The sequence below is a fragment of the Rosa chinensis genome, chromosome 6 (genome assembly GCF_002994745.2).
Source record: "Rosa chinensis cultivar Old Blush chromosome 6, RchiOBHm-V2, whole genome shotgun sequence".
NCBI classification, from domain to species: Eukaryota; Viridiplantae; Streptophyta; class Magnoliopsida; order Rosales; family Rosaceae; genus Rosa; species Rosa chinensis.
This window is the reverse complement of record NC_037093.1, coordinates 21886793-21958381: the sequence shown is the minus strand read 5'-3', so window position 1 is coordinate 21958381 and position 71589 is coordinate 21886793. Positions and strand designations below refer to the sequence as shown.

Below are 71589 nucleotides of genomic sequence, written 5' to 3'. Positions count from 1 at the left end.
CGCCTGTTTTCCGAGTTGGTGTTGGGCCAGCCTTATGTTTTTATTATTACTTTTTTTTTCATTTTAGCTTTTAACGAATAATTCTGAAATGGAAGTTACTTGTAATAGTGATGTTAAATAAAAATTACATGTTAGTACAAACAATTGAACAAGTTCAATTGCACTTGAATTGCTTTCAATTTTGATTTTGTTTCACGTACTTTGTATTCTAGCTTTATTCATCTTGTTTTGAACTTTTGCATGATCAATGAGATTGTTGTTAGCTCATGTCTATTAAATCTGAAGTCGTTTTGCTTGAACCAACTCCAGCACGTACTCTTTTTTAGTTGTCATTTTAATCAACCGTGATAAACATGGTCAATATCACTTCATGTTGAACTTCTATGCTTTCCGCCAAATTTTATCATTTTAAATCCTTTGCTGTTTAAATAAATTGTCTTGTATTTTTTTAGAAAATGACTTAAGCCTTCTTAACTTGTGATTCTAAAGGTTTGTGGACTTGTGGTACTGTAACAAAACCAATCTAACAAGGTGAAAATTGAGGCATTACAATAAATGGATTTGACACTAATCTAATAAATTATAATTAGATTAAGAATTTGACTATAATTCAAGATGTTATTGATATAAATTTAAATCTAACATGTATATGTATATTGTAATCAAGTTTAGACTTAAGAACACAAATTGACCTTGTGCAAACACGATTACTCTCGATATTCATTCTTGGTGTTTCTCCTCCCTTTATAGAATGTTCAATGGGTAAAGAATAATTTATGCTTCTTGATAGCTGGAACAGGGACCAAGGTCTTCTTTATATAGGCAATTGAGTAAGGTACCAAATGGCAAAGCAAAATTTTTTATCTAGGAGGATCAAAACATAATAAAAAAAAACACTAAAATTACTTAATTACATAGTAGTAAATACATTTGAAAACTAAATTAATTCCAAAATTTGATGCATAGCCAAAATAAAAATTATATTATTGAGTATAATAATAAGTAAGAAATGAGGGTGAGGTTTGACATGTTGGTACGTTATAATTCCAATATTGTAAAGGTCATGAATTTGATTCTCAATGATATATGTAAGGGTGAGATGGGCAAAATAGATTTAAAAAAAAAAAAAAAAAAATAAGACGTGAAAAAAATGGTAAGTAAAATTGAATGAGCGCATGACAATCTCGTAGACGAAAGAAAAAGATATAGCTAAAATTATATTACTGAGTATAATAAGTAAGAATTTAAAAAAATAATAATCAGTAAGTAAAATTGAATGAGCGTTATTTTTTTTAATAGAAATTGATATCATTAGGATCAATAGCCGGTATTCAACCAATGGCTAGAGTCAACCTGCACTTACAAAAAGATAACCGGCAAGAAAATCCGGAAACCCTAATCTAAGCTAAGCAAACTCATTACAAGTCAATGATAAGCTAGTTATAATTAGCGAACTTATAAACAAAGAAACTCCATGTCTTCTAGGGCAAAATCATTCACTAGCCTCCCATTAACCAATCACGCAATTGTGGTACCAACAGAAAACCACTTCCTAGCCAATAAATATGAGCCATCTTATCCATAAACTTGCTTGAAAAACACCAATCACATCCAAGATAATTATCAACTCTCAAAGAAGTCATGATCCAAATAGATTGGCACTTGAAGACCATAGGTAGCACCAAACATGCCCAAGTAGGTCTAAAACTCTTGGGTCGGGCCTGCCCAAGCCTAAGTAACAAGTGAGGGTGGCAAGGCACCCTCCTTGATAACCTATGAGCTAGACCCAGCTAGCCCAAGCTCAGAATCAGACCCAGAACCCCAGGCCCAACTCCAAGCCCAGGAAGCCGCTCTGAGCAACACCACCAGCGCTGCAAGTTCCCGTGGCCGGCTTCTCCAGAAGGCCATATCCGCCCTGCTGTATCCAAGCAAACCGGTCCACCACCTCAGATCAGATTGGCAACAACCGATTTGTCCCAAATTGCTCAACCTCGAGTCGATCAGAGCCTTCCCCACCGACACCAAAACCAACCAAGCTCTAAACACAGACAGCCCAACCACCGACATGACCACACCGTCGTGCTACTCTCGATCTATATCACATCGATCACGTCAAACTGGAAGATCAACTCTACTCCCCGACGCCACTAACAAACACCCCTCCGCCTTCTATTAGAGATCGGACCGGCAGGCCAAACACACGATCACGCCCTAGATTGCCAGAAGCCTTGCTGTCGCTAGAACCGCCTGCAACTGGAGAAACTCTGGCCGCCGCACTCTGCTAAACCCTAGGGTTTCTTGTATTTGTTTTTATATGTTAGCTAGGCTCTCTTTGTTTGACTTTTGGCTGAGAAAAAGCCTCTGCCTAGTGCATGTTTATGGTTTCCCCACAGTTGCAAATCAAAAATGAAAACCTGAAAAAAATAATAATAATAAATAAATAAATTGAATGAGCACTTGACAACCTCCTAGACGAAAGAAAAAGATATAGCTAAGAGAAGAGGAATAAAAGTATAAGGTATAAATGATTTACTATATTTATATGGATGGTTATATTAGTACCTCCAAATTTAATATTTATACCTCATTCTTTTTTGAAGTTAATGTTGACTTAGTCTACTTACATAAAATGACCGATAAGGGCATAGAAGAAAGGAAAAATAAAATTAAAAAACAAAGTAAACATTGTAAAAGTAAAATGGGGAAATTAGTCTACTTATTTCATTAGATAATCCCTTTATTTAGGGTGAGGATTACAAAGGTAATAGCAATTACAATAATGACAATAATGGATGACTGAGTTGTAATCGCTAATTCCCTAATTCTCTCTTCGTTAGTCACTTTGACGAAGGCACATAACGTGTTTTTCCTTTAACACTCCCCCTTGTGCCAAGTCAAAGATGAAATGATGCATGAATTGTTGTCTCACAAAAAGTAACAATAAAAACTCTGTGGGAAAAATACACATTGGTCGAAGGAAAAGAGCACAACGCACCTATTACATTTGATGATGACATGTGTGTGCTAGACCACCCTGAAGCCTACACCTCCCCCTGATCCTTACATCAATCAAGGGAGCTTGGAAAGTCTTCGCATTCCTCTGTTTTTTACATGTTTCTCAAATATGGCCTTAGGCAATGATTTGGTAACAAATCTACTACATTCTCCTCAGACTTGACTTGATTCACTTGAATCTTGAGGAGAGCCCGTTGTTTGCTGATTGTAGAAAAACTTTGGCAATATGTGTTTTGCATTATCACCTTTGATATATTCTAGCTTGATTTGTTCGATGCAAGCTGCATTATCTTCATAAATATAAGTAGGCTCTTCAGTGGTACAACTCAAACCACTAGTCCCTCGAATATGTGTAATGATATCCCTTAACCATATACACTCACGAACCGCCTCATGTAGAGCAATGATCTCATAGTGGTTCGAGGAGGTAGCCATAAGGGTTTGCTTGGTTGATATCCAAGATATCACCGTGTTGCCAATGGTAAATACATAATCAGTTTGAGGACGTCTTTTATGTGGGTCAGAGAGGTACCTAGCATCAGCAAAACCAACTAAAACATTATTTGGGGTTTCGGTGTAGTGGGTGGCGCTTTCGCCATTAACATTTCCTTTAGGGATTGTAGTTCCATCTGTGGTCCCTCTTGTCTCTCTGTAAGGAAAGAGTAGTCCCAAGTCAATAGTTCTTTTTAGGTATCGAAAAATGTTCTTGATATCATTCAAGTGACGCTGCTTTGGCGCTGAGCTAAATCTAGCTAACAAGTTCACTGAGAATGCAATGTCTGGTCAAGTGCACTGGGCTAAGTACAATAATGCTCCTATTGCACTTAGAAAGAGAATTTCAGCTCCCAACACCTCTTTGTCATCTTCCTTTGCACGAAATGGATTTTTCCTGCATCTAAATTTCGACCGATCATGAGAGTGCTAGTAGGATGCGCTTTGTCCTTGTTAAATCGCCTGAGCATCTTTTGGACATACGCAGACTGGTCGATTAGTATTCCACAAACTCGGTGTTCTAATTCAAGGCCTAGACAGAATCAAGTTTTCCCAAGATCCTTCATTTCAAATTTGGATTTCAAGTAGCTCGCGGTTTCTCTTATTTCACCAAGAGTACCTATTATGTTCTTATTATCGACATATACAACTACAATTGCAAATTCGGAACTTGTTTTCTTTATGAATACGCAGGATCATAATTCATCGTTCTTATATCCCTTCTAGCGGAATGTTATATCGTCCATTACGGGAGAGAATATCTCCTCGTAGTCAATTCCAGAGCGTTGTGAGAAACCTTGCACCACAAGGCGAGCCTTGTACCTTTGGACTTCATTCTTCTCATTACGCTTTTTGACAAAGACCCATTTATGTCCTATAGGTTTTACACTTGGTGGAGTTAGCACTACAGGACCAAATACCTGTTTCTTTGCCAGAGAATCTAGTTCTGCCTGGATTGCTTCTTTCCATTTAGGCCAATCTGCTCTTTGTTGACATTCTGTAACAGAGCGTGGTTCGATATTATCGTGCTCTATGATTTCTTGAGTAACAGTGTATGCAAATACATCATCAATGTGTATGGAAGATCTTTCCATTAGCTCATACACACTCTCATTATCCATTGAGATTTCTTTGTTCTCTGGAATCATTTCAAACATCAGAGCGTCCTCTAGTATTGATTCATGGACATAACTATAATTAGAGACAATCTCTTGAGAGGGATTCTCTACATTGATGATTGAATGATTGATGGATCGGTTTGTGCCTTACTCGCCCTCTTCTTCCTTGGGTGAGTGTCAGTCGAACCAAGTGGCCTCCCCCTCTTCCTTTGGGGAGCCACGGCCTCAACCACACCTCCATTAAGTGTAGATGTAGCACCTCTATCTGTGGCGTCGTGCCCCTTATTGGGGACTTCTAACCTTGCAGGCACAGAGACCATCTGTTTCACTTCTTCTGTCTGGTGAATGTTGAAATGGGTCGGCACAAGCTGCCTCGGTGACACTACTCCCATTTATGTTCACTGTGCTTCCACAATATAGACCGTCGAAGTTAAGCGAACCACCACCGTGCCCACAACACGCTTTCGTAGCGTATTTGAACCCTTAATAAAAAGAAGGATCAACGTATGTAGCAATTAATTGGCTGGAAATTAACTTAAATGAGATGGCCGGGATCGAGAGAGAGCCATGCACGGGTAAATATGAACCTATACATACCATGAGAGGTTGAATTTTGAATGATACTGAGCAAAGCAGAGGAGCTATCGACATAAACCAGTAAAGTATGATGGGGAACCTCCGCTTCTCTTTAATTTTTGTTGATGGCATCTTTCAGCATACGGTTGAATTCAGCCACAGTCTTATTGATAGCGATAGATCACCTGAATGAGTATGTCCGGAGCATTTTGAAGGCCTACCAGAACTTATGGAGAACAACCCAGCGGATCGATCTAGGTTCATAACCATAAACAGACGCCCTTCTAGAGCATACAGCTCCTATATACAGTTATACACATATTACATATCATGGGCGGATCCAAGTAGAAGCCTGGGCGGGCTGGAGCCCGTCCGAGATTTTTAAGCTTAAAAAAAAAATTAGATGTATACTTTAATTGATGTGAGTTTAAATGTTTAATTGACGTGGGTAAGTGGGTTTAATTGATTTCAAAACTTATCAAGGTCGATCAATGGGTCTTCTTTCTGCTGTGCAATTGTTGTGGGTTTAATTGATTTCAATACTTATCATTTTATCAATTGTTGTGCTATCTCAATATCTCGGCCGGGAGCTTAGCCTCATTCGAATGTCGAGTAATCAATTCAAGTTTATAGAGTTAACTTTGCAGATTGGGCTTGGGTTTATTTGCTAACTATTTCGTCCTATCCATGGCTTTATATTCATAATAAACTTTTGGGTTGAAAAAAAAAACTATATATATGATGTATATTTTTTGTTTATATGTATGTTTGTTTAACGAAGCCACCCGAACTCTCAAATTATCAAAGTTAAAGTCCTCTCTGGCTCTTCCATTCTCTCCGTCCATCACAAATTCTTATTTTTCTTCTTCGCAAAAATGCCTAAATTACGGACTAAATTCAATCTTTGAACACTTGAACTCTCAAGTTCTTATCTCCCCACTCTTGCATTCGCACACTTGTGCATTATTGTACTAAAAAAAAAATTTTGGGCTTCGCCCAAAGGGACACATAAATATGTAGCCCTCCCTATTTTCAAATCCTAGATCTACCACTGTTACATATACACAGAGGAATTGAGCCAGTATTGGCAAAAAAATGGAGATATATATGATCAAAAGGAACTAATTAAATGGATCAACTGTCACGTACTACTTTGATGGTATGGGTGATTTTGGATATGACCTCATCAAGTCATTTCGTTTCTGTGTCTCTGACTATATCTGGAAACCGAGGAGTGAAAGTGAAATCATACTGATCGACAGATGTAAACCACAAGTACAATGTTTTCCCAAAGATGTCGCCAGAAGGAAGTCTCTCCCTCTCACATGGTTTAGATCCTAATTGAACACTAATTAAGTAATTAGTCATCATTAAGTTCATCAATTAATGAATATATACAGTCATACTTCCGGTTAAGTAAAAATGAATCAATCAAGCGAATGTATGTATACATATTCACCAGCTGGCTTGGAATTATTGTATTGCAATTGATGAAGCACTCGGTTTTGGGAAGCCTTAAACTGTCCGAGCTGAAAGTCTGGAGTGAGTGGGCTTGTGGTTGGGGGGTTTACTGGTGCAGAGATACTGTTTGGCACGAGAACAGCTGATCCCATTGTTGCAAAGTTTGCGCCATATCTGAAATCGAAGTGAACCGACGGCAGAAATGGGAAGCCAAGACCATCAGCTGCACTGAAGATTAAAATGATCACTGAAGAAGTAAAACCCTATTAAGAAAGCTTAGCTTAAAATTTAATCATATCTTTAATTAGTACTACTGCGTCTGTATATATACGTCATGGTAATATATGCAGGAATATACGCACCCAAGAAATCCACATCAGGGACACGACCGGCTCGACTCCCTAGGAAAGTAAAACCGGAGTCTTTTGATTGCGTGCATCCCCTGTGGAAAATGCAGCAAAATAACCCCTGTTTCGGAGTGCGAGTAGCCAAGGCTAAAAATGCCCTTAATCTCCACTTAACACGACGAGGATGATAATTTGGTAAGAGTACGTAGCCATGATGACGAATAATAGTACTGAGTATTGCCATTGTTGGAGCAAGGAAAGCTGGTTATGTAGGAGTATCTTCTTGAATTTACTCAGTCACTCGCCACTCTGATTCATGCAGTCTCCAACTTCAATATATATGGAGGCAAAGAGGGTTGGTTTGGGGCACAGACCATCTGGGACGTTACACAAAAACCTAACATATTGAATGATGTGACTAGATTAGAGAAAGTTCTCTTACAGTATCTATGTCAAATCACAATTAATTTCACCATGCATTTTGGGCAAGGAATGGGTAGAGGTAATTCTGTTTTCTGAAATGAATTCATGAAGGACACTCGATGTGAGTTGTTTTGTTTTGTGTAAAAATATAAATTTGAGAGTGGTATTAGAACAACGAAAGTCAAAACCTATTAGACAAACCCACAAAAGCAACATAGTAAGCCCATCACATTCATGAAAGTATGTTGTGGCAAATGGAAAGAGTTAAATCATAGAAATCTGTAGAACATACCTTTTTTTTTCTTTTTTTTTTTGAAATGCTGTAGAACATGTCTTGGTCATGTATTCATCCAACATACCTAGTAATAAATTACCTTCCGCATCAAATCTAGTCTTTTGATTTAGCTTCAATGTATGTTAAAACATTATACCATTTTCTAGCACACCACATGGTACTTCTAAACCACACGGTATAAGAGTTCATAGAGCCACACAGCCAAAGTGAACGGTTCAACTACAAATCCACAATTAAGAGGCAATAACAAATTTTCAGGCGTATAAAGATGTGATATTTTTTAGCAGAGCAAATTCCATTTTCTTCACCTTTAAACTTCTATGAAAAACTTCAGTTGCAATTCAAAAAAGTGAAAATAAAATCAGTTATCACAGAATATAGCAAACGTTGAATCACGTCGGTATCGAGAATACATTCCCAATCAAATTTTAGTAAGTAGAGTAATGAAATGAGGTCATAAGACTTCTTTAGATCATCAAACTTTGAACTTTCTAAGTTTTTCGTCCCCTGCGTTCCCCGCGTTTTCGCTCTAATCAATATCTACAACTAACAGAAATCTCAGTCAATGAAAATTGCATAGTATTACAAGACATCCCCCCTGCAGAAAGATTTTGTTGCTTTTTGGCAAATCCAGGATCCATCTACCATACATAACTTCATTTTGATATAAATGCAATCAAGCAAAAACAAAAGAATCTGTACAAAATACGAATCAGATCATAGATCATTTATGCATTTCCATTTCTAATTCTTTCACTATAAATCACTGTTCTATATATTTCATGTTTTCTTCTTCACAGTGTAACTCCAAAAGCTAACCCTGTTGAATGTCAAGACTGTAAGCAGTTGCAGGTGTATACAGTGACACGATATGTGTGCTCTTCACAACCCTTTATCCAACTGATATTTCAAAAGAAGAACCAATACTGGAATCTGTATAAAATAACAATTATAAGCCCAACAAGAACCAAAAAAAGAATTCCATTCTATGTAAGACAACATAGCTCCCATATTTGGACATGAAATTTTGACTTCAGTGCCAACTAAACCTAATCCAGAACATACCAGGTTGATAAATAATGGTTTTGAGCCAAAAAGTAATATAGCTTTTTACTAATTACATGAATTAACAGTTGGGCTCACCTGTCAAACATCACTACGTGAGCTCACATCTTGCTAGATTTTGCCCAGAAAAACCCCTTCTTTCTGGTAGAATGATTCTCCGACAGGGCTCGAGCACTCTTGGAGCCAAATGAGAGCCGTCTCAAAAAAGGCTTTCCCGAGGAGTTTCTCATGCTGGAACTGGATGCCATCTTAGGACCCTTTCCTTGATGTCCACTGCCTTTCAAGCGATCAAACACAGCAGAATCACTATCAAGATCTAGCACCCGATTCCTTGATCTCCTATTTCTAGCCTTCAAATCCATTTCAGCTTTCAATGCCTTTTCGGACAACTTATGGATCTGTTTCTCCCCAAAGGTGCAAACAGGGCAAGCTGGGTCATACTTGTTGATATCAGGCGTCATATGCTCCAAACACTCAGCGTGATGAGAATGCCCACATGTTAGCACTGCAACCACAGAGAGCTCATTGTTCGCAATAAACTTTTGGCCACTCCACGAAGATTTCTCAGTTAATAACTTTGAGCAAATCCCACATGTCTGCAAATCAACAGAGGGGGAAGCTGATATTCTGCTATTGGATCTAGTTATCTTCTCACGATTAAAGCCGAAGGATTCACTATCAAAAGACCACCTTTCTCTATTAGATGTGGCCATGAGCTCAGAAAATGCATGCATAGACCAACTATCTGAAGACCCACCACGGGAGCCCCTAGCAGATTCATTGCTCCATGAAGGGAGCCTTGCCCTATCTTCAGATATTGAGAGGTAGCTTGGTGATTTGTTTCCTGGAATTCGGCTGTCAGATACTTGCCTTAATAGCTGATGTCTAGGAGAACAGCGAGGCCACCTCGACGGGGTTGAGCTAGCAGGAGGCAGGTGATATTGGGATGACAACGGGGACGCAGACAAGGATGAAGTAGAAGGCAATGAAACTGATAGCTTTGCAGGAGACGGGTATGACACTGTTGGGGATTCCGTTGACTCCTTTGTCTACAAATTAATCCACAAATGAGGGAGTTAAAAATATAATATTTATGGAATGCTATATGGTGCTTAAATCATAGCAGAAAGTGCCTCACTCGCATATGATCTACCTGTTCTAGACTGGCATCCATGGAAATGTTTCTTGAAATAGATTGATCTGCCATAGACATGAATAAATAGATCAGCGGAAAATGTCATGGTACAACTAACATTTACAAGGGAGAAATTAATTAAACATATCTGTACTGCCATCTAACTAACCAATAACCCCAAATCATATTCCGCTTTAAATAGTAAACCAGTTGGAGAAAAGAAACAAACATAGTATGCTAATCAGCAAGTAAAAAAAAAATGTTTTACTTTGTGTTATATCATATGGTGTATGAGGCAATTGCCCTGAGATATCAAGCTACATTCCAAGATAATCAAAACAGCCAAGGAGCTTCACATATAAGTTCTAAAATCCTATAAGGTTAGCTTTTCCAGGAAATAATATAATAACTTTTTGAAAAGCTGCCTCATCTATGCAATCTCATCTTCTTCTATAGAACCACAGGACACAAGCTTGCTTTATAGACAAGGAAATAGGCAATAGGCAATAGAAAATTCACCTATCCCACTTACAAGCCAGTCAAAGGAAATCAAAACAACCAATCAGGAATACCAACAATGGATTTAAGATTGGATACCAGATTAGTGTTTGAAGTTATAAAGAACAACTATTTTAGCATTTGAACTACAATTGGGGCATCAGGAAAAGCGGACTACATTTTGGAATACAGAAAGAACACAACACAAGCACCCATTGGTGATAGAACCTTAAAACTCATACTTCACCCTCATTCTTAAGGAAATTCCATTACCAATAGCCAATTGGCTAGACAAATTTTAACACCTATTGAATGTGGTATAAACCTTTGACGCTGTGATTGTATAGTTTGCAAACACCCTAGTCCTATGTGCTGTGCTGTCCATGCAGCTATATTTTTCATACTTTCTTTAAAACTCATTCAGTCGTCGTCTCTAATTAATATGGCTTCAATAAATACTGCAGCACCAAAAGTGTTCACATTTAAGGACTTTTTACATGAAACTTCATCTGGTTAGTGTCTTTCTTACAAAATTCTATCATCATCCTCATCAGTCATATTTGGCAACACATGGCTCACCATAATCAACCGTAGCTTGGAGTCTGGCCTTCCATGGAAATTTGTATCTATTTGGCAACTATGTCAGCACTCAGCACTGTTGTTTGGACTAAATGCAGATAAACCATTATGAATGTACATTTTATGAACTCAATAGCCTTGTTTATATCCAAAATTCTTCAGCACGAACAGCATTTGCAACAATATGGAAAGAGATCATATTTTACCATCCTTATTAGTTTAGAAGGAAACTGATTAAACCTGAACTAGTTGAAACCTAGGAAAATCAAATTACTTCACCCTCCTTTGTACTTCAACCTTTAAATTTTTTTTATTGGATGCAGAAATTGTTTGTTCAGGATGCCAATGCCTCCTATAAGCATGTAATCCTGAAGACAATATGGCACACACAAAATGCTCGGCCAACTTGCAAAAAGAGTACATGACTAAGACAGCATAACTCCACATGACAATGCAACAAAGAATTTGAAATCGACTATTCGTCTATCGAACCAGTGAATTTCATAACAAGAACTTTGGCAAAGGACAAAAGCAAAATCTTGAACCAAATATAGATTTCTGAATCAATCATAGAGGATAAGAATTTACCTGAAGCAGGGGTTCTCACACTCCCAGCAGTTCCTTCAGAAACTGAAGACTTCTGCGCGGCATGTCTTTGTAAATGTTCCAACGGACTTCCCTCTTCCGATACACATGCCGACTCAAATTTAACTTCAGATCCATCATTTCTGCTAATCCCATCAGAAAGCCAACTTACAGAAGTCTCTTCAGCTGCTACCCCGACTCTGTTATCCCATCGAAAGCTCCACGTGGGTGAATATCGAACATTACGATGCAGATTTTCACTATTAGCTCTGGTTGTTATTGTCTTGTCTCTAGCAGCGACACAACAAGCAGACCCCATATCCTCCCAATACACTGCACACTGACCTTACAATACTAACCCTCAACTATACCACGCATACTCAAACTTAAAAAACTCAACTGACAATCACCACACGCTGAATCCCATAAATAGCTGTTCCTCTGCAATCACATAAACGAAACAAACCATCATGAATACCACCAAAAGTTTAAGCAAATATGCAATATCATGAAAAGGATACAACTCCCAAACTACACACCGCAAAAAGAAACTCAGATCAAAAACAAACTTCCCAATTAAAAACCCCATCAAACGAATATAAAATTTACCCAATTCCAAATAATATCCGAATCTTAAAGCTCTTCCATTATCCACTTCAATACAGAGTGAGACCAATAATGGGACTGTCAAATAAACCCCTCTAGTTCAGTGTATATCTTCATGAACTAGACAAAAACAATTCTTTATTTGTTTGTTCCACTTTCTTTCCTTTTTTTATATTTTTTTTTTTCAACACCGACAACACAAAAAATAAAAACAGTAAATATATATATATATATATATATATATATATATATTGCTAGAAAATATATAGAATTCCAGGCATCGATTCAATCTGCTACTCTCAAGGAACAGAGTGAAAGATTAAGTCTAACTCCAAAAAAAAATAATAAAATCAAAAAAATCAAAACCAAAAATAAATGCCCCAAAATAGCAAATATTAATCCCACTAGATAGGTCAGAAAGAGGATCCGAATTTAAAGCACAAATTATGGAATTCACAGTCAAACTTTCGAAATCAAAAAATCAAATCCCTAGGCCTCTAAAACTCAATCACAAAATCTCTCACTACTATTATAACAACCGTAATCCACATCGTTCCAAGCACAACACGCAATCAAACACAGACCTGCCGTGACGGAGCCGCGCATTCGGAGAGCGACGGGAGGCTAGAGAGAGAAAGTGCGACTTGTAGAGAGAGAGAGAGAGACTGGAAAGGCTGCTGCTGCTGCTCTCGCTTCTTTGTTGGTTGCAGAAAGAAAGAAAGAAAAGGAGTGAGGTCGTTTTTAGGGAGGTTTTGGGTTAACGCCGTTCACGGTTTTAGACTGACGGCGTTTCGCTTCTTTATTCCCCCTCTCGAGATTAAAAAAATTGGATGAAGCGCGGTGAGTAGGGGTTGTACCGGGGGTTACAGTGGAGGGAAGAGTAGGTGATAACTGCGGGGGTTTTGTAGGGTGGTGTCTTTTGCAGTACGCGGAGTGCGTAGTACGCATTCCGTGCTTTTCACGTTCCAGCAAAGTATCATATATGATGGAGATTAATTTCGGATAAAAAAAGAGGAGGAAAATATCTTGAAGAAATTCCTTATTCTCTCTTTTTATCTCTTTTTATTAACACTATACATAAACAATGAAATCAAAGAAACTTCATTCTGTTGTTTTCTTTGTGGATAGGTAGGAATCATACACTACTTCCTAGTAAAGTGTATTCCGCTGATATTTGATATTGAGTTGCAGCTCGGTAAAATGAGAATAATTTGGATATGATTTTTTTTTTTTTTTTTTTTGAGAACTTGGATTCAGGATTCCATATTATAGAACTAAAGAGTGACAATTCTACCTTATACGCGATTGAGACAATTTTTTGGTCTAATGTGCTAAGCCGCGTACCGCTAGCAATTAGAAATAGTCATAAACCAGAAAAATGCTATTTAGTATAAACCACGTTAGTCCGCTATTTGATACGTGTAATACATAATCAACATTTGCATGTAACTGTATATTTGTCTAGGAGTGAGTGTTGTTATAGTAAATATGCGATGAAAAAATATCTTAGTGTAGGGGAAAGAAGATATTTGTCTAGAGGTGAGTGTTGTTATAGTAATATGCGATGAAAAAATATCTTGTTGTAGGGAGACATGTAACAAAGAGAGTAATCTACATAAAACAAAAAGAGAAAAAAGGAAAAAAAGAATGATGTTAGTGTCACAAGCATCAATGAGGAAACGATGGGACAGGTGGCGGGTGTGTGGTGGTGTGAATGCAATTTATTTTCTCAATTTTTGGGTAAAGTAAGAAAGAGATCTATGGAATAAGAATAGTAACACTCATTGATGAATAAAAATTAAATTTTCTAACCAAGCTAGACAAAGCCTATAAATCATTCATGACTATTTTCTCGATCCCATTTTGGTCACTAAATCTCAACCAAAATGGTATGAAAAATCATTGCTAAAAAGTTGAAAGGTAGAGTTTGATTAGGCAACCCAAACAAACAAACAAGCAATTAGTTGGTGAAAGGTGGACACAGCGTCACCAAATGTTTTGGACTTTGAGTTGTGCACGTAAATTACGATTCTGCTCTTAAATATTAGGAACAGGTTGCTGCTGAGGCAGTCGAGGGATGGGTCCGTTTCCGAAAATACCCTCGCAGGTGTCGGGTTTTGGGAGGACGGAGATGTCTTTTGGGGTTCCTGTCGACTAGGCGTGGCAAACTAGCAAAGTGAGATTGTGAAGGTCAAGTAGAGGCGTGTGAGGGTGAGACTTGGGAGTCATCCCATTAATAATTCAACGTCGACGTCAATGGTGGATTAGTGTCATTTTATATCACCCAATGGCAAAAGCAATGAGCCACCTTAGGTTGACTACGAGAACTTTGTCAATATTGGGCAACTGCATTTCTTTCTAGAGAAATATTCACGCAAAATTTCGTTGAATTAATGTTTCTTTGTGCCCTTTTCAAGAATTTCTAATGTAGTTTTGACTGTTTTAATTTTGGTATTTAAAAAAGAAAAAGCATAACAGTAGATCATGTGGAACTCGAGAACTATTTAGTATTTAACATAGAATTGATCATGTCTTTAATGTGTTATTCTTGCGATATGCAAGATCACAATAAAATGGTGTAAGGTTCAGTTGTTTGATGAATATTTTCTTGAGAAGAAAAGTTTATTGTATTTGTATTCTCAAATTCTCTATCCGATCTTATGATCTTTATTTTTTTATCATGTTGATTCTCATACTTTTAAGTTCTATGTTTTAAACATATTCGTTGCCTCATTTTTATTAAGGTAGTGCTAAGAATCGCACAATTCTATGTAAAGAATGATGAAATGACCCAATCTAAATATCAGCTGACAATACATTGAGTTTAAAGAACCCATCTGCAAGATAGTCATTTCCTACAAAATAACGAGCCATTGCCTCTTAGCCACTTCAATTTAGTTAATATACCAAGTTTGATGTGTACACAATTATAAACTGTTGTAACTTAAGCCAATTATTCAACATTCAAACTCCAACACGGAACTGTCGGAACACGTGGAGCTGTATTCTGTCAACATTGGGCTTGCAGCGAGGCTGGGATTCTTGGCAGTGATATTGCATCTGGTGTATTAATGCTTTTGTTGGACTTCGGGTGCAAATATTTTATTTTCATTCTTAAGGGGGTCTTTGACCTCTTATGTGTAGGGGGGTTGTCGCAATGATGTGTGGGGGTTTCGACAACCTAACATGAACTGGTATTGTTTGGATAGGAAACATTGTAGTTACTATTTCGCAACTGTTCTCATTTGTAGTTCGTACTATTTCTCATTTCTTTTTGGTATAAATTCAAGTTTTTCAGTTAAAAAAAATGAAAATAATGGTCATGTTTCATGATTTGCTGTCATGTAAGGTATTTTTTCTGGTCTAGTTTCATGCTTTTCTCAGATCTATGTTTGACAAACTCATATGAATGACCGAATGACCGATTTGTATGATGCCGTTCAGCCGTTGTTAGAAATGACATTATTTTAAGGAAGGAAAGATCCCGCAATATTTGTAATGAAATATTATAAGTTTTGAAGTTAAGCTAAGTCACGAAAGAATGTTAGTTGATGATTATATTCTTAAAATATATAAATTTGTTATTTTTTTAGATAAACGGGAATTAATAGAAAATTGATGTGTATTCTCATTGATAATACTCATAATATGGACCTCTTTATATAGAGGATTACAAGGCATATAATCTGAATTGTACAAGGAAATGTAATCATAAATTGAATAGAAATCTCTAAGATTCTCCGAGATTATCTAATTAAACCTTATTACCACTAAGTCAAGTAACCTAGAGTTTGGGCTAGACACAAAATAGAGATTTACTTGAACACTCCCCCTTGTGTCGCCCAAACTTGGTGCTCATCTCGTTGCCTTATCAAAAACCTTGTCGAGTAACAAAAACCTTTTAGGATAAAAATAATCTCAGTCGAAGGAGAAAAAGAGTACAACACACTCTTCACATTTCGAGATGAACATGTAGACATCTCCCCTGATGTCTGTGCCTCCCCCAGATGACTACCATCATGGGAGTTCAGATAACTTTCGCAAGCCAATGCTCGCCACATGTTTCTCGAAAGTGAATTTAGGCAATAACTTAGTGAACAAGTTTGCCACATTATCCTCATATCAAACCTGGTTCATTTTGATCTTGAGGAGCTTCTATTGTTGTTGATTGTAGAAGAATTTGGGTGATATGTGCTTGATGTTGTCGCCTTTAATGTAGCCTTGCTTCATTTGTTCAATGCAAGCGGCATTATCCTCATAAATGCTCGTTGGCTCATCTGTGGTAGACTTTAGACCACAATTACTTTGAATATGCGCAATAATGGATCGAAGCCATACACATTCACGAACTGCTTCGTGAAGAGCAATAATCTCTGCATGATTCGAAGAGGTAGTGACTAAGGTCTGCTTTATAGACTTCCAAGATATCGCGGTATTTCCCATGGTGAATACATAACCAGTTTGGGAACAACTTTTGTGCCGGTCAGAGAGGTACCCAGCATCAGCAAAACCTTGCAAAACACTTATATCGTTTTGGGATAGGGATAGGGGACGTGAACCACTATGTATGGCGTCCCTGGCATTTGATGAGTCTTAATCCATCATCTCTCTGTAGGGATAGAACAAGCCCATATCAATCATACCACTTAGGTATCGAAAGATATCTTTAACACCAGTCTAATAGCATCATGTTGGCTCAGAGCTATATCTTAGCTAACAAGTTCACAGCGAATGAGTTGTCTGGTCTTATGTATTGTGCTAAGTACAATAATGCACCTATTGCACTTAGGTAGGAGACTTCTGCCTTTAGCACTTCTTCATCGTCATCTTTTGGACGGAATGGATCATTCTTTGGATCAAGACTACGGATGACCATTGGGGTGCTTGAAGGCTTAATTTTGTCAGTGTTGAAACGCTTAAGAATCTTTTGGGTATAAGCTGATTGATGAATCAGGATACCATCTTCAAGGTGCTCAAATTCCAAACTGAGGCAAAATCATGTTTTTCCAAGATCTTTCATCTCAAACTCGGATTTCAAGTATTCAGCGGTTTCCCTTAACTCTTTAAGGGTGCCGATGATATTCATATCATCGACATAAACCGCTCCTATTGCAAATCCGGAACTTGTCCTTTTTATGAACATACATGGGCATAGTTCATTGTTGACATATCTCTTACCAATCAAGTAGTCACTTAGACGATTATACCACATCCGTCTGGATTGTTTCAATCCATATAGTGAGCGTTTCAATCTTATGGCAAACGCGCTCCATGGTTTAGAGCCACTTGATTTAGGTAACTGAAGTCCATCTGGAACCTTCATGTATATCTCATTATCTAGATCCCCATATAGATACGCAGTAACCACATCCATAAGCTGTATGTTCAGTTTTTCGGAAACTACCAAACTGACAAGGTAGTGAAACGTAATGACGTCTATTACGGGAGAATATGTCTTCTCGTAGTTGATTCCAGGGCGTTGTGAGAAGCCTTGAGCCACAAGGCGAGCTTTGTATCTTACAATCTCGTTTTTCGCATTACGCTTTCTAACGAATACCCATTTATGACCAACTAGTTTGGTGTTGGGCGGTATTGGTATAACTTTTCTAAATACCTTTCCTTTCGCTAGAGAATTAAGTTTTGCCTAGATCGCATCTTTCCATTTTGGCCAATCCGCTCTACATTGGCATTCATCAACGGAGCGTAGTTCGATATCATCAGTCTCAATAATCTCACGCACTGCTGAATACGTGAATACATCATCAATGATGATGGAGCTTTTTTCCTACATCCCATGTACACTAATGTAATTTAGAGAGATCTTTATGTTCTCAGGGATAGGTTCTGACATTGAGATGTCCCCCAATGATGTCTCTTAGACATAACCATAATTCGAAACATTCTCATGGGACAGATTTTGAGTATCGATGATCAAATGATTTGTTTGTGCCTCATTCGCTCTCTTTCTAGGGCAAGTATCCTTCGAACCAATCGGTCTACCGCGCTTCCTTGCGGGACCTACGGCCATAGGATATGGCGTCACTGCCAATATGGGCAGTGAGCCATCTCCTGGCACGTCAAGAGCAGTGTTACGTCCAGTATTTGGGATGTCAATCCTTGGAGGCACATTTGCAGCAGGAATGTGTGACCTCGTCACTTTGGCAACATCAGAAAACGCATCAGGCAGAGTGTCTGCTATATTCTGGAGCTCGAAAAATCATCGCACTTCAAGCTCGGACTGTGCGGTACGGGGATCGAGATGAGAAAAGATAGTGGGGACAGACCACGACAATTTCTGTCATTCCTGTTAAACATCTGTGTTCTTATCTTCCCCTAACGATGGGAAGACTGTCTCATCAAAGTGACAATTTACAAATCTAGCAGTAAAGAGATTGTCTGTCAAGGGTTCAAGATAGCGGACGATGGTTGGAGATTCATAGCCAACATTGATGCCCGTTCGTCATTGTAGACCTATCTTAGTACGCTGTGGCGGCGTAATAAGCACATAAATGGCACACCAAAAAATGCGTAAGTGCGAGATATCAGGCTCGTACCCAGTCACTAGCTGTAACGCAGAATAAGATTGAGTGGCAGTGGGTCGTAGACGAATTAGCGTTGTTGCATGCAGTATTGCATATACCCAAGCAGAAATAGAGAGACTGGTGCGCATAACCAATGTTCTTGCTATCTTTGTAGTCATTTGGTAGTGGCTTCCACAAGACCATTTTGAGTATGAACATGGGGAGCTGAATGCTCTACATCAATCCTCAATGACATACAATAATTATCGAATGTTTTCAATGTAAACTCCCCAACATTATCAAGTCGAATTGACTTAATAAGATGGTCAAGGTAGTGAGCCCGTAGATGGATAATCTGGGCGAGGAGTTTAGCATAAGCAGCATTTCGAATGGACAACAGCGTGACATGTGACCTGCATGTCGACGCATCAACCAATACCATAAAATATTTAAAAAGTTTGCATGATGGTTGAATTGGTCCACAGAGAATCAGATATCCCCTTGGATTCTCTGTAAGAACGGAATGAGTATTTTGGGATCCTTTGCATAGGATTGTCTCGGTCCTAATTTCCCTAAGGAGCAGGCTTTGCAAAATGAGTGAGGGAACTTAGAAGTAACCAATGATGATTTTGGTTGGGCTTGAGCGCCTGTAGCGCTATTAGAAGCAAAACTACATCACCCATCATGGCGTTAGAGCCATGGAAAGTGGCATCCATGGCGTCATGGCCACGGGGAGGAACAACCATGGTGTCATGCTCATGGTTGGAGCCATTTATGGCGTTGTCATGAGAGACGTGTGCTGCCCTAGGGCGGCTAAGGATTGCGGCAGCGCCAGAAGCGGCTGTCACACCAAGTCCGGGAATCAATTTTCAATTCTTGCTTCGTTTCACTCTAAAGAATGGATGTCCGTATGAAGTCTTTAGTATACGGATCATCATATCACGACCAGGATGTCCTAGTCGGTCATGCCAAAGCCAGTATGTGTCTGAATCCAAAAGATCTTCTCTTATGACGTTATTGGATTCAATTGGTTGAATTGTAGTAATATAAAGTCCACTAGATTGACACTTAAGTTTCTCTAAGATGTGCTTCCGTCCACAATCATTAGAGGTAATGCAAAGGAACTCTTTCCCGTTCTTAGTATGCGTTTTCGCATGGAATCCGTTGGCTCTTATATCTTTAAAGCTCAATAAGGTTCGATTTGCCTTAGGAGCGTAGAGAGCTTCTGCGACTTTAATCAAGGTGCCATTTGGTAATAGGAATTGGGCCATTCTATGTCCTTGAACTGAGCCTGATGGCCCAGCCATCGTAGTCATAAATGAATTTGTAGGCAACATCTCTAAGAATAATTGCCTATGGCGTAGAATGGTGTGCGTAGTCGCACTATCCGTAAGACATTGTAATTCTCTAGAATCCATTCCTAAAAGAAAAGTTTGTAATTAAAAAAGGAGTCATAAAGAAAATAACTCAACTTTTATTAATAAGTTAAACGGAATTACATCATTGTTTCTTTAACCAAAGAAAATCTAATCTAATAAACTAGCTAATGCAAAACAATGACATTCATCTAACTTCTTTCGGTAATTCCAACGCAAATGTGACCAGGTGAGTAGAGAGATGTCGGTGGAACGAGGCTCACTTAAGTACCACTAATCTCAAAATCTTCCTAGACATCACATTTACATTGAGTATGCCTACCTTGAAGAAAGACTAAACCATTGGCATCTACTACAAAAATAATATGACTATTGCCTACATCTCTTGGAAAATAAAAAGGACTTAATCAAAATCGCCAATTTCTTGGCCCTTGAAGTTGTCCACTCTAAGAGCAAGATCGTCCTCTTGATCCTCCTGGTCCATGTAGTGCGCCTCCCTTGCTTCACGATACGCCATGTATGCGTCTGCAACATTCTGGGATACTCTACATTCTTTGGCCCAATGTCCGGTTGATCCACATCAAAGACAAACATCATTATGGTCATGCTCCCTTGATGGAGGCACCTTTAGGGCTCGATTTGGACGACCATTACTCTTGGTGGCGTCACCACCATGGCCGGAGGCTCTGCCTCTCTCTCTCTTCACACGTTGACCTCCACGGTTCCGTGCACGCCTCTCTTGGTGGTTTCCTTCCTCTTTAGGGTGAGTATATGGACCAGTTCGTCCAGAATTGTCCCTACTCTTAGGGTTTCGCTCCTTGCGTCCTCCCTTGGGGGTGCATGTTAGAATCATTATGGTCTTGCCACACATTAACATAAAGTGAATTGATAATTAGCTTAATGTCGAAACTAGTTCAACATGGACACAAACTATAAACCATTAATTGTAACTTGATGAAAGAGTGTATCAATTCATTAAAGTTAATAATCCTATTCTTAGTCTGCAAGAAAGACTACAATGAAGTGTTACATTAAGAATCTAACTAGGAAACCTGATCCGATATGGAATGCTTTAATGGGAAGCTTCTTGAGGTTTAAGTCTCCTATATATATGGATGAATTGGTCCCTGTTGCCACCACACTAATTGCATTAGTTCTGTCCATTGAGAAGCAAGTTGGTAAGCAACAGAAGACTATATTCTAGTGATCGAGTTTTGCAGCTGCAGAAGATGGAATCCATGCCTGTGATTACTGAAGGTAAGTTTTTGGTCCTGTTGTCGAGTTGATTTGCATATGTTGTGAGCATGAAATATGGTTTTACAATTGGTATCAAAGCATAGGCTCACAAACATGAATTTAAGTTTTTGCTTGACATAAAAATCGGTTTAAGGTTTTGCAAAAAAAAAAAAAATCTTTGCTTTACGGGTTCAGCTTGTTAACAACTCTAGGCCCAGTCACAACACGCGGACTATCCAACCCCAAACCCGACCAAAACATTAAGAACAGGTGACCGTTGTATCATAACAGTTTGTTTTGATTAAGACAAAGGTCTGGGACTGGATTCGGAAACGAGCGAGATGTTTTCATCTCGAGAAGGGATTCAAAACCCCAACTACTGTGAATCAAGAAGCCGAGAGAGTTAATTGCTACATCGGAATGAAGAATTATGAGCTTTCACTGAGAATTTTAGTAGCAAATTGGGGAAAAGCAAAATCAGGTTTTTCTGTGAAAATTAGTTTCGATTTATAGCATAATTGATAAGTTTTTGATTGTGCTCAAGAACCCTAGTTGCATTCCCGGCGTGCGTTAGGTTAGAGTAGATTGTGACCTGATGAAACTTACAATTCTTGATTGTTCTATAGTTTCTTGAATAGAAACAATTTTGTCTATGATTGAATATGCATGATGAATTGATTGATTATATGGTATTGCATCTGTGATCATGTGACAATGTATGAAGAATGAGAATCTCCCAAAATTTTACACATTGTTGAAACTGAAGATGTAAGAGCTTAATTTTCTTATAAAGACTATTATCTGGGTAGAATGTAAAGTTAAAAGCTCATGAGTTTTGTGGTTTTCTGTTGGCATAAGTGAACATGGTGCATAAAGCATCTTTCATTGATGTTGGCAAAAAACATATGGTACAACAAAACTCAAATTGTGTCTTGTGTTTTAAGATTATGCTTTTGTTTATCTTCCAAAGAAGTGGTCAGGGATGATCTTAGAATACAAGACAGTAGTATACATGCTTAATGAAAATATATTTGGATACTTAGAAATTTTTTCTTCTGTCTAAAGATGTGGATAAATTTCTTTGGATAACTTATTTTTGTTAAGCATGGCATATTGATAAAGAACTCCGGAATATTATGCTTCTGCTCAAAAGTGATGCTTAATATTGTTTTATGTATGGACTGACATGAATGTAATTAGTATGGATTATTTAGGTTTTTTGTATGATCTTGTATTGGATTGTTCTTGTTTTAGTAGCTTAAAACTTAATAAAACACAGAAAACTTAAAAGTTATTTTCTTTACAAATTGTGAACTCACATGAATTTTGTTTTGCTCCTTAGGTAACTCCTACATGAATTTGAATAGTGTCTTGATGCTAACTAGAACCAATTATAAAGCTTGGCTAGACTCTGTAGAGAATTACATGGGAATGCATGAAAATATAGACTATTGCTTCACTGAGGATAAGCCTGCAAAGTTGAATGAAAAGAGCACCAAGAAAGAAACTGATCTTTATAAGAAGTGGCATAGATCCAATAGAATATCTAAAAATCTTATCTATAGCTCTATGTCCAAGACTGTCAGGGGAAGTATAGAAGAGCCTGAGCTAGCATCAGATTTTATGGAACTCATAGCTGCAAGTGAAAAAGCAGAAGCAGCTAGGCTAACTAAGGAGTTTCCTGATTTGACATACACGGGTTCAGGGGGAGTTAGAGAGCATATTATGAAGATGATCAATATAAATGGCAGACTCAGGGAGCTCTTGATGGGGGTTAGGGATGAGCAGGTAGTGCATTATGCACTGCATTCCCTACCAAATAGTTTTAGTCATCTTAGAACCAATTACAATTCTCAAAAGGGAAACTGGACATTAGATGAACTTATATCCATCTGTGTGGATGATGAAGCTAGGATCAAGGAACAAAAGGAACCTGCTATAGCCATAAATCTCATAGAGAAGCCTAAAAAGAAAAAGCCCCAGAACAAGTTGAAGCCTACCAAAGCCATAACTAAGAGTTCAACAACTGCAGTGGCTAAGGAAAATAAGCCATTTAGGTTCAAGCGCTACTTTTGCAAAAGAGTAGGACACATGAAAAAGGACTGCACTGGCTACGAGAACTGGTTAGCCAAAAAGGGTAAGATGTTTTCTAATACAGTTTTTTCTTTAGAAATTAATCTTATAAATGTTGAACCACAGTCTTGGTGGATAGATTCAGGCTCACCTATTCATATTACTAATTCCTTGCAGGGATTCATAAGGAGGAGAATCCTAAAAAGTGATGAAGTGTGACTTGATACATATTTACGCAAGCATACGTATCATTGTCAAGATATGGAAATATTATGCCCAAAGTTATAGTACCACAGGGATTAGTGGCTAACCCCCAATCCTTGGGTAATAGGAAATAAAGACACTTAGCAAACAAAACAAAAACAAAAAGAAAATAAATAAAAATGCTACTCTTAGGCACCAAGCCTTAGCAATGCTCGGATTTGGTTTGCACCGAAGCCTAATAAAAGCTATAAGCCTAGTGATGACTATTTACAATGAAGTAGAAATTGTCACTGAAAATAGTAATTTGAATTTCTAGAAACTAAAGTGCAAGAATTTAAATGAAAACTCAAATAACAACTAAATTAAATACAGTAATGCAAAGTAAGAAATGAATATAAATTGGACATTGGTAGCTAGGGATGAATCATAACCCTAATTCAATGCTCTAGATGCTAATTTGATTTACGTGTAATTTATTAAAGATGGTAGAAGCTGTACCCAAGGCCCTTCAAGGCTCAAGAGCCGAAATTCTCTTTCATGGTATTCCTACTTCGGTTCAAGGGCCGTAAGAACTCACTTGACATGAATTAGAGCCGGTTCAAGGGTTACTAATTCACATCAAGAGGCCTAGAGTTCGAGGAATTAGGCAACCAAGCTCACCATAATTGCGATCAAGCTAATCATGTAGTGAACCATGCTTGTACTTCCCACGAATATTAAATCGGGGTTCTAGCTCTAAAATCTAAGGATGTCATCCCCTAAATTTTAATCTAGACTTATTAAAACACATACCCAAGAGTTGAGAATTCGTAAGCATACATTCGAATCAATTATCACAAAACACAAGCATCCAATAATTAATAAATTCCATATATAAATTAAATTAAGCATCCATTACATCAAATTTGGATTAGGACACACAACCCTAACCCTCAACAAAGAAATTACTCACAACCCATAATCGTAAACATCAAAATTACAAAATTCAAAGAGGAAAAAGTGAAGAGAAGTAGGGAGTAACAAGAACAAGCCACAAATTGCTATAGAGCAATTATGGCTAGCCTTGATTTACGGCTCCCCACTATTACCCAAAGTTGATAGTGATGAAGCTCTTAATGCTTGGGCTTGCCCCTTTGAATCTTGTGAAATTGATGAGAATATGAAATTTTAATGAGGTGGATCTTGGTAAGGAGAATGAATTTTGGTGAGGTGGGGTGGTTCTTGGCAAGAAAGAAAAAATAGAGAAGGAAGAAAGAGAGCAGCCCAGAGGACTGCCCCCTGCAGCTACCGTGTGTTTTTTTCGTGAGGAAGGGTGAATTGTTCAATTAAAGGGGGTGCTGGTCATGAAGGGAGAGGTGGATGAGGAATGAACGGCCATGATTGAAGAGGAAAAAAATATATGGTTCTTGTCCCGTGAGGCTGGGATAAAAAAATTAAAAAGGTGAGAAGAAAAGATCTTCTATTTTCTGCTAGGTGTCAGCTTGTAATTAGCTCAAGCTAATTGAACCGCCATTGCTTAATTGCTGCACGTGGTGGAAGCATAATGTAGTTAATCAAGCAAATAGTTTGATTAATCTATACTATTATTAAGAAAAGATGTTTTGTTAGCCAAAATAGAAAAAATGTACAAAAATGACCCTGAAATATTAAAAAACTTTACAACTCATAAAATAGATAGGGCTAATATAGTCAAATTACAAAATAGACAGAAAATAGAAAAAAGAAAAAAAAATTGTGAAAGTGAGAAACAGATAAGTATATAAAAAAAACTACAAATTTCCATAAAAACTACCCACTCCTATAAAAAGAAACTTCTCACTCCCTTTTTAAAAAAATAAATAAATAATATTCACACACATAGGGTGTGGAGCCTAGGGCTGTCAATTCCGACACGACCCGATAACACGACTCGAAACCCGCACGAAATAAAGCGGGTTGAACCCGCACGATTAAAAAGCGGGTCAGCCATGGGTCAACCCGCCATGACCCATTTAATAAATGGGTCGGCCACAGGTCAACCCGCCAACACAAAGTGAACCCGTATAACCCGATTATGCTATACTTCATCCTGAAATTTTAGACGTTGGGAATATTTGATAATAGGATTAGACAATTTGAAATATTTTGCTTTATAATTATTGGATTTAATTATTTATGAATAGGATTAAATTCTGCTTACTACCTTGTACTTTCAAAGGTTCATCAGTTCAGTCCCTGCACTTCTAATTTAATCAGAAAAGTCCTTGCACTCTCCAATTTCATCAAATCGATCCAATCCATCACTATTTCGTCAATTTTTACTGTTAATAAGGTGACATGGGACATTCTCATAGGGAAAATTTCCAAACTACCCATCACTATGCAGCCCGCTGACCCGTCAGTGTTGTGAATGCAGATGGGTAGTTTGGAAATTTTCCCCGAAAATTGACGAAGTGGTGACAGATTGGATCGATCTGATGAAATTGGAGAGTGCAAGGACTTTTCTGATTAAATTAGAAGTGCGGGGATTGAACTGATGAACCTTTGAAAGTATAGGGTAGTAAGCAGAAATTAGTCCTTATGAATAATATATAATTATTTACATTCTTCGTCTTATGGAGTTTTTAGTGAATTTAATCAATTTATGCATTTTTTTAGTTAAATGGGTCGCATTGTTGACCCTTAAATGAGTCATTTTATCAAAAACGACACAACCTATTTATTAAATGGGTTAAGCGGGTTGGAAACGGGTAACCCGTTTAATAAATAGGTTGGGTTTAGGTTTAAATTTTTGACACGATTATTAAATGGGTTGGGTTTGGGTTTGTATCTTGCGACACGACAAATACCTTGACCCGACACGAACCCAACCCGACACGACCCATTGACAGCCCTAGTGGAGCCCATCTAGTATTAAGAGCAACTCCAACAGTTTCCCTATAATTTTTGTATTATAGGGAAGCAAAAGTCAAAGCTTTAGCTATTTTTTCTTCTCCAACTCCAACAGATTCCCTATTTTGCAGCAATCTCTAAAATCTCCATAATTCTTCCTTAAATTTTAGAGATTGCTGTAAATTTAGGGAATTTGATTTTCTCTCTCTTCATTATCTCTAAAATAGAGATGGTTATAGGGAATCTGTTGGAGCAAAAGAGACTCATTCTTCCCTAAAATATAGTAAAATCAAAATTTGGGGAAGCTGTTGGAGTTGCTCTAATTAATCAAACCAATGATTAATTAATCCAACTTCTTTTTCTTCAATTTTCTTCTCTTCTTCCTCAAAATTAAAATACTTCTGCACACAACATCATGATTAGTAAAGTTCCGCTCTCTTGTTAGTGTCAACCACAATTGACCGGCGTCGACTATTTCGTCATTTTTTCAGAAACTCCAATTTGCTCCAATTTTTGCACTATTTTCTCTAGTTTCAGCAATTTCGCTTATTTTCTAAAAAATAAATAAAAATAGATTAACTACATATTAATTGACATGGTGATTTGCTTATTTCTAGAGTCTTAGATATAATTACACGCATATAAATACGTATAATCAAAGTGAACCTATGTGTGGGCAATGACATGAGAGTGGCAGTCAAGGCTATTGGCACCTTAAAGCTCGATTTTGGATTAGGAAAATTGTTAGTTCTGGACAATATTTTTTATGTACCTTCCATGAGAAGGAATTTGGTTTCAGTTTCTCTTTTAGTCAAATCTGGTTGTAGACTTGTTATTGATAGTAATGGAATTCTTATTTCTAAAAATTATGTTCAAATTGGTTCTGGTGTTATTATGAATGATTATTTACAGTTAAATTGTTCAATGGTTCAATAAGAAATTTTACTTATTGAAGATAACACAAACAATACTAGCACTTTAACAAGTGTTACAAGAATCAAAATAAATGAAAAGTCTGCATTTTTATGGCATAGAAGACTTGGCCATGTGTCTAAGGAGAGACTGAAAATTTTGGTGAAAAAAAAAATCCTAAATGAACTTGATTTTTCTGATCTAACAGACTATGTGGAATGCTTTAAGGGAAAAATAACTAATATTAGAAAGAAGACTGCATATAAGCCAGAATTTACTAGAACTCATACACACAGATATATATGGTCCATTTAGGCATCAAACTATATGTGAAAATGTGTATTTCATCACATTCATTGATAATTTTTCTAGATACAGTTATGTTTATCTACTCTCAGAAAAGGCACAAGCATTGAAAGCCTTTCAAATCTTTAAGTCTGAGGTAGAAAATCAACTAGAAAAGAATATCAAAACAGTGAGGTCAAATAGAAGTGGTGAGTTCTATGGCAAATACACTGAATCCGGCTAACAAAAGGGTATTTGCCTTGTTTTTGCAAGACAATGGAATTAAAGCTCAATACACAACACCCTATAATCCACAACAGAATGGTGCTGTAGAGAGAAATAATATGACTCTTTTGAACATGGTTAGATGCATGATGTGTACAACTAGTTTGCCTAAATTTTTGTGGGGTGAGGCTTTAAAAACTGCAAATTATATTTGCAACACGACACCTAGCAAAGCTATAGAAAAGACTGCTTTCGAGCTTTGGTGTGGCAAGAAACCTAGTCTTCATCACTGCCATGTTTGGGGATGCCATGCAGAAGCTAGGATTTATAATCTAAGCTTGAATAAACTTGACCCCAAAACTGTTAGTTGCTATTTTATAGGTTATCCAGATAAATCTAAGGGTTATAAATTATATTCTGCTCATCATTCACCTAGAATTTTTGAAATTCATCAAGTAAAGTTTCCAAGTGAAAAAGTTCACAATACAAACTCTGAGGATTTAACCTAAAATTTTGAGGAAATTGTATCAAATGAGAATATAAATGTAGCATTGCCTTTAGAACAAGAACCATTAGCAACTTAAACTGTTACAGAAAATTAAGATGCACAAGATCAAGTGCATAATCAAGAAATGCATCTTGATGATCATCAAGTTGAACTAGAAATTTTACCTGAACCAATCCCTGATGCAGAACCTCAAAATCCTCAAGTACCTCAACCTAATCCTGAAAATCCTCAGCTTAGAAGATCACAGAGATCAAGAAAACCAACTTATTGGGGGGGGGGGGGAAGAGAGTGACTACATTGTTTATCTGCAAGAGGCAGAAATTGAAATGGACTATGTAGAAGACAATGATCCTACTACATTTAATCAGGCCATTGACAGTAGTGAATCACATCAGTGGCAGCTAGCAATGGAAGCAGAAATTAATTCCATGAGCCAAAATGCAATTTGGGAATTAGTTGAACCTGACCCCAAACAGAAGCCTGTAGGTTGTACGTAAATGGGTTTTCAAAACCAAAAGAGATGCAAATGGCAATGTAGAGAGACATAAACCAAGGTTAGTTGCCAAAGGTTTCACACAGAAGGAGGACATTGACTTTACTAAGACTTTTTCTCCAATTTCTACAAAAGACCCGTTTAGGATAATCATGGCTTTAGTGGCTCATTTTGATATGGAGCTGCACCAAATGGACGTTAAAACAGCTTTTTTGAATGGTGAACTAGATGAAGTGATTTATATGAGGCAGCCAGAAGGATTTGTACAAGCTGGAAGTGAAAACTTAGTGTGGAAGTTAAGAAAATCAAGTTATGGCTTAAAACAAGCTTCTAGACAGTAGTATAAGAAATTTGATTCTATGATTTCTACTTTTGGATTTACAGAAAACCTTGTTGATGAGTGTGTTTACTTGAAGACAGTTGGGAACAATTTTATTTTCCTAATTCTCTATGTGGATGATATACTCTTGGCTAGCAGTAACCTAAAATTGCTTAAAGATACCAAGAGCTTCCTATCAAAGAATTTTGACTTGAAGGACTTAGGAGAAGCATCCTATGTACTAGGCATTGAGATTAAAAGAGATAGGGCACATAGACTACTTTGTTTGTCTCAACATAATTATGTTACCAAAATTTTAAAGAGATTTGGTATGGAAAAGTGTGCAACTAGAGAAGTCCCCATGTCCAAAGGAGATAAACTAACCAAGAAGCAAGGCCCCAAAAGTGATGTTGAGAAGGAAAATATGGAGTCAAAGCCTTATGTCAGACTTGTAGGAAGTCTCATGTATGCACAAGTCTGCACTAGGCCAGACTTGTCTTTTGCAGTAGGGATTTTATTAAGGTTTCAATCTAATCCAGGCCATGAGCATTGGGTAGCTGGGAAGAAAGTGTTGAGGTACTTGCAAAGAACTAAAAGTCACATGCTAGTTTATAGGCAAGTGGAGGATCTGAAACTCATTGGATTTTCAGATTCTGATTTTGCAGGGAATTATCCAGACTCCAAGAAATCAACTTGTGGATATGTTTTCATGCTTGCAGGAGGTGCTATTGCTTGGAAGACCATGAAACAAACACTTGTTCCAACTTCCACCATGCAAGCTGAATTTATTGCAGTATATGAGACTGTGTGTGAACGACTTTGGATCAGGAATTTTTTGATGTAGACTAAAGTCTTGAGTCACATTGTGGCTGGTACACTTGTGATTGCAGTTGTTTTCTTTAGTAAGAACAATAAAAGATCAAATAATTCTAAACACATTGATTTGAAGTATTACAGTGTTAGAGAAAGAGTAAAGCATGGTGAAATAGTTGTTTTGAGTATTGACACCAATTCACAGCTCGCAGATCATTTCACCAAGGCATTGTCAGTGGCTGCATTCCAGAAGCATACAACAAGAATTGGAGTTTTGGCTAGCTTAGATGTTTAAATTCAGTGAGAGTTAGTCCAGTTGGAGCATTTAAAATTCTGAATTTTTTTTTTTTTTTTTTTTGAGTTCTTGTATTTCAGTTGTGATCTTTCAGTCTATTCATCACAACTTGTTTGTAATGACAGAATTTATTATCAATAATTTTTTGAGGTATTTCCAGTTATGGTTTTGCTGCAGCTTCATGTTTTATTTTGGAAAGTATCATCTTGTTTTTGAATATCATACTTGCTATCAGATGGCTTAAATCATGTATAGCATGATGTTATGGTTCAAGCAATAATTTTAAGCCATCAGTGTACAAAATATTTGCTTGAGTTTCTGGTTTAAGAAACATAAAGTAGGACCTGGTATATGCCTTCTTGTTGATACACATTAGCATACATTGTATCACTTCTGGTTTGACATATGTGGATTGCAGGAGCTTGTGGTTGTGGTTTTGAAACTCTGCATTTTTGTTAAAATGTATACTGTTTCTTGCTCTGCATAAGTGACTGTGATCTGACCATGTTGGAATGGATTTTTGGTTTGTTTTGTTGTCTGGCGCGCACTACAGTAAGTTGAGTAGTTTTCTGACATTTTCTAGTGCAAATTATCAAGCTTAATATGTGTCAGTCCAAGGGGGAGATTGTTAGAATCATTATGGACTTGCTACACATTAACATAAAGTGAATTGAAATTAGCTTAATGTCGAAAATAGTTCAACATGGACACAAACTATAAACCAATAATCAAGGTTCTAAAAATCGCTAGGCGCTAGTCGGGGGGGACCAAGGGCCTAGCGCCTAGCCGGTTTTTATTTTTTATATTTATTTAATTCTATAATAATAAGTAATACTAAAACCACTATTAAATAACACCTAATAGTAGTTATTTATAACTATCCAAACCCTATCTTATAAAAAAATTAAAAAATTGGAATAGTTAAGGCCAAACCTTATCACAAATGTGATCTATAGTGGTCAAATATAGTTGAATGTGGAGTACTCCACATCTCTTCCGATTTCTCTTTTTTTTTTGTTAACAAGGTTCACGTGCTTGTTCAACTCTCTTCAGCTTCCTCTTCTACCGGCCTCCAGTATCTTTCTCTCTCTTCTACCTCCAGTCTCTCTCTCTCTCTCTTCTACCTCTAGTCTCTCCCCGACTCTTCTTCACTTGCAGATTGTAGTGAGTCATCTCATCTCCTCTCTCCTTTCTCAATCTTTCTTGCTCTTTTCAATTATGAAATTAATCAATAGCAGTTTAGAAGATGAAGATGGTGGTTGATCTGTGGAGGAGAGAGTGATAGACCTCTGACCTTTTGAGAATCAACGTCGAAAACATTCGTCTGAGTTTCCAGAAGAAAAAAAAATGAAACAGCGCCTAGCGCCTAGCCCAACGCCCAGACCGCCTAGTCGCTTTCTAGCCCGCCCAGGCGCCCGCCTAAGCTCCGAATGATTTGTCTCATCGCCTACCCGATAATCGGGGCGATCAGGGTGCGCCTAGTCGGCCGCCCAGGCCGCCTTTTAGAACATTGCCAATAATTGTAGCTTGATAAAAGAGTGTATCAATTCATTAAATTTAATAATCCTATTCTTAGTCTGCAAGAAAGACTGCAATGAAGTGTTACATTAAGAATCTAACTAGGAAACCTAATCCTATATGGAATGCTTTAATGGGAAGCGTCTTGAGGTTTAAGTCTCCTATATATATGGATGAATTGGTCCCTGTTGCCACCACATTAATTGCATTAGTTCTATCCATTGAGAAGCAAGTTGGTAAGCAACATAAGGCTATATTCTAGTGATCGAGTTTTGCAGCTGCAGAAGATGGAATCCATGCCTGTGATTGCTGAAGGTAAGTTTCTGGTCTTGTTGTCGAGTTGATTTGCATATGTTGTGAGCATGAAATATGGTTTTACAGCGCAACTATAGTTAGACTCCAGAATAGACTTGGTTCCCACGGGTCTAGCATTATAGTTCTTCACAAGGATCTTGTCGTGCTTCTTAGCTACGTTCATGGCACCAATAAGCTCATGAAACCTTGTGATACGTCTTGCATTCACATCAATTCAATAATTCTTAGAAATCATCAGGGCAGAGACCGGGAAGGTAGAGAGAGTCTTCTCGATCAACATCGTATCAGTAATAGTTTTTCTACAAAACTCCATCAAGGATTTGATACGAAGAGCTTCCAAGTTATAATCAAGTACAGACTTAAAATCACAAAAGCGGAGGCTATGCTATCTTACTTCTAAATCAGGAAGCAAGGAGTCACGAATGTTGCCAAATCGCTGCTCAAGTTCCACCCATAGTTTTCTAGGGTCCTCCTCATTGAGGTATTCGCTTTGGAGTGCGTCATTCATGTGCCTTGTCATAATGATTATGGCTTTAGCTTGATTCACTTCAAAAGCAATAGCTTGCTAAATAGTAAACATGTTCTGACTAGGCTCTTGGATGGTTTCCAAAAGTCCATCAGCCTTAAGATGTTGGCACACATCGCAGACTCACCTGTGGTATTCTGCGCCTATTGTCTCCAATGGAACAAAGTTCAACTTGTTTAGGTTGCTCATCCTGAAAAACAACACAAGATTAGGGTTAGTTTCGGAGCGAAGAAGGCTACCAAGAAAACAATAAAATTTCTGAGCGTAGTCGCTTTCAAGAAAATCTGATTCCAAGAGGGGTTTGGATTAGATTGAAACAACGATGTATTTAGTCGATCGTTTTCTTCTCAACAAAACTCTAAGTTTGGAGGACTCTGCAAGCTCCAAGCTTGGAGCGAGCATGAACCCCCACAGTTCGGCTTTTGGTCTCCACTATGAAGAAGAAAGGGGGGTAGAAGAAGGGAGGTTGCAAGTCCCCAAGAAAAAAAAGAGAAAAGAATGAAAAACTTCAATAAACGGGAACTTTTAGAAAATTTACCTTGAAAAGTTGCCTGAAATCTTGACCGGAAAAGTTGTTGAAAATGGCTGAAAAACTATCACTGGAGGTCGTCGGAAAAGTGTTAGGAAAAAAATTGACGCAGTCGGATTGATAACTAGGTTTACCAGCAATAAACCTAAGCAAAAGATTCTGGAGTCCACCAGAGATAAAAGAGAATAATCTCAATTTAATTGATAAAAGATGAAAAGATGCGTTCTGCAGCCGCATAAATAAGAGAAAAGTACCCTAGGGCGACTAACAACGAAACCCTAAGGCCCATGGATAAAAACGAAAACAACCCAAAATTAACTAAGAAAACCAAAAACGGGTAAAATAGAAAAATGCAGTTTTGAGGCCCTAAACGACCCCGAAAGCCCGAAAAGGTCACACGTCATGGCATAGCCATGAGTTTGATTTCTGGCGCGATTCCCTTTCCGAAAAGCTAAAGTGCGTCCCAATCGGACTCCAGAGGCCCATTTCACGTCTACTAGTCACTTTTCGGTTTCCACCTTTAGCACGATCCAATTGTTCTTGAAATTGGACCGCCATCTGTTCTACATCACAAATGGCCAACGGTGGTGGCAGGAGCTAGGCTGGGCTGTGCAGGGGCTGTCGGCAAATGTCAGCAGCAGGTGCGCAGGGGCTCAGCAGGTGCAGGCGCGCGCGCAGGGGCAGGCGAGGGTGTCCGAGGGCTACGCGCAGATGCAGGTAGGTGCTAGGCATGAGTGCGCAGGGCTCTTGGCAGGTACTCAGCAGGACTCGGCATGGGCTCGGCAGGTCTAAGGAGGGCAGGCACAAGGCAGAGGCAGGTTCAGATTTTCCGACAGTCAGTTCAGGTGGATTCCGGCCGGTTTCGGTGGGTCCGCCACCTGTTCTGGGCTCCTTGAGGCTGGGGCTTCGATATGTGGGGCGGTGGATGCTGGGATTTGAGGGCTACGAAATTAGGGATTCAGGGTTAGGGTTTTGTGTTGATAACGTGTTTTAGAGAAACGGGAATTGAGAGAAAATTGCTGTATATTCTCATTGATAATAGGGGTCTATTTATATAGAGAATTACAAGACGTATAATTTGAATTGTACAAGGAAATGTAATCATACATTGAATAGGAATCTCTAAGATTCTCCGAGATTATCTAATTAAACTCTATTACCACTAGGTCAAGTAACCTAGAATTTGATATAGATTTACTTGAGTAGTTATTTGTTTATTCAATTCGCTTCTAGACCAAGCGGTGAAAGAGTTTTAGGTCTAAGGACTAATCCGCTAGGGGTCCAAACAACCAACATGACTTTACAGCCCATCCGACCTAGCCACATTTATAATTTAACAATTACACTAAGCGAACTTACCGTTCAAACAAAGGACTTGAGAATTTCACATCTTGAACATTCTTGTGTAGGGACTGAATGCATCTACTAAACCACTTTCCAAGACCAAGGAGGATCCGAATTAAGTTAACATTATTAGAATTCGATCATTCTAGTGTTAAAAAAAAAAAAAAAAATTGCAAGTATTTTATTTATTTTTTGATAAGAAAAAATTGCAAGTATTTTATTTATTTTTTGATAAGAGAAACTAATGTAGAAAGGCCACGGCTCCCCAAGCTCTCACCTCTCTTTCCACACCCAGATGTTGAAGTAGAAGCCGCTTTCTTACTTGGTTTTATACACTGGCTCAGACTCGTGAAAGCTAAAGATGATGCGGAGAACTGCCTCTTCTTGTTATTGCAACAACACTAGAGGTATGCCTCGTCTTCAGTCTACTCTTGTTTCCTTCAACCATTACTCCTTTGCACTTTTTCATTCCCAAGCTTCAAAGCCTAGGAACACCCAGATTGTAAGAGACCCACCCAAAGTCACTAGTCTCCAGGATGGTTTAAGCTTGTTCAATACTATGCTTCAAATGCGTCCTCTGCCTTCTATTGTCTGTTTCAATAAAATCTTGGGTCAAATTGCTCAATTGAAACATCATTCGGCACCCATCTCTTTGTTTCACCAAATGTGTCTGCTGCGAGTTGTTCCTGATGTTTATACTTTGAACATCATGATCAACTGCTTTTGTCATTTGAACCATATGGGATTCAGCTTGTCTGTGTTGGGAAAGTTCTTCAAATTTGGTTATGAACCAGATGCTACCACCCTCAACACTCTTATCAAGGGTTTTTTCCTTGAGAGTAAAGTCTCTGAGGCAGCAGCACTTTTCGGCAAAATGCTGCTTCAAGGTTGTAAGCCGAATGAGTTTACTTTTGGAACGCTGATAAAGGGCTATTGCATGATGGGAAATAATACTGCAGCTATTCAATTGCTTAGAAAGATGGAACAACAATCTCGAGATTGTAAGCCTAATGTGGTTGTCTATAATATCATCATTGATAGTCTTTGTAAGGACACACTACTTCCTGATGCATTTAAGCTCTTCTCAGAAATGATTAGTAGGGGTATTGCCCCTGATGTCATTACTTATACCTCTTTGATTCATGGAGTTTGCAAATTAGGCCAGTGGAAAGAAGGTACGAGATTGTTGAATGAGATGGTCAGTAAAGATATCTTCCCAAATTTAGTAACCTACAATATCCTGGTCGATACACTTTGTAAGGAGGGGATGGTTGTGGGAGCACAAAGTGTGCTTGAAATGATGATTCAAAGAGGTATCAAACCTGATACAGTCACCTACAGTTCACTTATGGATGGCTACTGTCTACGAGGAGAAATGGAAAAAGCTAAAGAGGTTTTTGATCTTATGATTAGCAAAGGCTCCGGTGTTAATGTTCATAGTTATAACATACTGATGAATGGATATTGTAAGCAAAAACAGATAGATGATGCCACCAGGGTTTTTCAGGAAATGTCTGATAGTGGACTGCTTCCAAATACCATTACATATACTGCTCTTATGGATGGTCTTTGCAAAGTAGGAAGAATACAAGATGCACAGAAATTGTTCAGTAAGATGCAAGCTTGTGGCCAACTTCCAAATATTCAAACTTATGCTGTTTTACTGGATGGCCTGTGTAAAAACCAACAACTTGCAATGGCATTGGAGTTGTTTAGAGAGATGGAATGCATGAAGCTGGATTTGGATTTAGTAATTTACGATATTCTTATTGAAGGTTTGTGTATAGCTGGAAAAATTGCATCTGCAAGGGACCATTTTTATGGTTTATCATCAAAAGGACTTGAACCTGATGCAAGGACGTACACTATAATGATCAAGGGACTTTGTGACTGAGGCTTAATAAATGAAGTGGAAAAGTTGCTAAGAGAAATGGAAGATAAATGCCATTCTCCAAATGATTGCACATATAACACAATTATCCGAGGGTTTCTCAACAATGATGAGACAGTAAAGGCAGTGGGACTTGTTCACGAAATGATGGACAGGGGTTTCTCTGCAGATGCATGGACAATGGAATTAATCATTGGTTTATTGTCTAAAGATAAAGTAGATCCTGCTTTGTTGTCATTGATAGAAAAGTAAGTAATATAAGGTTAGTTTCTGTATTTGAAGCTGATCCTTTACCTATTACAGTGAAGCTCAACTGCTGGAATCTTTGGCAATGTAGTTAACTTTATTGTATTTATGTATATCAATCCATCATGTGAAACGACAATTTCAGTTTGCACGGAAAGGGATAGGATGATTGATGTTTGAGGGATCTTGAGATGGGTAGGTAGAATATTTGAGGGAGAGTGTTTGATTTTGAGCATCGCTTTGTGCATTGCTTTATTACACATTTAGGGAAAATTCTTTTGGAGCCACTTTAATGATTGGAGTGCTGCTCTGCTCTTTTTCTTTGGTTACATGGAGGCCATATACAAGACCTAAAACTGGCAAGAGAAAAGAGTCAAGTTAAATGTTGATGGTGCCAGGAATAGAAGTGGGCAGATTGGTGCAGGAAGAGTTATTGGTGACTCTAGGGGCTCATGGATTTCAGGTTTTGTTGCTAATAAAGGAAGGGGTTCTGTATTGAAAGCTGAAATATGGGGTTTATTACTTGAGCTGAAGATAGATGGCTATTGATAGCCATTGCAACCGACTGATGGTTGAATGTGATTCTGCTATTTTGGTGGAAATGGTGAACAATGGCATTGATGATTTACATCCTTTGAAATCTATGATTGATAGATGCAGTTTTATTCAAGGTAACTTCGCTGTTTGTGAAATCAAGCATGTGTTCAGAGAAGTGAATATGGTTGCCGACATTCTCTCCAAAGGCCAGTTGGAATTCTGACTTTGGAGTTCAATCTCTGCTGCAGCTTCCTCCACTTGCCATTGGCGTTTTATTGGATGACTTATGTGACACTCGTAGATTTAGGGATGTACCTATGACTACCTGAGGTCGTTGTTTTCTTTTCTTCTGGGCCTTTTGGCCCCCATATACCCAAAAAAAGAAAAGAGTCAAGTTACAGACCTTGCATCAGCAGTACAGTTGCATTATGAGATTCACCAAGAGGATGGGACTCAATGTCACTATGCAGAACAAAGTTTACCAGGATTGATGAGTACAGTTCAGTCTCCAATTTGGTAATATTGCAATTCAAAGCCATTCTGAGACCAAGTAATAAGGCCCAAGCCTCAGCATCAAACAATTGGCCAAATACCTAAATTTGCTTGGAAACCACTGAGCCAGTCTCCATTGTAGACTCTCAGAACCCCCAGCAGCAATGTGGCTAGTAGAATTATATTGAACACCATCAACATTTAGCTTAGCAGTTCCAATAGGAGGCTTCTTCCAAGACAATAATATTCAGATAATACTCACTTGTAAGTTGTAACATTGGCAGTAATGCTGCTCTGCTTTAGTTATATCTCTTTGTGATTTATTATTTATTTTTGTATTTTTATCTTCTTTTACTGTAAATTATTCTCTTGTTCTCTTATCTTTGATTTTAATAAATTATGATTATTTTAATTTTTGTGTTTCTGTTGTTAATTGCTTATTTTTGGTTGTTAAAGATCAGAGGACTCCTTGTCCAAGTGAATACCTTTCAATTTTCTCTCCTGTTCCATCGCCCTTTATACCATTTTCCGACCATCATCGTGAATAGTGGTTTTAGTTCAAATAGCACAATATATTAATTTGGTGCTCAGCTGGGGACAAATGAAAGTTGGGGTACCAAATTGAGATATGGGTCAAAATTCAGGAACTACAGTTGAAATAAAATCCCTCAATTGTTGTTTTGGCCTCGTATTTGGTGGATTTGTTTGATCTTAGTTTACTAGGAAATGTAAAATTAGTTGAATATCTTCTTGTATTGTAGTTTTCAAATATCATTGCTTCATTGTGCCAAACTGCTATCATATTGTATTTCATGTGCCATTTATTGCATAACTAGTTGATTGTTTTTTCAAGAGTTATCATTCTTATTGTAAAGTACTCATTTTTCTTACTTTTAGGCCATATTGTCTGTCTATTACTACAGCTATTGTTTATCAATTTAAATTAGTTTATAACCATTTCTCCAGGAAATGTGCTGTATTGACAGACTAAAGTTAGAAGTTTAAAAATACAACTCAAGGTTTTTCTTCACCAGTAGTGGCTATCATGAGTTCTTCCTACAGCCGAGATTTCATGTCATTTGCAAGTTATTACTTGTATATTTTGTATACACGACTATTTCTTTCTGTAGCAGAGTGATAAAGTAAAGCAATAAAGTAATATGGGGTTCGCAAGGTCCCATTTTTCCCATGTGGGATATATATATTCTCAACACGCCCCCACACGTGTGGCGAATTTTCAAGCCATACACGTGGACAACTTTTGGGTGACGTGGAGCCCGTGTGGCCGTTAGGCATGCACACGTGGGTTACCCGCTCTGATACCATGATAAAGTAATTTAAGGTTCACATCCAAAACCAATTGGCAATTGATGGAGTGGCCCAAACCCTTATAAACTCATAGGCAAGGTCCCATTTTTCCCATGTGGGATATATATATTCTCAACACAGAGTATACTTTCCTGAATTGGTTAACTGAGCATCTAACTATATCATATTTATCATTTTATGCTGATGTTGCAGTAGGAAGTATCTATCTATATACAATTATATACATATACTTCTTTGGAGGACAGTAGCTTCCTTTGGTTTATAAATTTCTCTGCTGCATTTCTCTCACCTTTGCAATCTTGTGCGTTTTCCCTTCTTGTGTTAGTCAAATGACATGAATACGTTAAATGAGGTTCAGAAGAATGCCATCAAGGATATTGCGGATTTGGGATTGGTCAAACTTCAGCAAGTGATGCATTTTTCATTATTTCATTATTCATGGTATGAAAGAGAGTTTCTTTTTGACAATGTTTTGTTTTGAAGAAATTTAGTCTATTTCCTGTTAGGATAGTGCTGATTTCTCAATTTTTAGCCTCTAATTCTTAAGCCTGAAGGATTAATGTAATCAGTGTAGTTTTTATTTTTTTATTTTTATTTTTTTTTATCAGTGTTCTCCTTGGATGTTTAACTCGAAAGAAATTTTGCATGTGGTTATTTTTATTGGAAATTTCACCCCAAAAATTTCTACATATGATTCTGTACAAATTTGTTTAGTTTTTCTTTACTTGGACCTGTGCTTTTGTGCCTTCCTTTAGTATCTGTTATTTTGAGTTGTATGAAAGGACCAATAAAAAGGGTTCTGTGCTAGCTTAGGGTAGCTCGTGTGTTAATTGAATGAGTTTCAGCAAGAAAGTGCAGCCAACTGATGCAGCAGAGTTGGGGAGATTATGAATAGGGTGAGTTGGGGAGTGTTGAGAGACTAAGAAAGCAGAATGATTTGAGAAGAAACAGAGGGTTCTTAGCTGTAGAATACAGAAATAGAACGAGGGAGGTAAGGGGATAGAGACCAAGGCACGAAGCCTTCAATAAAACTCAATTTTATTCATTCCAATCTGATTTGGCTTACAATAGATAACCATATTTACAGGCTTCAAACACAACCCTTATACTCCTAGCACACAAAAGACTACTAAAGACTTATTAACGACACACAAGACCCTTGAGTACTCACCCTAAGATCTTAGGGGCCGTGACCACTTACTCAAAATATGGCCCAACATTCCCCAAACACTCCACCTAGTTTTGTTTGTGCCCACTCACCCAAACCACCAGTGACACGACACATATAGGCTCCTCAAATGCCACGATTTACAAAGCTGCCACTAAATACACGACTCAATTCGTGCCAGTTTTCTCTCTCTCTCTCTCTCTCTCACAAGTCAAACCGGTTTGAAACTCTCCGTCCCTCCATATCTGACACACACACACTCTCTCTCTCTCTCTCTCTCTCTCTCTCTCTCTCTCTCTCTCTCTCTCTCTCTCTCTCTCTCTCTCTCTCTCTCTAATCCCGGGTAAACGACCTCGATACTCACCGAAGACCATCAAGTAATTTTGTCGGTCCGACAACGCTTCTTGTTCCTCCGGCTTTGGAAAAATCGAAAGAGGTAAAAATTAGATTTCTGACTTATTTTTCCAGATTTTCATGTTTTCTGCCGAATCTATTACATAAAGGTTGCATTTAAACTTGTTGATGGATTCAATTTGGTTCATTTATGTTAAATCAGTGATATTGACTTTGCATGTGCGAAAATCTGTGAAAACTATGGTTTCTGTATTGCATGTGTGGAATACTGTTCAGGAAGTTGTTCATTGATTATAAACTGGTAATTGAGTGATAATGCAGACTGAAAGAAAGCCTATTTTGAAGTCCTAACCATAAAAACATAACTCTATTACCCCTCAGTAGACTTTGTTTTGGGGGGTCAATGATCAATGTTCTGTTTATTTCAGTACTCTAATGTTTATTTCAGTTCGGCTGGCAATACACACATTACTGCCTCCCAAAAACGTGTGGATTTTATAAGTAATCTGATGTTTTGCGTGTAAAAATGTGCAACACTCTGTGAACCATAGAAATGTGCGTTTTTTTAGGGGGTATATTGGGGGGCAGTATACTCATTATTGCACCTCAATAATGTTTTTATTTCGAGCCAGTAATCTTCTAATGTTGTTACTAAAATGATCATTTTGTTTTTTGTTTTTTTGCTTCCCATAATGACTAGACCTAAATTCACCTTGTTGAGTGCCCTAACCATAAAATCATAACTCTTTACCCCCCAGTAGACTTTGTTTTGGGGGGTCAATGATCAATGTTCTGTTTATTTCAGTACTCTAATCTGCTATTTGAATGTAAAAGAAGGTATTATTGCTTGTCTACTGGGGGCAATAGGGAGATGATTGCCAACCAGTAATGTTTTATCTGTGGTTCATTTATCCCTTGTATTTAGGTCTAGTGGGGGGAAAAACACACATTACTTCCTCCCAAAAACGTGTGGATTTGAGAAGTAATCTGATGTTTTGCGTGTAAAAATGTGCAACACTCTGTGAGCCATTGAAGGGTGTGTTTTTTTAGGGGGTCTATTGGGGGGCAGTAGACTCATTATTGCACCTCAATAATGTTTTTATTGAGGGCCAGTAATCGAACCAAAGAATCGACAAATTAAATTGAACAAACTGACAAATATTTAACCCAAGTTAAATAAAACTACCGGTTCAGTTATTACAACTAGATATGTAAATTATGGACAAGGTTTGGAGCAGATCAACTTAAATATAAATCTATTTAGTAACAACAAAATCCAACCCGACCCAATCTGATTACATGGCGAATCATCAATAATTTAGTCCAAATTCGTATCTCGCTAATGGATACACGGTCCACTAGTTCGATCTATTTATTATAATAAACAAGGGAAGGAGGCTCATGCTGGGAAAATGGAAGAGTCAAGCTAATAAGGATCGAGTTGAAATGACACAGAAAGAAGAGTTGTATTTCCTTGAAGCTTTTAGAAAGTTGCAGAAATTAATGAGAATAGATAGATAATGGACTGGGTCACGAGTACAGAGAATATAATGCTGAGGGAGAGGATTTAGGAGCTTAGGAGAGGATCCTCTATATATGAGTCGTTGAGCAATAATTGAGGGGTGAAAGAAACTAAAATTACCAAGTCAATGAGTCAACAGGATCAGAGATAGCAGAAAGTACTGAAATGCTGCAGAGTTTCAAATATTTCTGAGGACCTTTGCGTGTACAAATTGACCAAGTCAGAAGATGGCACATAGCTACTTTAACATCTCTATATAGGATGATCAAGATTATTTTCTTAATTTTCCAAAGCCTTGCTTGTGGCGGGTTTTCTTCTGTTCAACCTTCCTCAATCATTTCGCACCTCCAAAGATTCCAGTTATTAGTTATATACCAAGACCATCTCCGTTCAAATAATAAGATCTATAAGTTGTACGACTCCAATTATTCGGAGCTAAATTTTATTCGGCCAACAAATATTGCACATGATAGACCAACCTCAAACCCCTTTTACTTATGCTGTACAAGATGGTCTAAATGTAAAAAAAAAAATTTGGCCTTTTTTTTTGTGTGAATAGACATAACCTGTTGTAACTCCATATGAAACCTCTAGCCGCAGCCGTCTCTCTCTCCCTCTCTAACTAGGGTTAGGGTTTCTTGACTGCGTAGCTTCTCTCTCACGTCAATGGCAATTGATGCAATGGCAGCCCGCTTGGCCTCCTCCCTAGCGCTAGCTGATGGAAAGCAACTGGTGGACTTACATCCATCAAAAGGATTGAGACAACCTGAAGCATTCATGGTAGGGAAGCTGCTCACGGCACGAGAATACTCCAATCGCTCTTTCCTTGGCTTGTTCCGATCTGCATGGAGAATCAATGGCTGATTGAATGTTGCAGAACTCGGAGAAGATGATAGGGTCTTGTTCACTTTCACAGATCCTTTTGATCAGTGGCGGAACTTGGAGCCGAATCTTGGAGGGGCCGGAAAAAAAAAAAAAAAAAAAAGACTACAATAACATTTTTTTTTTGGGGTTTGGAACCCAGTCAAGCTGGGAGGCTCATCCCCACGCCTATTTTATTAGTTGCATAAATTAAGTACAACCGGGGGGACTTGAAACCTAAACCCCGTCCATAAAATCACAATACAACTAATTTCAGAACTCAGAAGTATAAAAATTATTTAAATAGTACTCTACGCTCTTTTATAGAACTAAAGCCATCAAGTATAGAATGAATCAATTGTTTTCAGTTTGGGCATGATTTCATGAGCCTAGTTTCCAAACATGATCATAATTCATACCCAAATCAATAATGAATACGATAAAAATTAAAATTGAAATCAATAAATAAAAGTCTGTACTCACCTTGAGCTCTCTGTGGTTTGAAATTGAACTGATAATTGATCACTGTAGACTGTAGTCTGTACCAGTAGTAGATGACCTTGCAGAGTTGTTTTGTAGAAGTTTAGAAGATGATGTGTTGAAGTTGAAATAGGGTGACTGACTGTTGCTCTTTAATGACTACTTAGTCACTTATAATAATAAAATATGAATAAGCATGAGATTCTTTTCTGACAAAAACTAAGCATGAGGTTCTTGTATGACAAAAACCAACAACGTGAACAGCAAAGGCTGGCCATGCCTAAAAAGCAAAGCAAATAAAAGGTTTAAAAATTAATAATTTAGTAAATTGGGGCAATGGGGGGGCCATATATATACAAAATTGCTGACTTTATTGATGTTATACACGGCTTGTTAAGGAAATTTGAAAACATTGGGGGGGCCATGGCCCTCACCCGCCCCTATAAGGATCCGCCACTGCTTTTGATGTGGATAAGGTTTGGAAAGGAGGACCATGAGGATATAACCGGGCTCCTATAGCTTTAGCACCGTATGACGGTGTCAGTCCGGCATGGGAGATACCACTAAAGAAATCATTCTATTGGATGACATTGCAAGGAGTGCCACCGGCCTTCAGATCTGAACATATTATGCTTCTGATTGGGAGTACACTAGGCGAGTTCATGGAATTTGATCGTCCGGCCTTTCGGACTCGAGTCTTGTGCATCAGGGTTGAGATCGATTATGTCAAACCTCTCTTGTTTTGTCGACGTTTCAGGGTGGAAGATGAAGTCTAGTTCATGGTGCAGTTTCGATATGACAAGCTGTTTGGTAGGTGCGGCACCTGTGGCCTCGTTACCCATGTTGGCCTCCCTTGTGCAGGGCCAGATCTAAAGGAAGACCGTGACATACCTGTTGGCACGGTGGGCAACCCACGGCTTTGGCCATGTTACGGGGACAGGAAAACTGTCACTAGCTAGGGTAACGGTAAACAATCAAACTCTGATCTTCAAGGCTCAAATACATAATAGCATACTTGAAGCTATCCTACCTCAATCTGTGATGGCCATGCGTCAACATCAAAGACAAGTGCAGATTAGAGAATTGAGTGAACCAAGACTCAATGAAGATCCAATCACAGGACAACACCATAGTAGGGAAAATGATGAGGTAATTATATCTCCAAAAAATTACGTTTAAGTCTTGCTATTGGAAAGAAAAATTTGGATGCAGTGACTATGGGCTTGTTGGAAGGACCTTCGAACAACAATGATCAACCTAAGAGAAAGAGAGGACGTCCTGTTGGAAGTGTGAACAAGCTGCCATATGGAACAGCAGGAAAAGAAAGAAAGAAAGATGAAGAACAAGAAAAGACAAAGAGCAAAAAGACCAACTTGATGCTGAGGTTGTTAGCTGCTAATGAGCCTGAAACAAGTACTAACTCTAACCCTAAGGGGAAAGAGAAAGTGCTTGCTTAAGGTACAAAATTTCAAGACGTTCTGAACATCAAGTCTTTTCAAGTGGGAGTGATTTCTATATACTTTTCTAAGATGTTTCTAGTTGATATGTGTACCACAATTGAGTGCTGACAGATTAGACTAGATGAATTGATTTTGCCTTAGGAAGTGAGATTACTTTTACTTAATTTGTTGGCTTGTTGTTTCAGCAAGCGACCATTTTAGTTTTAATGAGTTTAGGTGTGACTTAGATAGGACATCTGGTTAAATTCCGGATCTTCTTTATGTAAGTTCTGTTAGAGTCTGGCCTGTTTTCATGGCTTTGATATCTAATAACATCAAATCCTTTCAAAAACAAAAAAAAGACACAGCCTGTTGTTGAAGAGTTTTTAAAAGGTCCAAAAAGTGGACTTATCTAGGATCGGAGCTGGCCTAACAACCTATCCCATGTCTCAAGTAACGACCACACCAAGTCACCAAACAATTCCACAAGGCACCTACTGATCTGGCCTGCAAAAACTGGTTATCAAAGCTAGTGTCAATCCCTTACCCTCTCGACTTCTCTTGCTTTTCTATTTGATAATTTGAGAGTTGGCTATAATAGAAGTTTTTATTTGTAATTTTATTATTTTTTGACAAAACTAGTGATGTGGTCATTGACCATATTGATGAACGGAAGCATTGACCAGTCGCCCCCTTAAACATTACTAGCAACATGCAAGCGTTTCTTGCGGGTGACATTGTGTTAAGGGAAAATGGTCTACTAAAATATTGATTAACGGAAGCATTGACCACCGCCCCCTTAAACATTACTAGAAGCATGCCTGCGTTTCTCGCGGGTGACATTGTGTTAAGGGAAAATGGTCGACTAAAATATTGATTAACGAAAGCATTGACCACTGCCCCCTTAAACATTACTAGCAGCATGTCTGCGTTTCTCGCGGGTGACATTGTGTTAAGGGAAAATGGTCGACTAAAAGGAAAAGTTTTTTTTTTTTTTTTTTTTTGAACATAGAATAGTGGTGGTTTGGCTATTTTTAATTTCAATTTACACTTTTATCTATTTATCTATGCTATTATTAAGAGAAAAAGGTTTGTGTTGATACCCAAAAAATCACAAGACATGCCATACGCACATTTCAACCCCAAAAGGGAAATACACATTCAAACCACATTCAGAAAGACAAAAAGTTACATATCGAACCTTCATGCCATACATGTAGACCCACGCCACAACTACACTCTTAGGGCTTGCAGAAGTGGGTGTGGTGTGGAAGGTTACAGAAACACATAATGCTCGTGTTTTGATTTAGTGTCGTTGGTGATTCAGTCTTGGGCTGGAAATCCAAGCTCAATGACTTAAAATCAAGAACGAAATGATGAACATGAAAATTGGGCCAGCCTCTCTTTTAAAACCCAAAGTCCATGTCAGAAAAGCCCAAGTTCCCTTTTCTTCTTCTTCTTCTTCCCGTCTTACCTCCCTCTCCTGCAGCAATCTCATATCTCATATTTTCCCCGCAACAACCTAGTACAAGCCAAAATCACTAAGTACGATTGATTCCTTCTATTAGTCTTTGAAAAAGGAAATCTTATGACCAGTTAAGAGATATTCTCCTCTTCCTTAAACAATGACCCCACAGTTCCCAAGCTTCCTCGTCTACCTCGTTCCAGGATTTGCGACTGCAGCTGCTCTGTTGCAATCGTTGTCTACTACTGCAGCGACTGTCTCTTCCTCCCAAAACTTCATTTCTCAAGTAAGCTTCTCTTTCACTGGATTTAAGGGATGAATTGTGTGTGGATTGAAGAAGAAATGCTTTACCCAAAAACCGTGTGTTCCCAATAGAGTCTGTATAAAATGAGATTTAGGATTGAGATAGGCATCCGGCATAATCGAGCAAAACCCCGAAAATTTATAAACACCTATAGCAAATCAAGACTTCAAGCCTTAAGCATAAGTCTAGCTTTCAGCCATTTTCCCAAGCCCTCATTCAAACCAATTTCCAGAAACCCTATATCCAAAATCCGTCCAATTCTCTCACCGCAGTGTGTTTCTAGCTCCGACACCATGCTTCACACTGTTAACCTCTCTATTTCTTTTTCCTGTGATCTGAGTCACATACAAAGTCTTCCCGCTATTCAAATTGTTGGGTTGATTTTGGCCTAGTTGATGTTTAATTCAAAAAGGACCCTCACACTTTGTTAGCCAAAATCTAAAATTTTGACATAATTGACCCTAGAAGATTAATAAACTTTGAGAATTAATTAAATAACAAGGATAATTAAGACATTTACAAAAGGGTTTTTGTCTATTTACCCCATTTTTAGAGATTTTTTTTCCCACTTACCCTATTAAGTTTTTTTAATTCCATCTTATCCAAAACACTCTAAGGAGGTATTCCCTAATACTCTATTAAGTTTTTATTTTATTTTATTTTAATACCATTTTACCCTCACCCCTTTGTTACTTAGAGAGAGAGAGAGAGAAAATGGAAGAGAGAGAAACCATAGGAGACTTCGCCGGAGCCGGTCACAGGTCGCCGGATTCCGGCCAACTTTCGCTGAGTCTGGTCACCCGTCGCCGCCCCCCGAAATTTTCTGAAAACCTCGCCAGAGGTCCTCAAAGAGGTCGCCGGAAAGGTTTATTGCCCTAATAGATGTCTATTGCCCCCAAATAGACTATTGCGTCTATTGCCCCCCACTAGAACTTTCGCTAGTCGGAATGAAAACTAATATTCCTAAAATAAGATAAATAAAACTTTGATTAAAGAAAAAAATAAAGAGATTATATCAATTTAAAGACGTTTATTACTCTGCAATAGATGTCCATTGCTCCCTAATAAACATTCAAAACTTTTTTTTTCCTTTCCTTCTGTCCAATTACTTTAAAAAAAAAAAAAACGAAAGAACGAAATTGATCTGGGCACCTAATCATTGTTCTCCTCTGCCACCAGCGCCAGAGAACTTTGGTCCAGTGCCGGAGAACCTTGGTCCAGTGCCGGAGAGCGTTGGTCAAGCACCAGAGGGGCTGGATCAAACGCCGGACGCCAGAAGGGCTGGGTCTAGCTCCGAAGGGGCTAGGCCAATGTGGTAAGGCCTGGGTGGAGTGCCGGAGGGACTGGAATGTTGCCGGAGTCGGAGGTCAGTCGGGTGGAGAGAGAGACATTGAGATGAGAGAGGATTAGTCAGTGGCACTGTGTAATTCATTAATTAAGCTGAGGGCAGAATAATCATTTCTCTTTAAATTGGGTTAGTGGAAATAAAAATCTGTTGCTAGGGTAAGTGGGATAACTTTTGCTCATTTTTGTGCTTTTGGTCAAAGACCCTTTAAAAAATGTGTTTTTATTGAAAAAATAAAAAAAATCACCCATAACTCACTTTTTTCTCTCCCATTTTCTTTTCTCTGCGACAAGCGACAACTAACTCTTTTCTTTTTTAGTTTTTGAAAAAAAAAAAAATTAACTTGCATATGCAGAGCATGTGTGAAGAATGCTAGTATTTTATTAACTTAATTTAATAATTATGTTATGAAAGGGTACTATAGACACTTTAAAATTTGGTGAAGCCATTTAACACCAAAAGAGACCTCCATTTATAGTAGTAGAAAGAGAAAATGTTCCAAACAGTACCCGAATTTAGGCCGACTCCTAACTTCAGTACCCGACTATGCAAAACTATCACTTTGGTACCCCAAGTTTGAAGCCTGACCCAACATTCATACATGCCGTCAATAACGGCGTTAAGTCTCAAGCCACGTGGCAAACCTTGAGGGGTATTTTGGTCACTCAATGTGTTAACCCAGATTTTTTTTTGTTTCTTTCTCCCTTCTGTTCTTCTCTCCCCCTCCCCTATGTTCTTCTTTATTCTTTACTTCACTCTCTCTCTCTCTCTCTCTCCCCCCCCTCCCCTCTGTTCTTCTTTGTTCTTTACTTCACTCTCTCTCTCTCTCTCTCTCTCTCTCTCTCTCTCTCTCCCTCCCCCTCCCCTCTGTTCTTCTTTGTTCTTCTCTCCCCCTCCCCTCTGTTCTTTATTCTTTACTTCACTCTCTCTCCCCCCCCTCTCCTCCCCCCTCCCCCCTCCCCCCTCTGTTCTTCTTTGTTCTTTACTTCACTCTCTCTCTCTCTCTGCAAAAGATAAGGAAAGAAGAAGATGGATCTGCAAAATAAGGTTTGGGTAACGAAATGACCCAAATACCCATCCAAATTTAGCATGTGGATTGTTAGTTAACACCGTCATGGACGGCGTGTATGAATGTTGGGTCGGGCTTCAAACTTGGAGTACTAAAGTGATAGTTTTGCATAGTCGGGTATTGAAGTTAGGAGTCGGTCTAAGTTCGGGTACTGTTTGAAACATTTTCTCTAGTAGAAATAGAAATTAGCTTATCCCAGCAGTCACAGGCGCTGGAGATGATGCGGAGAGCTGCTGCTGCTGCTTCTTCTTCTTATTGCAACAACAGAGGTAGAGGAGGAGGAGGAGGTATGCCTCGTCTTCATTCTATTCTTGTTTTCTTCAACAATATCTTTGTATATTCCTTTCATTATTCTCAAGCTTCAGTGGCCAGCACTATTAGAAACCCACCGAAGCTCACTAATCTTGGGGTTGGGGATGGCGTAAGTTTGTTCAATGAGATGCTTCAAATGCGTCCTCTGCCTTGTGTTGTCGGTTTCAATCAAATCATGGGTCACATCGCAAAATTGAAACATTATCAGGCGGTCATTTCTCTGTATACCCAAATGGATAGGCTAAGAGTTGTTCCCGATGCTTACACTCTCAATATTATCATCAATTGCTTTTGTCATTTGAACCAAATGGGATTCAGTTTGTCTGTGTTGGGAAAATTCTTCAAATTTGGTATTCAACCAAATATCACAACCCTCAACACTCTTATCAAGGGCTTTTTCATTGAAGGGAAAGTGTCTCAAGCAGCACTACTTTTCAGCGCAATGGTGGAGCGAGGTTGTAAGCCGAATGATGTTACTTTCGGAACACTAATAAAGGGCTATTGCATGATGGGAAATAATACTGCAGCTATTCAATTGCTTAGGAAGATGGAACAACAATCTCGAGATTGTAAGCCTAATGTGGTTGTCTATAATATCATCATTGACAGTCTCTGTAAGGACACACTAGTTCCTGATGCATTTAAGCTCTTTTCAGAAATGATTAGTAGGGGCATAGCCCCTGACGTCATTACTTATACCTCTTTGATTCATGGAGTTTGCAAATTAGGCCAGTGGAAAGAAGCTACGAGATTGTTGAATGAGATGGTCAGTAAAGATATCTTCCCGAATTTAGTAACCTTCAGTATCCTGGTCGATACACTTTGTAAGGAGGGGATGGTTGTGGAAGCACAAAGTGTGCTTGAATTGATGATTCAAAGAGGTATCAAACCTGATACAGTTACCTACAGTTCACTTATGGATGGCTACTGTCTGCGAGGAGAAATGGAGAAAGCTAAAGAGGTTTTTGATATGATGAATAGCAAGGGCTCCGTTGTTAATGCTTATAGTTATACCATACTGATAAATGGATATTGTAGGTGTAAAAGGATAAATGAGGCCATCAGGCTTTTTCACGAAATGTCTGATAGGGGACTGGTTCCAAATACCGTCACATATACTGCTCTTATGGATGGTTTTTGCAAAGTGGGAAGAATACTAGATGCCCAGAGATTGTTCAGTAAGTTGCAAGCTTGTGGCCAAGTTCTTGATGTTCAAACTTATGCCGTTCTACTGGATGGCCTGTTTAAAAACCAACAACTTGCTATGGCAATGGAGTTGTTCGGGGAGTTGGAATGCATGAAGCTGGATTTGAATATAGTAATATACAGTACTCTTATTGAAGGTTTGTGTATAGCTGGAAAATTTGAATCCGCAAAGGACCACTTTTACTGTTTATCATCAAAAGGACTTGAACCTGATGCGAGGACGTACACTATAATGATCAAGGGACTTTGTGAAGGAGGCTTAATTAGTGAAGCAGAAAAGTTGCTTAGGGAAATGGAACAGAAAAGCGTTGCTCCTGATGATTGCACATATAACACAATTATCCGAGGGTTTCTCAATAATGACGAGACAGTAAAGGCAGTGGGACTTGTTCACGAAATGATGGACAGGGGTTTCTCTGCAGATGCATGGACGATGGAATTAATCATTGGTTTATTGTCTAAAGATAAAGTAGATCCTGCTTTGTTGTCATTGATAGAAAAGTAAGTAATTATTGTTTAAGTATAATGTATTTGAGGGAGATTGATGAGAGAGATGTGTTCTTATTATTGAGAATAGGAGCCCTATATATAGGGATTACAAAGTGCTAGTTCTAATGTTACAAGGAATACCAATCCGTGTAGGATTGGGAAATCTAGAACCTTCTCTCCTATTGCTACTCCTAGTTTGATAAGGCACACTAAATCGATATTCCTTCAACACTCCCCCTTGTGCCGCTTCAAACTTGGTGGTGACGCTTCATCCGTTGCCTCGTTAAAAACCTTGCCAGGTAACAAAAACCCTGTGGGATAAAAATAACCCTGGTCGAAGGACAAAAAGAGCACAACACGTCCTTCACTCTTCGAGATCGAACATGTAGACATCATAACTCCCCCTGATGTCGATATCTCCCCCTGATTGCTATAATCGTGGGAGTTCGGATAACTTTCTCAATCCGATGCTCTTCACATGTTTCTCGAAGGTGGATTTAGGTAACGACTTAGTGAATAAGTCCGCTACATTATCCTCTGATCGGATTTGATTCACTTCAATCTTTAGGAGTGATTGTTGTTGCTGATTATAAAAGAACTTAGGCGATATATGCTTGGTGTTGTCGCCCTTGATGAAACCTAACTTCATTTGTTCAATACAAGCTGCATTATCCTCATAAATGCATGTAGGTTCATTTGTGGTAGACTTCAAACCACAACTTCCTTGAATGTGTCGAATTACGGACCTTAGCCATACACATTCACGTACAGCTTCATGTAGAGCAATAATCTCTGCATGATTTGAGGAAGTAGCAACAAGGATCTGTTTTGTAGACCTCCAAGATATCACAGTGCTTCCCATGGTAAAGACATAACCAGTTTGGGAGCGACCTTTGTGAGGGTCAGAGAGGTACCCTGCATCAGCAAAACCCATCAAGACATCATTGTCGTTTTAATGGAGGGAGATAGGAGAATGCCGGCCACCATGAGCGGTGGCGGCGCCGGCGGCGGCAACATGGCCGGCGGCCATTCCATGGACGGGGGCGTTTTGCCTCTTGGGGTCCAATCCCAATTTTCCGTCATTCCTTTTCTCTCTGTAGGGATAGAATAGGCCCATATCAATCGTACCTCTTAGGTATCGAAAGATTGTCTTTATACCAATCCAATGGCGGCGTGTTGGCGCAGAGCTATGTCGAGCTAACAAGTTCACTGCGAATGAGATATCCGGTCTTGTGCATTGAGCTAAGTACAATAATGCGCCTATTGCACTCAAATAGGGCACCTCGGCCTCTAATGGTTCTTCGTCCTCATCCCTTGGACGAAACGGATCTTTTCCGGGCTCAAGACTACGGCCGATCATGGGAGTACTCGTAGGCTTTGCTTTATCTTCATTAAAGCGCCTTACGATTTTCTGAGTATATGCAGACTGATGGATCAAGATTCCATCACTACGGTGCTCGAGTTCTAAACCGAGACAAAACCGTGTTTTCCCAAGATCTTTCATCTCAAATTCGGATTTCAAGTATTTAGCAGTTACCTTCAACTCATCTAGAGTTCCAATTAGGTTCATGTCATCGACATAAACTGCTACGATTGCAAATCCGGAACTTGTTCTTTTAATGAACACGCATGGGCATATTTCATTGTTAATATATCCCTTCCCAATCAAGTAGTCACTTAGACGGTTATACCACATCCGTCCGGATTGTTTTAATCCATATAGTGAGCGTTTTAATCTTATTGAAAACGCGCTCCGTGGTTTAGAGCCACTTGATTTGGGTAATTGAAGTCCATCTGGAACCTTCATATATATCTCTGAATCTAGATCCCCATAGAGATATGCTGTAACCACATCCATAAGCTGCATGTCAAGTTTTTCGGAAACTACCAAACTGACAAGGTAGCGGAACGTTATAACGTCCATTACGGGAGAATATGTCTCCTCGTAGTCAATTCCAGGGCGTTGTGAGAAACCTTGCGCCACAAGGCGGGCTTTGTATCTAACAACCTCGTTTTTCTCATTACGCTTTCTAACAAAGACCCATTTATGGCCAACAGGCTTTACACTTGGGGGTGTCTGCGTTACAGGCCCAAATACCTGTCTCTTTGTTAGTGAATCCAATTCAACCTGGATTGCATCTTTCCATTTAGGCCAATCCGCTCTTTGTTGACATTCTTCAACAGAGCGAGGTTCGATATCATCATATTCTATAATTCCTTTTGCAATATGATATGCAAATGCATCATCAATCGCCATAGAATTTCTATCCATCATCTCATGTACACTAGTGTAATTTATGGAGATCTCTCTATTCTCTGGAGTTGGTTCTGACATTGGAGCGTCCCCCAATGATGTCTCTTGGACATAACCATAATCCGGAATATTCTCATGAGATGGATTATTTACATCGATGATTAATGGATTATTTTGTGCCGAACTCGCTTTCTTTCTTGGGCGAGAATCCATCGAACCTATGGGCCTCCCGCGCTTCTTGGCGGGAGCCGTGGGCCTAGCCACAACGTCACCATCATTGAGAGATGGGACGTTGGCGCCATGCTCATGCATTCTTGAGTTGGCGTCATGTCCTCTACTTTTAGGGACATCAATCCTTGCAGGCACGTTTGCAGCAGGTATGTGTGATCTCGTCACTTTAGCGATATCAGAAAACGCATCAGGCATCGAATCTGCTACGTTCTGAAGATCGAGAATTCTCCGCACTTCAATTTCTGACTGTGCGGTTCGGGGATCAAGATGAGACAGAGTGGGGACAGACCACGACAATTCCTGTCGTTCCTGTTGAACATTGATGTTCTTATCTCCCCCTAACGACGGGAAGACTGTCTCATCGAAGTGACAATCCGCAAATCTAGCGGTAAAGAGATCGCCTGTCAAGGGTTCTATGTAGCGGATAATTGTTGGAGAATCATATCCAACATAAAGGCCTAATCGTCTTTGAGGACCCATTTTGGTGCGCTGTGGCGGCGCAATAGGCACATAGACTGCACACCCAAATATGCGTAAGTGTGAGACATCAGGCTCATACCCAGTAACCATCTGGGACGCAGAGAAGGGTTGAGTGGCAGTGGGCCTCAGACGAATAAGCACAGCTGCATGCAATATTGCATAGCCCCAAGCAGAAATAGGGAGATTGGTGCGCATCACCAATGCTCGAGCAACCATTTGTAGTCGTTTAATGGTGGCTTCTGCGAGACCATTTTGGGTATGAACATGAGGAACAGGATGTTCAACATCAATCCCAATGGACATGCAATAATCATCAAAAGTCTTTGATGTAAACTCCCCAGCATTGTCTAATCTTATAGACTTAATGGGATGATCAGGGTGGTGAGCCCGTAACTTAATTATTTGTGCTAGGAGTTTAGCAAATGCAGCGTTCCTTGTGGACAATAGCATGACATGTGACCAGCGTGTCGATGCATCAACCAACACCATAAAATATCTAAATGGTCCGCATGGTGGTTGAATAGGTCCACAAATATCACCTTGGATTCTTTGCAAGAATGGTATATTTTCTTTGGTGTCCTTTGCATAGGATGGTCTCGATCCTAACTTTGCTAAAGAGCAGGCTTTGCAGAACGAATGATGGGCTTTGGAAACAACCAATGAGGATTTTGGTTGAGCCATGAAGTCACAATGGACTTTAGAAGTCGAAATTTGAGTCAGAGGAGCAGAGGTGGCGTCAAAGCCACCCTTGAGCCGCAGGGGGATGGCGGCGCCGGCTAGTGGTGGCCGGACTTGAAGGGGGAAGGCACCGTGAGGCGCAGGTGCTCCTCCTTGATCCAAATTTCGAGTTTTACTTCCTTTCGTTCTGAAAAAGGGATGTCCGGGTGAAGTCTTTAATATACGGATCATCATGTCACGACCTGGGTGTCCCAAACGGTCGTGCCAAAGCCTATACGTGTCGGAATCCTATAAATCATCTCTCATGACATGGTTGGATTCAATGACTCGAATAGTGGTTGCATACAACCCACTAAAGCGACACATAAGTTTCTCTAATACTCGTTTATGTCCGTAGTCATTAGAGGTGATGCAAAGGAACTCTTGTCCATTCTCACAATGTGTTTCCACATGAAAACCATTGGCTCTTATATCTTTGAAATAATAAAGTTCGAAAAACATGTCTACGACATGAGATAAAATAAATCGATACTTTATTAATAATATCCAATGATGACACCAAAGTTTCGTGACCATAATCTAATCTAATATAAAAATCAAATCGTAGACAAATCGTAGTCACTCTATCCGTTTGGCAATTTCAATTTAGTTGTGACCAGGTAAGGTAAGGCGAGATTTTGGTGGAGCGTTGCTCACTTTTAAAACCGTTCTCTTAGATCAAACCTTGCCTAGACATCACAAGTACTCTTGAGTACGCTTAGAGGGAAAGAGTTAATACAATAAGTCATTTTATTGATATAAGGCATAATTGCCATGACATAATTCTTGGAAAAATAAAAGACTATAAATAAAAATCTGCGGTATTTTGTCTTCATCGCCAGATTTAAAGTCTTTGTGAACTCGAAGTCTTGATCACCATGATGCGACTACCTTCGTAGGTACATTGCAAATTCAGGTCCATTGATCAGACGTTCCATATCAGAAATAGACACCATAAAGAGGATTCTCCCTTGATTGAGGCGCATTGGCGCAATATGCATAGTCCCTAGGACTGGTGGCGTTGGAAAGTGGTGCCCATGGCCAACGTTGGCTCCATGGTTTCCAACCCTATTTCCCTCAAAATCACGCCTCCTACGGTCGTGGGATTGTCGCCTTGAGCGATTACCTTCTTGAGCATTTCGATCGTATGGATCATGACGTCGATGGCGACTTTCTCTAGCCATAGGACGATGCTCTTGATAGCTATCTTGAAGCCTATCAAATCTTCTTTTCACAAGTTCATTGCCATGTCTTTCAGTAGTGACCATAGCTTCAATAAGCTGTTGAAAACTTGTGATTCGCCTTGCATTTACATGAGTCCGGAATAAGTCAGAGGACCTCATAGCATAGACGGGGAAGGTATTGAGGGTTTTCTCAATCAATTGGTCTTCTGTGATTGTTTTTCCACAGAGACGCATCATTGCTTTGATGCTGAGAGCTTCCGAATAAAATTGCATGACAGTGTCAAATTCATAGAAGCGAAGATCGTTCCATTCTGCTTCTGTATTCGGAAGAATGGAGTCACGAACATTGTCATATCGTTCGCGAAGCGCATGCCAAAGCTTTATGGCGCTATCCTCATTTATGAACTCAAACTGGAGGTCACTATCCATGTGACGTTTCATAAAGGCAAGTGCCTTGGAATTATCTTTCTCAGTTTGAGGGTCTGGAGCTGTTTCTATAAGACAAAGCTCTTGGATTGTATGCAATAAATCACGGGCAATGAGGTGGATCTCGACATCAGTGACCCAAATTAAGTACCTTTTGCCTGCATAATCCAATGGAACAAAATCGAGTTTGTTTGTGTTTGACATCCTGAAAGATGAAACAAAAACAAGTTAGTTTCGGAGTCAATGCTTCCACGAAAACTAAATAAGATTTCCGAGCTATGCTACCAAGAAATCGATTTCCAAGAATAATTGGATTAGACCGAAACAATGATGTTTAAATGGTCAAAATCTATGCTCACGAACGCTCTTAGTCCGTAGCTTACGAACGCTCTTAGTTCGTTAAATCGATGCTTACGGACGCTCTTAGTCCGAAGTCTTACGAACGCTCTTAGTTCGTTAATTGCGTGAATCCCCACGATTCCGCTTTTCTCAAAAATCGAACCCACGTTATAAGAAAGGTGGGATGTAGAAGAAGGGAGGTTTTCAAGTCCCCGAGAAAAGAAGAAGAAATATAAATTCTGAAATTATAGGAACTTCAAAACTTACTCTTTTGAATACTTACTTGTATTTGGATCACGCGCGTGTCGATGCAGGCGTGATGGAGCGAAGCAATCCGAGTAGATTCTGTTCTGAACAGCTTGTACCTCGATTGGTGTACAGATCTCAATATGACTCCGATAAGGCTGAAATTCGGAGGTTAGATGGAAGAGACAGAGACGAACAACTTTGATGAAGAAAGTTTTTCGATCTGAGCTTCCGAACTAGACGTTTCGAGGCTTGCAAGAAGACGGATGTGCACAGGAACGGGAAAAAGATGCAGTGGGTGTGCGTTGGCTTGTTTGCGCAGCAGGGATGCTTCGGTGGCAGCAGGCTGGAACGCAGGGCTGCAGGGAGGGGGCAGCAGGGGCTGCTGTGCAAGGTTGCAAGCGCACGGGCGCTCGGGCTGCAGCGAAGGCTCGGCTAGCTCGGGCTAGGGGCTGATTTGTGAATGAGTTTTGGTTTTCTGTTTTGTGGTTAGAGTCGTGCTGATAACGTGTTTAAGTATAATGTATTTGAGGGAGATTGATGAGAGAGATGTGTTCTTATTATTGAGAATAGGAGCCCTATATATAGGGATTACAAAGTGCTAGTTCTAATGTTACAAGGAATACCAATCCGTGTAGGATTGGGAAATCTAGAACCTTCTCTCCTATTGCTACTCCTAGTTTGATAAGGCACACTAAATCGATATTCCTTCAACAATTATGAGGTTAGTTTCCGTATTTGAAGCTTATCCTTTTCCTATTACAGTGAAGCACTTCAACTGCTGGAATCTTTGACAATGTAGATAACTTTATTGTATTTGTAGGATATCAATCCCTCATGTGAAACGACAATGTCAGTTTGCATGGAAAGGGATAGGATGATTGATGTTTGAGGGATCTTGAGATGGGTAGGTAGAATATTTGAGGGAGAGCTAGAGTTTGATTTTGAGCATTGCTTTGTTTAGCATTTAGGGAAAACTCTTTCGGAGCTACTTTTATGATTGGAGTGCTGCTCTGTTTTTTTTTCTTTGGTTACATGGAGGTCTTAAACAAGACCTAAAACAGCAAGAGAAATGAGCCAAGTTACAGACCATGCAGAGTGCGCCTAGGTCTAGAAACTTTAGGGAGGTCATCAAGAGAAGCAGTAGCAAACTCAAATAAGATAATACCATGGTCATGCTCCAAACCAGTCTCAGCAAGGGAATGAGCATTGCAGTTGTGTTATGAGATTCACCAAGAGGATGGGACTCAGTGTCTCTATGCAGAACAAGGTTTACCAGGATTGAAGAGTACAATTCAGTCTCAATTTGGTAATATTGCAATTCAAAGCCATTCAGACCAATTAATAAGCCCCAAGCTTTAGCATCTAACAATTGGCCTGAATACCTAAATTTGCTTGGAAGATCACCAAGGTCGCCATTGACAAAGTGTCTGGGAAGATCACCAAGGTCGGTAGGTCATTTTCCAGGTCCAGGGACTATGACACCATGGGACCCAGTGTTAAGTAAGTCCAGTGGTCCTGACAGGGAGTTGCAGGAGTGTAAGGAGGTTGTGCATTGCGTCACACTTCATGAGATTGATGTCATCAACAGCAAGTAATCAAATTCTCAGCCTTCCCCTTGTTTGTAGTCTCCTATAGTTCAGACTATTTTCCAGATTGAACCTTGGAATTGGTTTATATACTATGCAAGTTGAATATTGGGTTTGTTCTGCTTATTGGTTAACATTCTGAAAATATTACAAGTTTCTGCTGTGAGTTATTTTAATTGAAACAAGGGGTGTGCTGTATTTGTAGGAAATATGTTGAAGTGTTTAAGCCTGCCAGTTCAGTACAATCAAATTTTAGGCATATCTTGCATTGCGAGCATGCTGCTGTGGATAAGTCTTAGATTTTATCTTTTCAATCAATAGACAGAGCTTCTGTAACAGAATGGGTTACGGAAGCCTTCCTTTGAAGTCATTAGTGTTGTAATGGCATCAGTACTTCAGTAGTTCTCACAAAGTCTTAGATTTTATCTTTTCAATTCAGAATATAAACTTGGTTGTTTGATTGTGTTTGACATTGTTTTTGTGTTTGTTTGGTTGTACCAATTCAAAATTAAATGGCATGTATGATATCTCTCAAAATTGCTTTAGTTCTTGCAAGCACAAATGCACTCACATGAAGATACATATTTATGCATATTAAAATTCACTGCGTGGTCTAAGATGCAGAAGAAATAGGTGTTTTACCAATGTTTATAACAATAAGATAATATATACCCACCCACATAAATCTAGCCCTCCTGAATCAAAACACAACTGGAACCAGAGTTGAGAAATTAGTAGAATTATTAGAAGAAAGAAGCTTTACTTCCTGTTCAACTGGATATATGCTTTTTATGGGTGTCTATTTTGAAAAAGTAGAGTTCTTTATGAGGCTTCATGTGCCAAGAGAAGGATTTGAACCAAAAATCAGTACCTTTGATCTTGAATTGCCAAAGTGGCTGTAGCCAAATCAAATGGTTGAGAAGTTTACTGGCCGGCCACTGTGAGACTTCTGTAAATCCTTGCCTATGGATCTGCTTACCGAGCTTCTCACATTTCTTTTAATGTTCAACTATTTATATGCTTTTATTGTTTTTGAAGAGAGTTGATTTTATGGAGCTACATGTACCAAGAGAAGGGTTTGAACAAAAGTAAGTACCCTTGATCTTGAATTGCCAAATTGGTTGTAGCCAAATCGAATGGTTGAGAAGTTCACTGGCTGACCATTGTGAGATTTATCTAAATCTCTGTCAATGGATCTGCTTACCGAGCTTCTCACATTTCTGTTGAATGTTTTTTGTTTGTTGTATTGAGTGGGTCTTATGAGAAGGGGAGAAGAGGGAACTGGCGTAAGATATAGCCTTTTCAAGAGGCCCTTCTCTAACATCAATATGTTAACTACGTCACCTTCCACGCAAATTTGCTTGGACTCCCCAGCTGTTTGCTTCTATCAGTGCCTAGTTGCTTACATATTTTTGCTTCTTCTTCTTCTTCTTCTTTATTTTTTATTTTTTATTTTATTTTTAAAGATGCTGTACCTTCCAGGAGAACCTTCATAGCATACCTTTCAGCCATCTAATAAGAGAAAATATAAAGTAGAAATTAAGTTAGAAAAGGCCAACGAGTTCCAGCAATACCTACAAAATTACAAATGGGTCTCAGTTGGTGAAAGAGAGAACATTCTCTTTTGCTCAACATTGGTTCCAGTGTTTCTCTCTATCTAAGATGGTTTTTTCTTCTTAATTTCTGTTACATATTATATCTAACCCTTTGGCACGTAAGAGACCGTTAGATGTGAACCTTTCCATTCAATTGCATTGGTTCAAACTTAGTTTTGACTTATGAGGTTGTTAAGGTTTGATGTGAAATATGTAGCATGTCTTCTTTCATTGAACTTGCACATAGATATAAACATGTACAAGATGTTTAGGAATTTCAAGATGTTTATCATTCTGTATTCTTGTTTTAGATTTGGATTCCAAAGAGAGAAAAAAAGGTTCAAATCATGTAGGCGTGCAAGCTGCTTGGGTTGAGTTTTGAACTTTACTTTAGACTCACTGTTACCTCTGGATTAATGTAAGAATTTACTTCTGATTATATTTTGTCTCTTCCAGAACACAAGGATTTCTGGCTCTCTTTACAGGAGATACTGGTGAAATTCATTCAGAAGTGAGAGAACAGATTGACACACAGGTAGCAGAGTGTAGAGGAAGGGAAGGCAGAAATTGTGCCAGGTGTTCTCTTCATAGATGAGGTGCATATGCTTGCCATTGAGTGCTTTTCATTTTTCAATAGTGCTTTGGAGAATGAGATGGCTCCAATTTTAGTTATTGCTACGAAGAGAGGGATCACTACGATCAGAGGCACAAACTATAAATCCCCCCATGGGATTCCAATTGATCCCTTGATCGCCTGCATATAATCACCGTTCAGCCTTATACAGAGGGTGAAATTCGCAAGATTCTTGACATAAGATCCCAAGAATAAGGAGTTGAGATGTCTGAAGAGGCAAAGCATTTGTTGACCTAGATTGGTGTAGATGCATCCCTGAGATATGCCATCCATCTCATAACAGCTGCTGCATTGGCATGCCTAAAGCGGAAGGGAAAGATTGTTGAAGTGGAGGATATTAACCATGTTTATCTGATGCTTGATGGAGCATCAGAATCAGTACATGTTCAACAATGCTGATGAAGATGATACCAATGCCATGCAATCTTGAGAAGTCCCTCTGGACTAGAAAGACTTTGAGGTTATTGGAGTATGTTGCTTTAGCGGTTATGTGCAGCATTGAGCTTCGCTTAGGGGAAATGGCATTACTAGTATGATATATCCTGTGAGGGTGTTAGAATTTGGCAAGTAGTTTTGTGGATTTTCTTTGTGTAGAGTTGAATCTGTAAGTTTTGTCTACAGTTGATGTACTGAATGGGAGACTCTGCAAATATGTTTACAATGGTTTTGGGCTTCTCCCGCCCAACCATCGCCAATTTTGGTTATAATGCTCAGATCAAGTTCCTTGCTTATACAAGTATCCTTTACTTGAACTTCGTAGTAAAAGTCTAAATTGATGTCATACTGAATTTCATGTGCCATTTATCTCATAACTGGTCGATTGTTTCTTCAAGAGTTTTATCATCCTTATTGTAAAGTACACAGTTTTCTGTACTTTTAGGCCATATCTTCTGTCTATTATTACAGTTATGATTTATCGATTTAAATTAATTTATAACCATTTCTTCAGGAACTGTGCTCTATTGAGAGACTAAAGTTAGAAGTTTGAAAAATACAACTCAAGGTTTCAAGTCATTTGCAAGGTATTAATTATGTATTTCTTAGTACCGTGGATCGATATAGTGAACTCAGGGATGTGTCATAATTTTTTTTTTTTTTTTGTTCTAGAAAATACTCAAAATAGTGACAAAGTGTGCTACTACTCCAAGCCGCGATCTGATTTTGATAAAGCTATCTCCATGAGGTGTTTTCACAAGTGGATGATCGAACGTTGGATCTCCATTCACCTAACTTGGAGGCTTACCCAAGTTTTCACTTGACCAAACCTCTTGAATTTTAGTGATCTCGGCAATGTGTCATGAATTATTATTTTTTGGTTTGTGTCATAAATTATTTTATATAAATATATATATATTAATGATATTTAAAAAGTGACAAAAAATAAAATAAAAAAACCAAAAATTTGAGCTCCCTGGAGAGTTGAGAACGCTGGCTTTCTTCGTCTTCCTCAGCGGCGCTGGAGATGATGCGGAGAGCTGCTGCAGCTGCTTCTTCTTATTGCAACGACAGAGGTATAGGAGGAGGTATGCCTCGTCTTCATTCTAGTCTTGTTTTCTTCAACAATTTTTTTCAATCTTCCTTTCATTATTCTCAAGCTTCAGTGGCCGGCACTATTAGAAAGTCACCCAAACTCACTGATCTCGGGGATGGCTTAAGTTTGTTCAATGGGATGGTTCAAATGCGTCCTCTGCCTTGTGTCGTCTGTTTCAATCAAATCATGGGTGGGTCACATCGCAAAATTGAAACATTATCAGGCAGTCATTTCTTCGTATACCCAAATGGATCGGCTAAGAGTTGTTCCCGATGCCTACACTCTCAACATTATCATCAATTGCTTCTGTCATTTGAACCAAATGGTTGGGAAAATTCTTCAAATTTGGTATTCAACCAAATATCACAAGCAGCTTAGTGGAGGAATTAAGCAAAGAAGCTTTTAAGTCACTTTCAGTCTTTTAATTTTGGCTTTGTTGGGTTTTTTCCATTTACCCCATTTTTAGGGATTTTTTTCCCACCTACCTATTAAGTTTTTTAATTGCCTCTTACCCAAAACACTCTAATGTTTTTTTTGTTTAATACCATATTATCCTCACTTCTTTGTTACTTAGAGAGAGAGAGAGAGAGAGGAACTATAGGAGACTTCGCCGGAGTCTGTCACCAGTCGCCAGATTCCGGTTACCGGTTGCCGGAATACTACCAACTTTAGCCGTATTCCGATCATCGGTCGCCGGAATCCGGCCAACTTTCGCAGAATCCGATCACCGACTGCTGCCCACCGGAATTTTTTGAAAACATCTATTGCCCCCTAATAGATGTCTATTACTCCCTAATAGATGTTTATTGGCCCCCAATAGACGCATATTGTCCCCCATAGAACTTTTGGTAATCGAAATGGAAACTAATATTCCTAAAATTAGACAAATAAAACTTTGATTAAAGAAAAAAAACGAAGAGATTATATTAATTTTAAAACTTCTATTGCCCTTCAATAAATGTCTATTACCCCCTAAATAGACATTCAAAACTTTTTTTCTTTCCTTTTATCCCATTACTTAAAAAAAAAAAAAAAAAATTCATTTGGGCATCCAGAAAATGCTCTGGGCACCCAAGTCAAATGCTAGACCGCTTCCTTGCCTCGTCTCCTCCTCCGCCACAACCTCCAGCTTCTCCAAAACCCATCCTTGTCATCCTTGTCATCCTTGTATCCAAAATGGCTGGCATGAATTCTCTTGTAAATGTCATAGTGTCATACCTCATTAACGCATCCTCAGCTCCGGCGTCTTTTTCGTCGCGCAGAAGCAGTGGTAACTGGGGCCATCAGATCTGACCAAAACCGTCGCTAGCAAGCTGCTCGTCCTTGATAGCGACGACGCCTTAGGTGACTGGTCACCCTATACCAATTTAAACCGGCGCAATGATTTGACCGTGATACGCGGTGATGGCAGCAGTCCTCCGTCGTTCCCCGTCGTCCACTTGCAGAAGAAGGTACCAGCTGTCAGGCGGGTTCAATTGGCGTTTTTGATGCGCGCAGAGAGAGAGAGAGAGAGAGAGAGAGAGAGAGAGAGAGAGAGAGAGGCAACCGGTGTGCCATTGAGTAGTTTTAAAAATTTTCGGGGGCAGAATTGTCTTTTATGTCTGTAGTTGGGTTAGTGGAAATAAAAATCTCTTATTGGGGTAAGAGGGATAATTTTTGCTCATTTTCGTGTTTTTGGTCAAGAACCCTTGTCTATTGTGATTGCAATAAAGCAGTCTATTGTGTTGCTAAAACGGCACTCTCTCTACCTTTTCCTATATATTGGTGGAGGATGATGCCGGAGTGGCTTACTCACATTATAGTCAATGAGCAGAGTTTTTGAGTGTCTTGAGTTTGTATTGGAGTGTGGTACTCTTCCGTATTTAGTTGTGGTGGGGTTTAACGAGGTCACTATATACTCCTTTATGTAATTTCTTCAAAGTTATAAATGAATCATCTTTTCGATCAAAAGAAAAAGTTTCTGTTTGATAGAAGTTTGTAAAACGTAGCTCCCAAACTGAGTTCTTATTCTGGGAAGTTTGAGATCATTCAAGACACTACTTACGATTGTAATTGTACCTAAGTTCAATAAAAATCCTTTCCGTTTTTTTTTTTTAAGCGCTTGAGATCATGCATGACACTACTTACGATTGTAATCATTCCTAAGTTGAATACAAAATCCTTTTCCTTTTTTCTTTAAGAGAGAAAAAAAAAAGTTCTTGACCCAAAACACTAAAATGAGGGAAAATTATCCCACTTACCCCAACAAAAGATTTTTATTCCCATTAACACAATTTAAAGAGAAATGACAAATATGCCCTCAGCTTAATTAATAAACTACAACATTGCCATGCGATTCTCTCTCCCCTTTCTCTCCAGTCACGATTCACAGCTCTCTCTCTCTCTCTCTCTCTCTCTCTCTCTCTCCCTGCTGAATTCCGAACCCGACATCTCAAACCTCGGCTCGGTCCACGACGGAGGCTCCGATGATTTAGTGATAGCGCTGCAGGTCATCGTTCGTCTGGGCAAAGTGAGACGAAGCTCTGAAGCACTGGCGATCTGATCTTGGAAGATGAAGGCTCGTTGACGTGAGGTTTGACGAAGGAGATGGATCTTCTCCGACAAGGTTTAGCCGGAAATTGGTTTAGGGACCTCAACTGGTTCTTGAGCCGGAGAAAATCCTTCGCGTCCATCAGGAGGTGGAGGTCTTCTATTTCCGCGAGAAGCTTCTAGAAGCTCAACAGTCGGTGGCGGCTTTTTCAACTCTACGCGGCAATTCAAGTGCCTGAGAATCTCATGGCTGCCCAAATCATAAGGATTTTTTTTTTTTTTAAAGTAATGAGACAGAAGGAAAGGAAAAAAAAAATTGAATGTCTATTAGGGGTCAATAGCCCAATAGACGTTTTGAATTGATATAATCTCTTAGTTTTTTCTTTAGTCAAAGTTTTATTTGTCTAATTTTAGAAAGATTAGTTCCCATTCCGGTGACTGAAAGTTTTATCGGGGGACAATAGAGGTTTATTGCTCCTCTATTGGGGGGCAATAGACGTCTATTAAGAGGCAATAGACAATTGAGGGGCAATAGAGGTTTTCAGAAAATTCTGGTGGGTGGCGGCAGTTGGTGATCGGATTTCGGGGAAAGTTGGCTGAAATCCGGTGACCGGCTCAAGCAAAGTCTCCTATGGTCTCTCTCTCTCTCTCTCTCTCTCTCTCTCTAAGTAACAAAGGGGTGAGGGTAAAATGGTATTAAAAAAATCTTAATGGGGTATTAGGGAAGACCTTCTTAGAGTGTTTTGGGTAAGAGAGAATTAAAAAAACTTAATGGGGTAAGTGGGAAAAAAAATCTCTAGAAATGGGGTAAATGGACAAAAACCCAAAAAAAAAAAGTAGATGTTTAGCCTAAGGAAAGACTACACACCCTTCTGCACTTGAAGAGAAATCAAATAGAAGAACAGTCAACAAAACTAGTGGAAACACTTGAATTTTCACAAGCCACAACTCTCTCAAGCTCATTCAAAATATCAACCCAAGAAAGGTTCCCAATTTTTATTTGGATCAACGTAAATGACCGCTTTACATAGGAATCAATTTAGAGTAGACAACAATGCTAGGTGGTTGTGCTCTCTTCTCAAAATAGTAGGTATCTAACAACTAAATGTACAATGAACCCCTTTTGCTCATTATGAGAATCAATTGAATAGCAATAGGCTGCTGCCTAAACTTATTGAGGTGACTAACTTATAAAGGCATATTGTAGCATTAACCTTGTACCCCATGAGTCTTCTGTAGAATATTGTGTAAATATTTACTTTCCTTATGTGTGTAGATTACGTATTATGTATAATTGTAGGAGATATTGTCCTATTAGGATTATACTTGTATCTCTATATAAACCTCCTATTTGGAGATGAATAATATTGAAGCATAACAAACACATCAAACTCTTATTTTCTACTTGGTATCAGAGCAAGTTCAATCCTTTGAACTTGCATCGTATTCTTTTGAAACCCAAATTTAAAAAACATCCCAAACCATTGAAAGTCATCATCACCACATTGAAATTGCCGCACACCTTGGTTTAATTAAAAACCTGTCGCACACCTTGGTTTAATTAAAACTTGCCGCACATCTTTGTTTGATTAACGACTAGCCGACAAGACCTCCTGAAGACCTTATGCGTTTTGACTAAAGTCTAGCCGACAAGTCCTACTGCACTATTGTTTGGTCACGTGCAGGCTTTTGCTTTTTGCTTAATGGATGACCTTGCCACCCTTGCACTCCACAACATGCCTCCAATCATCAACCATTATCGTACTATTGCTCAAGATAACTCGGCGTTTCCAACTGGCGTTGCCTTGAATGATTCCAATTACACCATATGGGCACCTCTTATGAAGATGAGGATTGGAGCACGAGGAAAGGTTGGCTACCTCACTGGAGCCAGAGCTGCACTAGATGAGAACTCTCCTGAATTTGAAATTTGGGCCACAGACAATGAAAAAGTGAAGAGTTGGCTCATTAATTCCATGGAGCCATCACTCATGAATCAGTATATCAGACTCCCAACAGCAAAAGATGTTTGGGAAGCTATTGAGAAGACCTTTTATGATGATTTTGATGAAACCAGAATTTTGAATTAAACAAGAAGTGCTTTGGAGAGAAATAGAATGGTCAGACTCTTCCTACTACTACAATGAATTGGTGGGAATGTTTCAGGAGATTGATTAGCATATGGTTTCTCAAAATAACATAGTGGCTGCAGTTGTTCAAGAGACTACTGCCATGGCATGGATGCGAGTTCACATGTTTCTTAGTGGACTTGATTAGGAGTATGATCAAGTCCGTGGTGAGATTCTGCGCAAAGACCCGAAATTCAACTTGGAACAAAGCTATGCCTTTGTTCGAAAGGTGCATTCTGATAGGCAAGCAATGGACACACTTATGAGTCTTCTGTCATGGTTGTCCAATGCAAACACGGTCCTTGCCCAGGCTTCTTAACTCCTCCACCACGCCGCCCTCTGGGTAAAACAAATCCATAGCAAATACAAAGTGTCCGCTCTGTGGAGATTTGGGTCATAGCAAGCAAAGGTGTTATGAAGTATTTGGCTACCCTGATTGGTGGGATTTCACCAAGAAACCATGAAAGAACCTTCAAAAAGTTGCCATGGCTACTACAGAGGAAGAGCAACCATCTAATGCCTCCGCTAATGTAGCACATTCAGGTATGAAGGGTAAGGTATCTATGAATAGTTCTTGGATAATTGATACAAGTTCATCTGACCATATGACTAATGATCCTAGCCTCTTGAAAAAGCTAAAACCCTCCTCTCAAAATATTGTTTCTACTACTGATGGTACTCAAACTCCGGTTACCGGAGAAGGCTATGTTGTCTTATCTGACACATTAACCCTTGACTCTGTGTTGGTTGTCCCTTCATTAGCATATAATCTCCTATCTGTTGGTCAGATTATCCTAGCACTAGCATGTTAATAGGCCTCATCAACGTGTCAGGCCGGACCTTACTATATTTTTAAATAGTAGCGGACCGGGCTTGGCCAGGCTTTATTGTAAATCGAAGGATCCAAGCCCGTCCATATAAAGCGGGCATTGCGGGCTTTTTCAGGCTTTTGCGAGCCGAGCCTTGCGGGCTTTATTTACAAATAAATCTTTAAAGATACTAATTTTTTTTATGAACTTATATTTATATATCATACACTCCAAAGAGCAACATCTATCAATTCAAAGAAAATAAAAAAACTAACCGTTGGATGTGATCATTACAATAAATTATGAGTGTGGTAAAAAATTTAGCCAATTTCACCATATTTTCGAATCCGATCGAATTGGTCAACCGTTGTCACTTCTATATTTTCTTTGTTGACCGATGGCATAACAACCGCGAAACGTGCTAATTTTGTACATCACGTCTATAAATATTCCATCGATGGATATGCGTTAACATAAAATAAAAAATTTAATTTTAATTATAAAGACGTTGACGTATACCAATTTGCCTCCTAAAGTTGTATGACTTATATGTTGCATTTAAATTGTTGAGGTTCACTCTAAAGCAACCATGAAGTGGAAAATGAATTTAGAGAAACCAACTGCTCGATAGAGAGATTGTAATATTTTATGGTGGTTGTAAAAAATCCAGCCTATTTGGTTCTCGTTTCGAAATCAATCAACTAGGTCAAACTTAGTTACTCTTATAAACCTATATTTATATATCATGCACTCCAAAGAGCAACCCCTACCAATTCAAAGAAAATGGAAAAACCGAGCGTTGGATGAGATTATTACAATAAATTATGAGTGTGGTAAAAAAAATTAGCCAATTTCACCATATTTTCGAATCCGATCGAATTGGTCAACCGTCGTCACTTGCATGTCTTCTAGGTTAACCAATGTCTTGACGACCACGAAACATGCTTATTTTTTCACATAACGTCTGTAAATATCCTATCGATGGATGTGCATGTACATAAGATAAAATTTTCAATTTTAATTACAAAGACATTGACCTATATCAATTTGCCTCCTAAAGTTGCATGACTTGTATATTGCATTTAAATTGTTGAGGTTCATTTTAAAGCAACCATGAAGTAGAAAATGAATTTAGAGAAAGGGAAAATTTCACAAACAGTACACCAAGTAAAGGCCACTAATAATTCTTACACATAAAGTTCCAAACCGATCATTTTGGTACACGGACTCTCGAGCTCGACCCACTATGTAGACACGACGTCAATGACGCCGTTAATTTGAGGGGTATTATGGTCTTTTCAGTTTTTTACTCTGAGCACCCAGTTTTCTTTCTTTGGGCACCCATCTCTCTCTCTCTCTCTCTCTCTCGCTCTCACTATGGGTACCCATCTCTCTTCCTCCCTCCCAATCACGATCACCTCTGCAATTCCAACCTCAGATTTAGCCTCATTCTGACCACCATTTTCCAACAGGCAAGGTTCAGCATCTTTATCCTCATCCTGACTAGCCATGTTCTTACTGTAGGTTTCACAAATGGGCTCGTCATGAAATACTCATATCCTAAAGTTAGAGATGAACCAAGCAACTGATGATTTATTTTCAATCGGATACTGGCAGCTAATGGCTGAAGAGCAGAATTCAGAAAGCAACTCAGCAGATGTATTTTTCACATTTGAATTACCAGATATGTTATTCACACCAGTAAACCTCCTATGCCATTTCCTCCAGAATTTCTCACCGGTGCTTTTAAAATTTGAAGGTGGTCCACCATCAGTAGTTTCTTCCATTCCTTCCCAGACAATCCTTTCTGCCCCCAGTTTACGTATGGGTAAGACAAGTACCTACTCTTTTTCCTCTCTATCAACTCAGCGCTTATTTCAATCATTCCTTCATTTCCGCCATCACCATTTCCTAGACTGGAAGCATTGCTCTCTTTCACTGTCGGGGATATCACTAGCCTAGTCTCTTCAATTTCAGAATCCCTCTTCATCTTTCTCTTCCTGGACTTTGAACTTGAGATGGAAGTTTTATCAGCACTGCCCCCACCAAAAAGCTGTTCTAAGCTTTGAGAGAGAAAGGAGAGGTAGAAACCCTGAGCTGAGAGAGAGAAAGGGGAAAGTGTGAGCCACTAACTATTTCAGATCAAGTAAACGAGAATCAACGGAGGAGGAGGAGGAGGGCGGAGCCAACGACAGGGAGATTTTGGTGACGGGAATTCTGGGATTCTTTGATTTGGGGTTAAAATTCTTATTTTGGGGCTTTTCCATTCTGGAAATTTTGGGGTTTGAGAGAGACTGAGAGTCATGCGCCTTCTAGAGGTGGTGGAAAGGTATGAAGCCAGCCTTCTGGTGGCGGCTCATCTTCGGCTTGATAAGCTTCCGGTTGCGGCGGCCATGGATGGAGAGAGTAGTGGGTCTGTGGAACGAGAGAGAGTCTCACGTATAGTCAAGAGAGCTAGAGAGAGGAAATTGACGAAAGTACTTAATTACCCTCAGACAAATGAAAAATGACACAAGGATTAATGACGTCATGTCTACATAGTGGGTCGGGCTCGAGAGTCCGTGTACCAAAATGTCGGTTTGAAACTTTATGTATAAGAATTATTAGTGGCCTTTACTTTGTGAACTGTTTGCAAAATTTTCCCTTTAGAGAAATCAACCGCTTGATAGAGAGATTGTAATGTTTTATGGTGGTTGTAAAAAATTCAGCCAATTTGGTTATCGTTTTGAATTCAATCAACGAGGTCAAACTTAGTTACTCTTATAAACCTATATTTATATATCATACACTCCAAAGAGCAACCCCTATCAATTCAATAAAAATGAAAAAACCGACCATTGGATGGAATTATTACAATAAATTATGAGTGTGATAAAAAAATTTACCCAATTTCACCATATTTTCGAATCCAATCGAATTGGTCAACCATCGTAATGATATGTAGAATATATATGCACATATTCTATATAGAAGTATGAGAACTTCCACAAACATATATAAACACATTGTTGCCTCTGAAAATCACCTCGGCCAAGAAAGCCGAGGGATTAAGGAACAACCGTCCTTCGATGAATAGATTGTGGAGCGTGCCAGCACACGGCCAGAAGGCCAAGTGTGCAATTGCAGATGTAGTAGATGTAGTGCGCGTGTTCTGACTTCGTCGAGCAACTGAAAGCCGAGGAAGGAACAATTTCGACTGAGGGTTCGATGCCCTGGAGACAAGGACTTTCAAGTTGTTCAATGGATGAAGCAAATAGTGATTAGTAATTGAACAATTATGTTAAACTACCCCTAATGCAAAAGCATAAACACGATAGTAAAAGAGCAAGGAAGTAAACTCTAGATTAAGTGTAGAAAGGTAAAGAGCAATAAAGTAAATCGCAGGAAAGTAAATAGCGATAAAGTAAAGAGCAGAAAAAGAAAATAATAAATGGCTTGAAGAATAAAATTATCAACTATTATCAAAAAGTAACAAATGAAACAATTGAAATATCGATACTAGATTACAAGAAAAACGAAGGGAAATGACTTGAACTAGTAGAGCCAACAACTAAAGAATTGAAAAGACAATGAAATTAATCTGGAGCTAAGAAAAATAAAAGGAAACCCATGATGGAGTTTTGACTGGAGATGTGTGTGTGTGATGTCTTGATTTGTCAATTGCTTCTTTATATAGAGGTGGACTTGGTTGTAGCTGTAGAAGCCTTTCACGCATCCAATTCTTGTGCTCATCTCTGGAACTTATTTGACAATTAAAACTCTATCTTCATGTGATGAATATCGGCAACGTACTAGTCTTCTTCACGGCGTAGTAATCTTCTTCTTGTTA

General features: G+C 38.8%; 4 protein-coding genes, 1 long non-coding RNA gene and 2 other non-coding genes across 12 annotated transcripts; 5 read left to right on the top strand and 2 right to left on the bottom strand.

Annotated features, from left to right (window-relative positions):
• Positions 1-6269: 6269 nt before the first annotated feature.
• LOC112170288 (GDSL esterase/lipase At4g01130) lies at positions 6270-7292 on the bottom strand. 2 transcript variants are annotated; one of them, XM_040508729.1, is made up of 2 exons: positions 7025-7292; positions 6270-6909 (listed from the first exon to the last, which is right to left on the bottom strand). In XM_040508729.1, the coding sequence occupies exons 1-2, from the start codon at positions 7251-7253 to the stop codon at positions 6629-6631; spliced, it is 510 nt and encodes a 169-aa protein (XP_040364663.1). In that variant the 5' UTR covers positions 7254-7292; the 3' UTR covers positions 6270-6628. The 2 variants fall into 2 exon arrangements, with proteins under 2 accessions (XP_040364663.1, XP_040364665.1); XM_040508731.1 differs by having other exon boundaries at positions 6270-6885.
• Positions 7293-7388: 96 nt separating this feature from the next.
• On the bottom strand, positions 7389-13076 carry LOC112170287. Of its 5 annotated transcripts, none has more exons than XM_024307520.2 (5): positions 12780-13076; positions 11593-12030; positions 9931-9992; positions 8871-9841; positions 7389-7406 (listed from the first exon to the last, which is right to left on the bottom strand). In XM_024307520.2, the coding sequence occupies exons 2-4, from the start codon at positions 11906-11908 to the stop codon at positions 8894-8896; spliced, it is 1326 nt and encodes a 441-aa protein (XP_024163288.1). In that variant the 5' UTR covers positions 11909-12030; positions 12780-13076; the 3' UTR covers positions 7389-7406; positions 8871-8893. The 5 variants fall into 5 exon arrangements, with proteins under 5 accessions (XP_024163288.1, XP_040364662.1, XP_024163286.1 ...); XM_040508728.1 differs by lacking the exon at positions 7389-7406 and adding an exon at positions 8368-8660 and having other exon boundaries at positions 12735-13076; XM_024307518.2 differs by lacking the exon at positions 7389-7406 and adding an exon at positions 8368-8660 and having other exon boundaries at positions 12780-13075.
• A 22221-nt stretch (positions 13077-35297) lies between these two features.
• LOC112169419 (putative pentatricopeptide repeat-containing protein At1g12700, mitochondrial) lies at positions 35298-36452 on the top strand. The gene has a single exon (XM_024306444.2). It carries the CDS (start codon positions 35298-35300, stop codon positions 36450-36452), a length of 1155 nt encoding a protein of 384 aa, XP_024162212.2.
• Positions 36453-49280: 12828 nt separating this feature from the next.
• LOC112169418 (putative pentatricopeptide repeat-containing protein At1g12700, mitochondrial) lies at positions 49281-57852 on the top strand. The gene is made up of 2 exons (XM_024306443.2): positions 49281-51085; positions 57660-57852. Exon 1 carries the CDS (start codon positions 49281-49283, stop codon positions 51081-51083), a length of 1803 nt encoding a protein of 600 aa, XP_024162211.2. The 3' UTR covers positions 51084-51085; positions 57660-57852.
• A 33-nt stretch (positions 57853-57885) lies between these two features.
• On the top strand, positions 57886-61547 carry LOC121049849. The gene is made up of 2 exons (XR_005801452.1): positions 57886-58538; positions 60585-61547. It is a non-coding gene; the product is annotated as an uncharacterized LOC121049849 (long non-coding RNA).
• LOC112174929 lies at positions 59427-59528 on the top strand. Its single transcript, XR_002926240.1, has one exon. It is a non-coding gene; the product is annotated as a small nucleolar RNA snoR109 (small nucleolar RNA).
• Positions 59652-59753, top strand: LOC112174926. The gene has a single exon (XR_002926237.1). It is a non-coding gene; the product is annotated as a small nucleolar RNA snoR109 (small nucleolar RNA).
• Positions 61548-71589: the final 10042 nt, after the last annotated feature.

What these genes read in the sequence shown, in the direction of transcription:
- LOC112169418 (XM_024306443.2), top strand. Translation starts at nt 49,281, where the DNA reads ATGCGGAGAGCTGCTGCTGCTGCTTCTTCTTCTTATTGCAACAACAGA.
- LOC112170288 (XM_040508729.1), bottom strand. Translation starts at nt 7,253, where the DNA reads ATGGCAATACTCAGTACTATTATTCGTCATCATGGCTACGTACTCTTA. An exon ending in CCCTGATGTGGATTTCTTGG is followed by an intron (nt 6,910 to 7,024) that starts GTGCGTATATTC and finishes TTACTTCTTCAG; the next exon opens with TGATCATTTTAATCTTCAGT.
- LOC112170287 (XM_024307520.2), bottom strand. Translation starts at nt 11,908, where the DNA reads ATGGGGTCTGCTTGTTGTGTCGCTGCTAGAGACAAGACAATAACAACC. An exon ending in TGTGAGAACCCCTGCTTCAG is followed by an intron (nt 9,993 to 11,592) that starts GTAAATTCTTAT and finishes TGTCTATGGCAG; the next exon opens with ATCAATCTATTTCAAGAAAC. An exon ending in AACAGGTAGATCATATGCGA is followed by an intron (nt 9,842 to 9,930) that starts GTGAGGCACTTT and finishes ATTAATTTGTAG; the next exon opens with ACAAAGGAGTCAACGGAATC.
- LOC112169419 (XM_024306444.2), top strand. Translation starts at nt 35,298, where the DNA reads ATGGGATTCAGCTTGTCTGTGTTGGGAAAGTTCTTCAAATTTGGTTAT.